Source organism: Oryctolagus cuniculus, chromosome X, assembly GCF_964237555.1.
Source record: "Oryctolagus cuniculus chromosome X, mOryCun1.1, whole genome shotgun sequence".
Lineage (NCBI taxonomy): Eukaryota > Metazoa > Chordata > Mammalia > Lagomorpha > Leporidae > Oryctolagus > Oryctolagus cuniculus.
The window spans coordinates 34,918,122-34,990,210 of record NC_091453.1 but is presented as its reverse complement, the minus strand read 5'-3'; the positions used below and the strand labels follow the sequence as shown (position 1 = coordinate 34,990,210).

Below are 72,089 nucleotides of genomic sequence, written 5' to 3'. Positions count from 1 at the left end.
TATAGTAGAGAAACCAGGTCACATTTTGACCAGGTGATCAAAATTAACATCAACAGTGAGGGACAGATAAACATGTGCTCCCAGAGATGATACATTGAGAAGGACTGAGCATCACCTACACCTATACTAGTATTCCAGTTCACAATCTATAATATTGATCCAATTACAAGGAAACATCACCTAGACACACAAAGAGGACCGTTAAAGGGCAGTTGAGGAGAAGGCATTTGGATGCCTGCAACCCATATGAGAGTTCTTGGGTTCAAGTCCCAGCTCCAATTTTGATTCTAGCTTCCTGCTAATGTGCACCTTGGGAAGCAGCAGGTGATGGCTCAAGTACTTGGGTTCCTGCCACCCTCATTGAAGAGCCAGATTTTGTTCTGGGCCTCTAGCTTCAGCATGGCCCAGCTTCAGCTGTTGTCAGCATTTGGGGAGTGAACCAGCTCTCTCCCCCACCTCCTTTCAAATAAACAAAAAGTTAATAATTTAAAATACTTGAAGGGATTTGGGTGGGACTCCATCACTCAAAAATAACAATGTTATGAAAATTTAAAAAAAAAACATACAAAGTTAGGGCCAGTATTGTGGCATAACAAGTAAAGCTGCCATCTGCAATGCCAGCATTCCATATGGGTGCACATCTGTGTCCTGGCTGCTCCACTTCCAATCCAGCTCCCTGCTAATGGCTTGGGTAAAGCAGCAGAAGATGGCCCAAGTCCTTGGGCCCCTGCTACCCATGTGAGAGGCCTGGAAGAAGCTCCTGACTCCTGACTTTAGCCTGGCCTAATCCTGTCTGGTGCAGCCACCTGGGGAGTGAACCAGCAGATGGAAGATATTTCTCTCTCTCCCTCTCCTTCACCCTCTCCCAATCCTGTGTGTGTGTGTGTAACTCTGTCTTTCAAGTAAATAGAATAAATATTTAGGGGGCTGGCAGTGTGGTGTAGCTGGTAAAGCCACCATCTGCAGTGCTGGCATCCCATATGGGCACTGGTTTGAGTCCCAGCTGTTCCACTTCTGATCTGGCTCTCTGCTATGGCCTGGGACAGCAGTAGAAAGTGGCCCAAGTCCTTGGGCCCCTGCACCCATGTGGGAGGCCTGGAGGAAGCTCCTGGCTCCTGGCTTCGGATCACCGCAGCTCCAGCCATTGCAGCCAGTGGGGGAGTGAACCAGCAGATTAAGGCTTCTCTCTCTCTGCCTCTCCTTCTCTCTGTGTAACTCTTTCAAATAAATAAATAAATCTCAATAAATAAATAAATAAATAAATATTTTAAAAAATGCTGTGAATTCCCTACTTGGTATAGGGTTAATCTTATGAGTATAAAAATTAACTGAAAATTGATTTCTGTAAAAAATAAGAATGAGAAAGAAAGAGGAAAGAGGAAGAAAGGCAGGAGTATGGGAGGGAGGGAGGTGGGGGGAAGAAGCACCATCTTCCCAATTGTGTATATATTAAATGCATGAAGTTGTATTCCTTAAACAAAATAAATTTTAAAAAAATACAAAAATACAAAGGCTATGGAAATGTTCCAGGCTAAGAGGCTAAAAAGATAAGGCAAGTAAATGGCCAGAGTGAGATTAGAGTCATTTACTGGAGGGGAAAAATCATTTAAAGAGTATTATGACGTCAAATGAGAACACTGGAAAATGGCTAATCACATAAAAGTGTTTCATCAGTATAAATCTATAGCTGGAAACTGTACTGTGGTTATATGAGACAATTTCCTTATTCTTTGGAAAGACACACTGAAGTACTCAGGGGAACTAAAAGCCATGGTATATGTAAGCAAATGATAAAGCAAATATAGTAAAAGTTATAAGGGCATTCTTTATTTTTGCAATGCTTTGCAAATTTGAAGTGATTTCCAAATGAAATGTGGAACAAAAAGTATGTCTCTGTATCATCAGATCATAACAAGCAAGTGTAACTTAATAGGTAATTATTTCTTGGGACCTCAAATCATCTACCTCTACTCTTCAAAGAGCTTGGCACCACTTTCATTTTAGTTTTACAAACTCACTGTATATGCAATCAAGATTCAGAATGGGAAAACCGGTGCATTTCTGGACAAAAGAGAGGTAGAGATCCTAACCTCCAAAGTTAACCTCTCTGCTTGCCATATATGCAGTTTCAACGCACTGATACTTTCAGATCTAAGCTCAAGGGACAATTATGCATTTTTCTCCAGAATTCTTTCACCACAAAATAGAATAGAGGTGAAAATCTGAACATGAAACTATGTAGGTAAACAGGGATGTAGGCCCTATCTCCTTATCTTAGCATCTGCTTTGTCATAACAAATGCCCTTCCCATTCCACAAATGATAAAAGGAAGGGTGAAAAATTCATAGAAGATCAGCTTATTAAAACATATCAACTCTTTTTAACAAGCCAGGATCTCACTGTCACAAATGTTGAAAAGCCAAAGATGGGGACACAGAGACCTAGTAATACTAACAGGAAGAAGCAAATCATCATATAAGGAATCCCCAAAATTCAGAGCGAAAGGAGCCCCTCAACCCTCAATCAGATGAGCTCAGACATCTGTATAACCTAGACCCTGGGAATGGTTTAGGTATATTGCAATTATGTAACCTTTCCTGGAACACACCAAAGAACATTCAAGGCAACCAAAGTCAATCTGCAGAATTTGAATGCAGAAGAGAAATGGGCTTTCTGAGCAGCTGGAAAGCTAGAGGCAGAAATACTACTCAGGGATGCCTTGCACCCTGCCCCATACTGTCAATAAGGATGTGGCCAATAGTTTGTTTGAAGAACCAAGAAGGTTATATATACCGGCACAGATTTCCTAGGATTGAAATAGTTTATTTGTGTCTGTTCTTTCTTAATGGTGAAAAAAAAAAACACTCATGAAAGAAAGGACTGAAACATAGTAAGAAAGTTTCTCATATGCTGTGGAGCCTTATTACTGTGGTCTGAATATTTGTGTCTGCCCAAAATTCATGTCAAAATCTAATCCTCAATGTGACTGTATTAAGAGATGGGTTCTGCTGGGAGGTGATTAAGTCATAAGGAGTAGAGATTGTAGAAATGGGATTAGTGCACTTATAAAAGAGGTCAAAGGGAGCTTGATTTCCCCTTTCACCATGTAAAAACACAGCTAGAAGATACCATTTATGAGGAATGGGCCCTCTGTAGATACCAGCACCTTGATCTTGGATTTCCAGCAATACATTTCTGCCATTTATAACCTTACCTAGTCTGTTTTGCTACAGCATCCCCAACAGACTAAAACACCTTTGAAAAGTGTCACTGTACTCCCCTCAGGGACTCTGAGGGCCAATGGAGTTACACTAAGACTAGCTGTAGAGCTCATGATTTGTGTGGTTACCTTATTTCAACCAAGCTCTTAGACCCATGGCTCAGTAAATCAGGAAGTAAATCTAATCTTAGTGGGGTGTGTATAGGAGGGAGTTCTTTTTACCAATTATTAGTAAGTCTAACATTATGCAGAAAGCCGTAAGTTAACCACATACATTTTAATTTGCATCAGAATGTGAATGCATTAGAAGGATGATCATACATCATTTTCACAACAGGAATCCAAAGGAGAGAATTTTGCCAATTCTTATCCAATTCTTCCCAAGACAGTACAACATTATCTAGCAGATACAGGCTTTCTGGTAGCCACAGAAACACACTAGTCTATTGGGCAGGAATTGTTCACCAGGTTTCTCTGCAGCCTGGATGAAATAAGACTTCAAAACCAACATTGTCCTCATCTGTAAAATACAGATGATTGCAGTATCTGCCTAATAAGGTTACATGAAAATAACCTGAGTTTATACCTTAAAAAGTGCTTAGAATAGTACCTAACACATGGTAAGTACTCAGTATTCTTTAGTTATTATTTTCTAAGACCAGCAGTTACCTTCAGCCTGATTTTATACTCTATTAGCAAATTCTCTTACTTTTTTTTACTTACTTTTTATGTTTGCTGGTCCTTTAATAATACCATAAGGGAGGTGACTTAGAGGCAAACTCAAAAAGTCTAGTCAAGATTGAGTATCCAGCTCTTCATAGTTGAATATTGGATCACAGAACTACAGTTCTCAATGGTTCTGCACATAAGTTTTTTTTTTATTGTCACTGTGACTGAACTGATGCTAGTTGAAATTAGTCCTACGCAACAGAAAAATTGTGCTGCCCAAAATGCCCATGGTGCTTAAACTGATAAACACTGCCCTAGTCTACTATGATTCTACAAAGTACTTGTTTCTAAGACATAGGCAGCCAGCTGAGCCACATCTGGACTTTATCTCAATGCCATATCCCTTATCTATAATTTCATATCTGTTATTCACTCTGTCTACTACTTCCAGAGAACTCTACCAATTGACCCAGATGGTGTGTGCCAGTAGAAGAGCCCCTGGAATTTCTGAAGTTGAGTCACTCATTCCAAATAAAATCTGCTCTCAGTATTTCTGAGAGGCTCAGGGGGTATGGTAAACTGGAAAGGTTCCCCAAAGAAGAAGCTATCTAACCCTTATGCAAAATGACAGAAGAAGATTGGACTGGCATACTCACATTGGTGAGATCTTCAAAAGCTGATCTCATTGTGAATAGTCCCTGCAGTGAAGAACAAGATGTCTCCGCTCTCTGAAAAAGTAAAAAGAGGTTAATGAATATATCCAATTGTGAACATTCTCTTCATGAACTATGGGTCTTATTCAGGGTTCTGGGGAAACTTCAGAATTGAATCTCCAGATAACTTAAGATACATATAATAAACCCCAATTTACTATAATAAGGAAATTTTGACACTCAGAGCCACTTAGAGAGTCTCTGAGGAAGGTACTCACTGATGACAGGGACAAGGCTTTTAAGAGAGAAGATGACCTTCAGTTTAACTCTCAGAATGAGAAAATTTTGGTGAAGCTAATTTTTCTTCTTTCTCCTTTCATGCTTAGGGTTATCCTATCTAAGATAGGATATCTAACATAGGGATCTCTTATGTTAAAGTAGCAGATTTAAGACATTTCTAAGAGGGACAGTAGCATGCATACCTCGATAGTGTCTTCCAGGATCAGCTCTTTACTACCTCTTTTTTTTTAAAGATTTATTTTATTTATTTGAAAGACACAGTTACAGAGAGAGGTAGAGACACAGAGAGAGAGAGGTCTTCCATCCTCTGGTTCACTAACCAGATGGCCACAATGGCCGGAGCTGCACTGATCCAAAGCCAGGAGCCAGGAGCTCCCACACAGGTACAGGAGCCCAATCACTTAGGCCATCTTCTACTGCTTTCCCAGGCCATAGCAGAGAGCTGGATCAGAAGAGGAGCAGCTGGGACTAGAACTGGCACCCATATGGGATGCCAGCACTTCAGGCCAGGGCTTTAACCTGCTGTGCCATGGCGCCAGCCCCTTTACTACCTCTTGACCTTGGACAAGTCACTTAATCTCTGAGCTTCAGCTGGAATGACACCTACCTCACAGAGCCTTTGAGGATTAAATGATAGAATGCATGCTTTTTTAAAGTGCATAAACTATAAATGGAGAGAAATAGTACTTAAAAGTATGTAGTTTGATATGATTATAAACCTCTCAAGGGAAATTTTGTATTTTAACAAAGGAGTTTGGTAATCCAGAGTAACCTTCAATTGCTAGCGTATATACAAGAAGGATGGGAGAAAGGAGGAAAGGGGAATACTTTGATGCAGAGGAGGTTTGCTTTCTAGGTACTGTGGATATATGCACGCCTTACTCAAGTCCCAAGTGAGTAGGGTTATCAGGAGTTAGAGGTTAGGGAAAATGATGCTGTAGTGCTCCTCTATCCCCAACAGCTTTTATTTGGTGAAAGTCTCCTAAGTCTCTGATTTTCCTTACAAAATTCTGAGAATAAATCTTGCTTTTTACCAACGTCAGAGAGCTGTAATAATGTGAAGCAGAACTCTGGGATCACACCATTTGCTTTATTTTCCAGTTCCTCAATTAACAGTTGGTACACGGCACAGTAAGTAATCAGAAGTTTAGAAAATGGATTCATGATAACAATAGTTCAATCCAATTCAACAGAGTACCTGGTAGGGCTGAGAAGAATTCCTTCCATTTTCTAATTGATTAAGCTAACAAGTAAGTAAACGATTAGTCTCTTGTCTAGTTCATGAAAAATAATCCTAGTATGAATAATTATCAAAAAGTAAAATATTATTTTCTCATCAAGTAGCCACGAAATGAACTGTAGTCTATTATCCAATTCCTATTTAATACTACAGGTAGAAATAATCAGCCTAATGTAAAACCAGCAACTGAAACGGAACTCAATAAAACCTAGGCTTGCAAAATATGCTCCAGGAAAGTTGGATTTGGAAACATAATTGACACAAAAGAAAACTGCAGGGGCAGAACTCTAGTCAGAAAATTAAATATGGGGCCGGCGCCGTGGCTCACTAGGCTAATCCTCCACCTAGCGGCGCCGGCACACCGGGTTCTAGTCCCGGTCGGGGCGCCGGATTCTGTCCCGGTTGCCCCTCTTCCAGGCCAGCCCTCTGCTGTGGCCAGGGAGTGCAGTGGAGGATGGCCCAGGTGCTTGGGCCCTGCACCCCATGGGAGACCAGGAAAAGCACCTGGCTCCTGGCTCCTGCCATCGGATCAGCGCGGTGCGCCGGCCGCAGCGCACCGGCCGCAGCGCGCCGGCCGCGGCGGCCATTGGAGGGTGAACCAATGACAAAGGAAGACCTTTCTCTCTGTCTCTCTCTCTCACTGTCCACTCTGCCTGTCACAAAAAAAAAAAAAATAAATATGAACAGAAACCAGATCAATATATCAAATATTTCCTAAAAAATTTACATGGGAAAAATTTGGCTCTTCCATGAAAATCATTTTAGTAAAACAAGAAGGAAAATTATTAGAAAATGTGTATAGGGGCCGGTGCCATGGTGTAGTGGGTAAAGTTGTTGCCTGCAGCGCCGGCATCCCATATGGGCGGCAGTTCGAGTCCTGGCTGCTCCACTTCCTATCCAGCTCTCTGCTTTGGCTGGGAAAACAGTGGAAGGTGGTCCAAGTGCTTGGGCCCCTGTAACCGCATGGGAGACCTGGAAGAAGCTTCAAGTTCCTGGCTTTGGATTGGCACAGCTCCCAGCCATTGCGGCGATTCAGCGAATGAACTAGCAGATGGAAGATTTTGCCTTTCAAATAAATAAATCTTTAAAAAATCAATGATAATACATTTGCTAGCATAATCTTCATACTCTTCCCAGAATGCACTAGACAGCCTCTGGCAAGCCTTCTTAGCTTCTCAAGCAAAATAAGAATATAGATGTGATCATTAACGAGGGTTCAGTATCGTTTGGCTTTGAAACTTATAGAGAGTGGCCTTCAATCAGCCCATGCATTTATGGGAAAGAAGACTTCACACTTTGAAACTTCTCATTTTCTGGTATTCTCCAACTTTAAGGACTGCCACCTCTCCTCATTTTATCAAATTAAATCGAATATACTCTGAACGATTCAGGAGCGAGGATAGATACAGAGCCAACAGAAAAGATTACTTGTGACACTTAGGAAAGACAGCTTGCACTAACCTTTTCATGATGGCCACGATCCCTGAATGGAATTTTACGGTACTGAGGTCTCTTAATGTTAGGTTTGAAGACTGGAGGTGATTTTGGCAATGACATCTCTTACAGATTTAGCTATGCGTTATCCAAGACAGGGCTGCAATCAGAAAGGGACATTTTTAAAACATCATTCACCAAAAGCATCACGGAATTATCTTCAGATTCTTGAGAAAACCCACTATCTCTATAGTAATCCCAGAGGAAAACCAGACATTGAAGTTAGGCAGATATAAGTTCAAATCTTGGTTCTATCACAATCAACCATGGGCAAGTGACTTCAATGTGAAATGGAGATAAGTATACACACAGTATCAGAGTGTTATTCAAATTAAATGAGACATTCCATGTAAAAAGCCCAGCACAATGCCTTGCCATCCTCTGGAGCCACTAGGACTATGGCCTAGCCCCCAGTTTAGACTTCAGAATACTGGAGATAAATTCCATGAAAGTTTTGCAATGTAAACAGTGAAGAACATGGCAGCTTATATAGTCCAGAGGATTGCTGGTAAAGTCAGTTTTCTTGAAAAGACATGAGGTCCCAGCCACAACAATTATAACAATCCTACAGAAAAGATATAATTATTGCATGCCCTGCACACGTGTGTGCATGCACGCATGCACATATGCACACATGACAGTCTGAGTAAGCATTTTTAAGCTTCATTCAGTCAGATGAGACTGTAATCCAGTTCCAGATGCCTGGTAGGAAAGAAAATTCAAAAGATAACATGGGGCCAGCATTGTGGCACAGTGGGTTAAGCTGCCACCTGCAATGCAGGCATCCCATAGCAGAGTGCAGGTTTGAGTCCTGTCTGCTCCACTTCTAATCCAGCTTTCTGCTAATATACCTGGGAAGGCAGCAGGAGATGGTCCAAATACTTGTGTCTCTGACACACATATGGGAGACCCAGATAGAGTTCCAGGTTCCTGGCTCTGGTCTGGCCCAGTCCCAGGCATTGCAGCCATTTGGGGAGTGAATCAGTAGATGGAAGATTGATATCTCTCTAACTCTGCATTATAATTGATTGATTGATCAATTGATTGATTTTTGCAAAAGAGATGAGCTGGGGCCGGTGTTTTGCCATATTGGGTAAAGCCACCGCCTACAATGCCAGCATCCCATATGGGCACCAGTGTATGTCCTGGCTGCCTCACTTCTGATCTGGCTCCCTATTAATGGCCTGGCAAAGCTGATTTGGGTTTTGCTTTGGACAAAGAAGTATTAAACATTTTTTTAAGTAAAGAAAGGCCAGTGCAACTACATGCCTTCACATTTATTATCTCAGTTGATTCTTACAATGAAACTCAGGCGGTAAGCAATGCAGGTACAATTCACTTCATTTTACAGTACCAGCTTAGTTAAGTTACTTACTACCTGGGATAAACTAACCATCAAGCAGCCGGATCACCTTTTCTAGGACTCCTAAAATACCATTAAGTTTCTCAGATCACATGGAAAAGCATTCCAAAAAAGTGAAAGGAGGTCAAATGAACACAGGTTTTGGACTATGAGCAACTGGGCTTCTAAACCAGTTCTCTTAACATCTCTGCGCCTCAGTTTCCTCATCTGCAAAACAGCTATAACCACAATGACTTACACAAGAGTCAGGTGGCTCAATGTTAACTTGGATATACAAAGCCTGGAGCATGGTAGGCAATAAATGGTAAGTCTTACTTGCCTTCTTATTCTTCAAATCCAAACCTATTTTCTCTCTCATCCTTCAAAACTCAGCCAAGCAGCAATAAAACTAAATTGAGTGCACCCACTCAACTTCACCACGTGAAAACCACTTACTCCCCTTTTATTATTTATGCTTCCTACAATCCCTTATAGATATCCAAAGACTCACGCTCTGAAACCTTTACGTTTCAAAGGGAAAGAACATTGAACAGGCTAGGAACTTTAGCTGACAGCATTACAGGTTAACTAAACCTCCGAGAATGTAAGATTAGGCAGATGATAGTTATATACAACATTCATTATCCTAAACACTCATCACTTGCTTTGGAGGACCCACACTTAGGAAAACTAATTCTGTTGCCTCTGGGAATAGAGATGGGAGGGGACTGACACCACCAAAAGCAGCCTTAAAAGGACACACTCCACAGAACATTCATGTTCTACCTCCTACAGAACCCTGAACTTTAATTGGACAAGAAAATTAGGAAGCCTTTGCCTTTTCAGATTCTCCACCTCCCCTACACACACACTAAATGTTGGAGACACCAGTGGACATCCCAGCGCTGGTGCTGAAACCCACACAGGGGCAGCAGAGTTGATTATCAAAACAGCCTCTAGGAAGGAGTAGCTATTTTATATATAAAAAAGCAGGTTGCAGACAAAAAGGAACAGGGAGAGAATGCCAAATGGTATCAATGAAAGCAGCACTGGGCAGGGAATGATGCCTTGGGGTCTAGTTCTGGCCCTGCCACAAGCTGGCTGGGTGACACAGGGCAGCCTGTGCCTTGGTTTCTTTACCTAATAAAATGAGGCAATGGGCACAGAGTCTTCTCAATATTCAATATGAGGCCAAAGGACAAGCAACATTAGCATCACCTGGGAGCTTGTGAGCAATTTAAAAACTCCGGCCCCAAGCTAGGCCTACCAAATTGGAATCTGCAAATTAACAACATCCTTAGATATGCACTTTAAGAGGCGCTTTGCCAGGGTCCCTTTTAAGCGGACCATAACACAGGGCGGTGGGAAAGCCAAAGGGGATAAAAAAAGGAATAAGGACACGTTTGCATCCTCCATAACCTTCAATCAGTGGTTCAGAAGACATCCTTCAAGTAGCATTCTCTAATTCATCTGGTCCTACAGCACTTGGGAATGAAATTTATGCCGCACACTTTTCGTTTGTGAAAGACATTCAGTACAAGTCCTCTGGTTCAGACACATTTACTGGCTGTTCTAAAAGCTGGGACCTAGTCTTGTTTGCTCTGACTTCTCACTCCCTAATTCACGCTCTCTGCCCCACTTCACACAGAGCTCACTCTGCGGACCGCCGACGGGAGAATGAGACAGAACTTCTGCCACAGGGATGCCATGCATCCCTGCAAGAGAAGACAGCAAGTATCAAGGGACTCGAGGGATACTGAACACAGCTGGACACTCAAGCAGGCAGCACAAGCCCAAAGGCGCCTACCTCACACCGAGACTGAGAACAGAACAGGAAAAACCATAGACGCAGCCCTACACCAGGAGAGACCAGGCAAATGAACGGAGCTCTGTGTCGTAGTGAGCGAGCTAAGTCTGGCTCAACCTGGCCAGTGCTCAGTCCAATTAGCCCCGTAGGAGCTTTTGAAACCTTCAGCCTCAGGAGGAAGCATAGTGGTGATTGGCCAGCGAGGGACCAATCAGCGTGCAGAAATGAGATGGGCGCCAGCCTAGCAAGGAGCTGGGGCTGGGTAGTTTTAAAGTGAACTCTGCGGCTAATGGACTTCTCATTGGGGCGTAATTTTGAGCAAAATTACCTGGACCAGGCTGGGCTGACAAAAGGGGAATACTAGGTCTTTCTAAAGACAGGTTTTCATTTAAATATGCCTGCTGAAGGATGGCAAGAGAGTGTGGAGGGCGAGGGTAGAAGCAGCTGTATAGTGTAGTTTAACACCAATGTTAACATTAGTATTAATAAGCCCTCATAGAATCAACCATTAACTCCTACAGTCTTCACAAATGGCCTCGTGAGGGAGCAGGGCAGAAGTTATTCTCCCTATTTTATGAATGAGCACTACGCATTAACTTAGCACTAGCTCTGGGTTACTTGCTGCAACATTTTTATTACTCAAAAAGATAGGTTCTTTTCTTTTTAAAAATCCATTTATTTTGAAAGAGTAGAGAGGGAGGGAGGGAAGGAGAATCTGTCTGCTGGTTCACTCCCTAAACAACAGCATTGGCTGGAGCTGGGACAGGCTTCCACTAGGCCAGGACAAAGCCAGGAGTTTCTTGCAGGTCTCCCACATAGGTGGCAGGGGCCCAAGCACTTGAGCTACAGTTAACGATAATGTATCATATATTTCAAAACAGCTACAAGAGAGGATTTTTAAAGATTTCATCACAAAGAAATAATAACTGAGGTGGCAGAAATGCTGTTTATTTTCTCTGTAGCATTACTCAATGTGTACTTGTATCCAAACATTATATTGTATCCTATAAATATGTATCATTATGTCAATCAGAAATAAAACAAAACTTTTTAACCTGATAGAAAAGATTAGTTATCATTTTCCTAGCTTCTACATAAAAATATATTCTATATTTAATATATTCTAAAACTTAAATGTGAGAATGAAATGATGGAAATACTAGGCAAAATATAAAATAATATTTTATAATCTTTTCTTAAATGATTTATGGATTTGAAAAGCAGAGTGGTGTGTGTGTGTGTGTGTGTGTGTGTGAGAGAGAGAGAGAGAGAGAGAGAATGAATATTCCATCTGTTGGTTCACTCCCCCAAATGGCCACAAAAGCTGGGAACTGGTCCAGGCAAGATCCAGGAGCCCGTAACTCTATCCAGGTCTCCTACATGGATGGCAGGGTCCTAAGAACTTGAGGCATCTTCCAATGCTTTCCTAGGCATATTAGCAGGGAGCTAGATCAGAAGTGGAGCAGTCAGGACTAGACCTAATGCTCTGATACTCTGATATAGTATGTCTGCATTGAAAGTGCTGACTTAATCTGCTGCACCACGATGCTGGTCATTTTTATAATCTTGCATAAAGAAGAAAAAAGCTTTCTAAACAGAACCAAAAAAAATCTTATTAGCTAAAAAAGTTCTAAATTTCTGTTTAGCAAAACAAAAAACAAGGTTAAAAATATCGAACAACAAACTGGCAAAGGCACTATCAATACAAATGACAAAAGAATTATTTCTTAAATGTACAATGAAAACTTTAAGATCAATAAGAAAAAGAGGAACTACTCTCACAAAAGTTGACAAGAAAATGAACATTAAACAAGAAACCCAAATAGTCAATAAACATGGAAACATGTTTCTTTTCACTAAAAACTAAATGCATATCAAAATAGCTATGGATTACTTTTGTTTAGGACATTGACAAATATTTAATAATAGAGTAATAATAACTTCTGATGGTGAAGAGGTGGGCAAACGGGAACTTTTATTCATTGTTGAAGTGAATAAAAATTGCCATAAACTTTGGGAGAGTTATTTGAAAATATCACTGAATTTGGGGCCACTGCTGTGACGTAGCAGGTAAAGCCACCACCTGCAGTACCAGCATCCCATATAGACACTGGTTCAAGAACCGGCTGCTCCACTTCCGATTCAGCTCTCTGTTATGGCCTGGGAAAGCAGTGGAGGATGGCCCAAGGCCTTGGGCCTCTGCATGGGAGACCCAGAAGAAGCTCCTGGCTCCTGGCACAGCTCTGGCCATTGTGGCCACCTGGGGAGTGAACCAGCGGATGGAACACTGACTCACTCACTCTCTCTCTCTCTCTCCTCTTTCTGTGTGTAACTGTGACTTTCAAGTAAAATAAATGAATCTTAAAAATAAAAGAAAATATCACTTGATTTTAACTGTCTGAACATTTTTACCCCCAGATTCAAATTTTAATCCTCTTTCCTATGAGAATACTTATTCCAGGAGCCAACATTGTGGTGCAGTACACCAGCATCCAGTATGAGCAACACTTCAAGTCCTGGCTGTTCCACTTCCCTGCAGTTCCCTGCTAATGTGCCTGGGAAAGTAGCAGAAAATGGCCAGAGTGCTTGGGCCCCAGTCACCCACATGGGAGACCCAGATGGAGTTCCAGGCTCCTGGAATAAGTACTCTTGGATGGAGTTCAGCCTGGCCCAGCCTCAGCCATTGTGGCTATTTGGGGAATGAACCAGCATATGGAAGGTATTTCTCTCTCTCTCTCTCTCTCTCTCTCTCTCTCTCTCTGCACCCCCTTTGTCTCTCCCTCTGTGGCACTCTGCCTTTCAAATAAATAAATACCTTTTTAAAAAAAGAAAAGCAAATACTCACTAGAAGAAATATACCTTGAAGTTTTCAAATTTGGGATAGTAATAAACCTTAGATTCAAGAAACCCCAAACAGGACAAGCCTAAAGAAATTTCCACAAAACCTCACCATAATCAAACCTTTGAAAATTAACAATAAAAGGAAAAAAAGAAACCTTGGAAACAGCAAGAGAGAAATGACACCTTTCTAATAGGGATACAAATTTTGAATGACAATGGATTACTCACCAGAAACCATGTATTTTCCAAGAATAAAAGAAAAGAGCTGTCAACGCAGAATTCTGCAGACAGAGGAACTGTCCTTCAGGAGTGAAGAGGAAATCAAGCCATTCCTGGGTAAAGGAAAATAAGAAAATTCGTCACCAGTAAACTTATCCTAAAGTAACAGAAATTTCACACAATAGAAAAAAAAGATAATAGGAAATTTTAGAACATGAGGAAGAAAGAACAGTGGAAACAAAAAATGTATGGATAAATACAAGACTTTCCTTCTGATTCTGAGTTTTCTCAATTATGTTTCACAGTTATAGCAAAATTTATAACACTATCTCTTCATCTCTCTCTCCCTCTCTCTGTGTCACTCTGCCTTTCAAATAAATAAAACAAGATTCCAAGATGGCTGAATAGGGAAAAGATATGCCACTTTAAAAAGCATAGGAAGTGCATTCCCAGTGCAGAGTTGGAGAAAAGTTTGCAGTGGAAACTCTACAGAAGGAAGACAAACACTGTGGAGCAGCATGGAAGGTGTGGATGTACAGCAGCAAGCAGGGACACCACCCACAACTTCCACAGCAGAGTACTCGAGGAGGCACCTGCATCTGAGAGCAAGATGAGAAACAACAGAGCTAAGTGACACTATGGACAAAATGGACCTAACTGATACCTACAGAACATGTCTTCCCACAGTTGAAGAACACATAATCTTTCCATTAATACATGGAACTTTCTCTAGGATATACCATATGCTAGTCCATAAAGCATGTCTCAGCAAATTCAGAGAAAATTGAAATCATTCCATGCATCTTTTCTGACCACAAATGGAGATGAACAATTTAAGAATCTCTAGAATTATGCAAACACGTGGAGATGAACAACACCCTCCTGAAAGAACAGTGAGTCATAGAAGAAATCAAAAGAGAAATCAAACAATTCCTGGAAACTGTTGAAAGTGAAAATACAACATATCAAAACTTATGGGATACAGCCAAAGCAGTGTTAAGAGGGAAGTTTAGGGCAATTGGTGCCTACATCAAGAAATTGAAATTGCACCAAATAAATGACCTATCAATGCATCTCAAGGACCTAGAAAAACAACAACAAACCAAACTTAAAATTAGTAGAGGAAAAGAAATAACTAAAATTAGAGGAGAAATAAACAAACTTTAAACAAAAATATGAAAGATTAGTGAAATGAAGATCTGATTTTTTGAAAAAATAAACAAAATTGATAAAGCATTGGCCCAACTAACAAAGAAAGAGGGGGAAAACCTAAATCAATAAAATCAGAACTGAAAAAAGAAGATTTAATCATGGATACCACAGAAATAAAAAGAATCATCAGAAATTGCTACAAACAGATATATGCCAACAAATTAGAAAATCCAGAAAAAATGGATAGATTCCTAGACACATACAATCTACCAAAACCAAGTTGTGAATACATACAAAAGCTAAATAGAACAATAACCAGGACAGACACTGAATCAGTAATAAAGATCCTCCCAAGAAACAAAAGCCTAGGACTGGATAGCTTCACTGCCGAATTCTACCAGACTTTGAAAGAACTAATTCCACTGAAAGACTGTTGGAACTCATAAGAGAGTTTGGTAAAGTTTCAGGTTATAAAATTAACACACAAAAATCAGTAGCCTTTGTATACACAATGTAATGGCTGAGAAAGAACTTGTAAGATCAGTCACAATAGCTACAAAAAACTTGAATACCTTAGACTAAATTTAAGCATGAGGGCAAAAAAAAAAAAAAAAAAAAAAAAAACTCTACAATGAAAATTACAAACCACTAAAGAAAGAAATAGAAGAAGACACGCAAAAATGGAAAAAATGCCCATACTACTGAAAGCAATATACAGATTCAATGCAATCCCAATCAAAATACCAATGACATTCTTCTCAGACCTAGAAAAAAATGATGCCAAAATTCGATGGGAGGGGTGCGGGTGGGAGGGAACTTATGGGGGGGGAAAGCCATTGTAATCCATAAACTATACTTTGGAAAATTATATTTACTAAATAAAAGTTTTTTTAAAAAATAAAGAAATAAATAGCAAAAAAAAATTCATATGGAAACACAAAAGACCTCCAAATAGCTAAACCAATCTTAAACAGCAAAAACAAAGCCAGAGGCATCACAATACTATATTTCAAGACATACTACATGGCAGTTATAATCAAAACAGCATGATACTGGCACAAAAATAGACATGTAGACCTAAGGAACAGAATAGAAACTCCAGAAATCAACCCACACATCTACAACCAATTAACCTTTGACAAAGGAGCCAAAATCAGTCCTTGGACAAAGGACAGTTTCTTCAACAATGGTACTGGGAAAATTGGATTTCCATGTGCAGACGTATTAAATAAGACCCTTACTTTACACCTTATACAAAAATCAACTCAAATGAATCAAGGATCTAAATCTACAACCTGATATCATCAAATTCCTGGAGCACATTGGGGAAACTCTGCAATACATGGGCATAAGCAAAGATTTCTTGGAAAAGACCCCTGAAGTGCAGGCAATAAAAGTAAAAATAGACAAATGGGATTACATCAAGCTAAGAAATTTCTACACTGCAAAGGAAACATTTAACAAAGTGAAGAAGCAACCAACATAATGAGAGAAAATATTTGCAAACTATGAAACTGATAAAGGATTGATATTCAGAATCTATAAAGAGCTCAAGAGACTCAAAAATAAAAAACAACCCAGCTAAGTAATGGGCAAAGGACTTGAACAGACATTTTTCAAAAGAGGAAATTGAAATGTCTGACAGACACATGAAAAAATGCTCAGGATCACTAGCCATTAGGATAATTTAAATATAAACCACAATGAGGTTTCACATCACCCCAGTTAGAATGGCTCTCAAACAGAAATTATAAAACAACAAATTCTGGCAAGGATGTAGGGAAAAGGTTCCCTAAACCACTGCTGGTGGGAATGTAAACTAGTACAGCCATTGTGGAAGACAGTTTGGAGATACCTCAGAAAGCTGAAAATAGATCTAGCATATGACCCAGCCATTCTACTTCTGGAAATCTACTGAAACCAAATGAAATCAGCATATGAAAAAGTTATTTGTAACCCCATGTTAATTGCAGGTCAATTCACAATATCTAAGGTATGAAATCAACCCAGATGCCCATCAACTGATGACTGGATAAAGAAAATGTGTTATATATGCACTATGGAATATTGGTCAGCCATAAAGAAAAGAATGAAATTGTGTCTTTTGCAACAAAATGGATACAACTGGAAACCAGTACACTAGTGAAATAAACCAGTCCCAAAAAGACAAATACCATATGTTCTCCCTGATCTGTGGTAACTAATAGGGTACAAAAAATATAATGTATAATTATTTACATTGCAATCTGCACAAAATTATTCTTGTGCATAAACTGTTGAGATGAAATGACTTAAAGTATAAATTAACTTAATTACTATCTTGTAACCACACAGGAACTATTTAATTGTTACACTATCATTGGTTCTATTTCACTTAAAGAAATTACGAGTGAGCAAAAAACTGTACACAGGTGAAATGGTGATTTTCCCATTCAATTATTATTTATAGCCATAGTGTATATTCTCATAAAACTAGTGTCTTTTTGCTTTTTGCTTGTTAAACTTCTTATTTGGTGAAGTATTAAACTTTTTCACTATAATGTAAATTTAAAATATATTATCTCACAAATGAAAAAAGAGAGAAAGATGTAAGGAAGGAGAGAGGGAAGGAGGGAGGAAAAGAATATCATGTTCTCAAATTTGTATATGTAAATCATATTGAGTCTATTAAAATTAATTAAAATTAAAATCTAAAAAGAATGAAATAAAATACAAATATTTTTTTAAAAAGAGGACAGGGCCAGTATTGTGGTGCAGTGGATTAAGCCGCCTACCACTTGCATTGTCTGCATTCCATATTGGAACACCAGTTCAAGTCCCAGCTGCTCAGCTTCCAATCCAGCTCCCTAGTAATGTGCCTGCTAATGTGCCTGGGAAAGTAGTGGAAAATGGCCCAAGTACTCGTACTCCTTTCACCTATATGGGAGACCCAGATGGATTCAGGCCCAACACCAGCCATTGTGGCAATTTGGGGAGTAAACTAGCAAGTAGAAGACCTCTCCCTGTCTGTCTTTCCCTCTCTCTCTGTCATTCTGCCCACCAAATAAACAAAAATATTTTTTTTTTAAAAAATTAGAGCATCAGCTCAATTCATAATAGCTAGGATATGAAATCTACACAGTTGTGCATCAACTGAAGACTGGATAAAGAAATTATGGTATATATACACTATGGAACACTACACACAATAAAAAAAAGAAGAAATCCTGTCATTTGCAACAAAATGGATACAACTAGAAACCATTATATTTAGTGAAATAAACCAGTCCCAAAAAGACAAATACCATATGTTCTCCCTGATCAGTGGTAACTAATAGAATAACTAAAAGATAATCTATAGAAGTGAAACTGACACTTTGAAATGCGATGATTTTGAACAGCCCTTGTCTTGAGTGTGAGGAACAGTGTGTTTTTCTTCATACTATTTGTTGAACTCTTTACTTAGTGTAGGACTAATCTTATGAGTATAAAGTTGACTTAAAATAGATTTTGGTGAAAAATAAGAATGGGAATAAGAGAGGGAGGTGGAAGCAAGGTGGAAGTGCAGGTGGGAGGGAGGGTAGGATGAGAAGAATCACTGTGTTCCTAAATTAGTTTATATGAAATGCATGAAGTTTGTATACCTTAAGTAAAAGGCTTCTAGGTAAAAAAAAAAAAAATAGAGCATTATCTGATGTAGTTCTCAATGTATGAAGAGGAAATTTTTAAAACAATATCAGAAATGAAGGAAGAGGATAACAAGATATAAGTGGAAGAAATGTTTCTACACCTCTCTCAAACTCTCAAACTGGGAAAATGTCAACTCTAGAAGAATGTAATAAACCATATAAAAGATAACAAGCACTAAATTACTATACAAACAGAAACATTCAAAAATACTATAGATACATTGAAATAGAATTCTAAAGAATATTTAAGTAACTGACTAAGAGGCAGAGAAAAAAACAGGTATGAAAAACAGAATAATCAGAAACAAAAAATAAATGGCAAAATATAAATAATCTCATTTAAGTAGAGAATTAAAAGACAGATTGGTAAAGTAGATTTTAAAATCATGTCCTAACAATATGTTGTCAACAAGAAACCCACTTCAAATACAATGACATAAGTAGGATGAAAATTTAAAAATGGAAAAAGATATACCATGCATAAATTAATTTATAAAAAGCTATATTAATATCACATACAGTAATATCAGAGAAAATTAAATTACTAGGAGCAGAGAGGAATGTCAGATAATGTAAAAGTGTTAATCCACCAAAAACATGCAGCAACCTTAAGTATCTATGTACCAACCAACAGAACGGTAAAGTATATAAAGCAAAATAGTGATAGAATGTAAAGGAGAAATAGGCAAATCCTAATTTGTGGTTGAAGATTTCAACATCCGTATCTCCATAATTGATGTTTAAAAACTAAATTTAAAAATCAGCAAGGTTATAGAAAAACTCAACACCACTCACAACAAAAAGAATCTAATCAACATTTATAAGTATAGAACCCCCAATAACAGCAGAATACACATTCCTTTCATTTGTTCATGGAATATTTACCAAAATAGCTCTGCCTTTCAAATAAATAAAATAAGTATTTTTAAAAATTATACAAATTTAGTGTTTTTTTATTAATCATATCCCAATAAACCATTTTTTTAAAAAGGAAACCAAATAGGGTATCACTGCAGATCCTACTAATATCAAAATGATAATATAGGAATATTTTTGTACACATAAATTTGATAAATGAAATGGACCAATTCATTGGAAAGCACAACCACAATACATCCAATATGAAATACATCATTTAAACCATCCCATATTTTTAAAGAAATTCAAATTTTAATTTTAAAATTTCCCCCAAAAGAAGGAATCTCCAGAATTAAACCAAATATTTAAAGAACAAGAATAGAGGTTGGTGCTGTGGTGTAGCAGGTAAAGCTGCCGCCTGCAGTGCTGGCATCCCGCTGCTCCATTTCCTATCCAGCTCTCTGCTATGGCCTAGGAGAGCATGGAGGATGGCCCAAATCCTTGGGCCCCTGAACCCACGTGAGAGACCCTGAGGAAGCCCCTGACTCCTGGCTTCAGATTGCCCAGGGTCCCGCTGTTGCGGCCATTTGTTTTGGGGAGTGAACCAACGGATTCTTTCTCTCCTTCCTCTCCTCCCCCCTCTCCCTCTCCCCCTCTCCCTCTCCCTCTCCCTCTCCCCCTCTCCTTCTTCCTCTCCCCCTCTCCCTCTCCACCGCCCTTTCCCCTTCCCTCTTCTCCCTCCCTCTCCCCCTCCCTCCCCGTTTCCCTCTTCTCCCCCTCCCCGTCTCCCTGCCTCTCTGTAATTCGGCCTTCCAAATAAATAAATCTTTAAAAAAAAAACAAAGAAAGAACAAGTAACACCGAAAATGCATACTGTGAAAAAAAAAAAAAAACACGCAAAACGCGTAACTTCAAAACCGCACAGGTTTTGAAGCCCAACATCCCCACAGCGCCGCTACTACAAACATTGTCACCCTATTTTAAAGTGCCCCCAAAACGCGTATCTTAGCGGCGCGTGCCATCACAGGGGAAGGTGATTAATCCACCCACTAGGAACGGAAAAGATTTTACACTTCCAGATCAAGGTCCTCCCCTCTTGGTTTTCATACTGACTCATTGATAAAAATACTGTCCAGATGGAAACATAAAGACTTTGTCAACAATTAACACTACATTTACTTTTTAGAGTCCCAAGATTGTTGGTTTGACAGCAAAAAAAAAAAAAAAAAAAACAACTTTTAATCAATAGGCTAGTTCCCTCTGCCAGTTCACCCAGCCTACCTCCCACCCCCCCATCCCTAGCCCTGACACAGGCTACATTCATAAATTTCTAAGGTAGAAAAGCTCTTCAATTAATAAAAGTTTAAAAAAAAAGAATGGAGGAAAAAAAAAAGCTCTTCAAAAGGCTAGCGAAACAAATGCTACTCTTAAGAATTCATAGGTTGGAACACAAGCTTTGCCTTGGAAAGGCGTTCTCTGCCGATTGGAAAAAGAAATAAAGAAGACAACACGCGAATAAAGTTCACGCGCGGGCACGGGACTAACCCATGCAGTTTAACAGCCAACGCCCAAGGGCATACCAAAATAACCGCCGCAGCGCGACGGTTAGAAGTAACTGTCAAACCGACCCTTCCATTTTCACCAGCAGGTGGAGACAACGAAGCAACGCTTCTTTCAGTCAGGCTTAAAACCACCAGGTGGGGCCAGAAGATCAGAGTAGTTCCCTTTAAACTTCTCAGAGAACTTCTCCATCTTCAGACCCTAAAGAAAGAATGGAATCCGAATCTCACATATACGCACCCCGCCGCACACCCATCTTGAAGATAATGGAAGTGGCCAGTGCCTGAGCCAGCCGGACCGTCAGCCCTAGCGGCCTATTTACAAAACGGAGACTAAAATAGCACCCATTTGAACAAACGTACACGTGACTAAAATAACAATAGTAATATGTATCTAAAAATGGCTTGAAGAGAGGAGTCTGAGTGTTCCCATCACGAATCAAAAAAGAGAAAGATCTGGAAATTACTCTGATCTGATCGTTATCCAATGTAAACTCATATAGAAACATCAGGTTAGATTTCCCAAAACGTACACAATTAGATGTCAATTTAAAACAAAAATTTTAAGATCGTACCCACTTCATAAAAAGCACAGCACCAGACAAATTCTCGGACCTCCCTCCAAACTAGAGAAATAGAAACTGAGAGTGGGGTCCAACTGTTTTCTTTCACAAGTCCTCTAGGTGATCTAGATTTTTGTGAAAGTGTGACAATCACTGCTCTGGGAAGAAGCCTGCCCCCTTTAGATAGCTAACCAAGTTTTTTGCCATTGTTACAGATTCCATGATCCCTGGGCTTCTGAAACATTTTTCCTGCCTGCTATTCCAAAGCCATCTTTTGTTTCTTGAGTTTATCTTTGCCTTCAGTAGTGTGGCTGACACAATGAACAGGAGGCAGCCTGCCCTCCAGACTTTCAATGTAGGTGATCCAGGAATAGAAAAGTTAATTAACTATACAGGGCCATATCTAGTAAATGTCAAATGAATTATACTGACAATAAGCAAATGTTCTAGGAAATCCAAGCAGGGAAATTTCACAGTTGTAAGAGAGAGGAACCTGATCAGAAACGGCCATGGCCAAGGCAAGCCTGGCTCTCAAATATAGCTGTAAGTCATTTTCTACAACAAGGCAATAAACAAACCTTAACTGCCTAATTAAGTCCCTGCCTACAAAGAAACCCCCAACACACCTATGAGTCCATTTACCTCTAACAGCTGCCCCTGAAACTTCAAAAAATGAGAATGTTTACAGCTTTTGAAAGTCCTTTATTTTCTCCCTCCATTCCTTCAATCATGCAGAGGAAAGGACAGATAAGCTCAACACAGATATAACATAAATACTTGACAGAAGTAATTATGTAGCACCATTGCCGATATGTTCAGCACAGCCATTTCATTACTCACTTTAGTATGCTCGCACGAAGCTGCTCTAAATGACATTGTGCATTCTCATGGCTGGAAACCAATTCAGGAGAAAAAGAAGTGGCATTCCCAATTGCATTGACTCACAATAAATGATGTCTGATACTCACAGGCTTCACTAACCATTTTCCAAAGGGTCACAATGCCATCCCATCAACTAAATTAGGTAGGCTAAATCTGAAGCTAGAAGATACTCTGCAAGATGAACAGGCAGGCAGTGATTCCAGAAGACTGATAGCTCATTTCATTTCCTTTTGCCATTATTCATCATCATTGTATTGTAGACACACGTTCCATTTTTGTTATCTTAATAGTTTTTTTCCAAGCTAAATGCAAACTGGAAGATACGTAAAGTGTTGATTTGTACTATTGTTCATGAGTTTGTGTGGAAGAGAAGATGTTGGGGTAGAATAAAGAAGGTTAGAAAACTGGATGATGAGATGATGATGATCAAGGCTCCTGTGTTTAACATTTCTGGCTCTTAAAGATAAAACCAAGCACAGACTGATCCCAGAATTCACACACTAACAGAGCACACTCCTTATTTTGACTATTGAAGAAGGTTCTTTCTCCCTGATCTGTCCCCCGCACCCCCATCCGCTACACCCAGTACAGGCCAGTTCGAGAGCCACAGCAGCTTATGAGAAGGAAGACGCAGTGGATATGCTACAGCCTATGACTGAGCAACATCTACGGATTCTTCCCTCACATTTCCATCATTGGTTTCACATCCAAAAGCTGTTCTTTTCTGCTCCTGGTTAGCCTCTAAGATGACAGGATTGGGGTACCATGGGATAGCACTCCAATCATCCATAATAGTTCTCCCTTTGTCATTAGGGGATTTAGTAAAACATTTTCCAGGCACAGATCATGGTTGTTCCTTTCTGAGATGGGAGACATAGAGCTTGCTTTTTTTTTTAATCTCTTAGGGATATGTGTTCTTGTGCTTGGAGAATAAACAAACACTTTCTTCCTTTGCTTCTTAATCCACGGAGATGAGCCAGACACAGGAGCTGCAACTTTGTCTTTAATCATTAATTTTCACCCTTAACAAAAGGGTGATACAGGAAAGACAGGGCCTGTATGGTGGATTTTAGCTGATCATAACTGACAAAGACTCTCTCCTCGACCTTTAGTTAGGCTTCTTTGAGCCCTATTCCCCACTAGGCCTCAACCTTGACCTTAGAAGGACTGCAATTTTCAGCACAAATGATTTCACCTACCAGCCCCCCAAACTAAGAAATTTGAACAAATATTAGCAGTTTCCATCAGCCAAGGTCATGTCCCTAAAACAATGAGCCCATCCCTCTTAAAACACCTGCATGAAAACGATGGTGTCAAAAGAACTTACTGTTTGCTCCAGCCAAAACCTAAATATAGGGGCCAGCATTGTGGTGCAACTGGTTAAGCAGCTGCCCACAATGCCGGCATCCCACTTGAGTCCCAGCTACCCCTGATCCAGCTCCCTGATAAAGGTGTCTGGGAAAGCAGTAGAAGATGCCCCAAGTACTTGTACTCTTGTCCCCCACATGGGAAACCCAGACGGAGTTGCAGGCTCCTAGATTTGGCCTGGCCCAGCCCCAATCATTTTGGCCCTCGGGGGAGTGAACCAGTAGATGGAAGATCTCTCTGTCTCTCTCTCTCCTTCTGTAACTCCACCTTTCAAATAAATAAATAAATCTCCAGCTACCATTGTGGCACTGCAGATGAAGCCACCGCCTGCAATACCAGTATCCTATATGAGCACTGGTTTGAGTCCTGGCTGCTCTGCTTTCAATCCAGCTCCTTGCTAATGCACCTTGGAAAGCAGCAGATAATGTCCCAAGTATTTGGGTCCCTGGGTCCCTGCCACCCACATGGGAGAGCTGGATGGAGATCCTGGCTCCTGGCTTCTGCCTGACCCAGCTCCAGCCATCATGGCCATTTGGGGTATAACCAGCAGATGGAAGGTCCAGTTCTCTCTCTCTCTCTCTCTCTCTCTCTGTGTGTGTGTGTGTGTGTGTGTGTGTAACTTTGCCTTTCTCTAGCCCTTTGAGATGTTTCTTCTACAACCCAAGAGTATATTTGTCAAGGGTCCGGGCACCATTCTTTAGAAATGTAATCACTGGGAAAGATAGGACCCATGTCTTCCAGTCTCTGTGGACAGGAAAGAGCCGAATTTTGATCACTGCCAGTCAGCAGACACAGATGCCCTAATCGCATCGATCTGCCTCACCAGTGTCCAGTGCCCGGTGTCCCTCAAGACCCTTCCTTTAACACACTCTGCCTTTTGTTTCAGCGGCATTGACCTCTCTTCATCGCCTCTCCCATACTGCAGTGGCCTAAATAAATTCTATTTTCTGTCCCTTCACAAATGTCTGGCTCTGTTTCTCTTTGATACCATGAACTAACAGGATGAAATCTACACACAGGATTAAGATATGAAGTCTCAGGTTAACAGGGAAAAGAAGAAAATAGAGATAGAACCAAGAATATGAAACTGAGGCCACAGTTGCAGTGTAGCAGGTTAAGCTGCTGTTCAAGTCCCAGCTACTCTGATTCCAATCCAGCTCCCTGCTAATGCACCTGGGAAAGCACCAGAAGATGGCCCAAGTGCTTGGGTCCCTGCCACCCATGTGAGAGACTCAGATGGAGTTTCTGGCTCCTGGCTTCAGCCTGGCCCAGCACCAGCTGTTGCGGCCATTTAGGGAGTGAACCAAAAGATGGAGGATCTCTCCCCTTATCCCTCTGTCCCTCTGTCTCTCTCTTCCTATCTCATTCTCTCTGTGTAACTCTGCCTCTCAGGAAGAGGGAGAGAGGGAGAGATCCAGGCCAAAGCCAGGAGCCAGGAACTTCATCCTGGTCTCCCATGTGGATGTCAGGGACCCAAGTACTCAGGCCATCTTCCAGTGCTTTCCTAGGCACATTACCAGGGAACTGGATCAGACACGGAGCAGCCAGGACTTGAACCAGCACTCATATGGGATGCCAGCATTGCAAGCAGCAGCTTAACTCACTTCCCCACCATGCTGGGCCCAATAAACAAATCTTTTTTTAAAAAAAATATGAAACTATTACTTAGGTGGTCAGCTTGCTTGACTTTTATTTCAGATGTATTTATTCACATGTGTGAGGTGGAAACATGTAGAGAAAGGACAAGGGGAGACAAATGAAACTTGGGCACAGTGAGAGCCATTTGCTTGTGAATGAATGTTTCCAAACAGGCTAAACAGAACACATCTCAAAGTGTAATGGCTAATCATCTAAAAAACACTCTAGCCAACAATCTAACACTGGCCAGAATCAAAAAGAATAAATGGGGCCTAAGTTCTTTCATGGGTTAGGAGTCTGTGATCAATCATCCTCCAAACTACTTATGCATCATGAGGATGGTCAGACCTGGCTGGACCAATTAGAGCACCTAGAATCCTAAGAAAAAAGATTCTGATTTTGTGCTGTCACCATTCTCTATGGAAACAGCGCTGTCGTGAACTATAAATTCTAGCACCAGTGGGCAGTCAAGACTTTAGGAGAGTATGGAGGGTTGAGTAGAGAACCACCATCTTGAAGCAGGCTGCCGGAGTCATCACAGCATCCAAATTGACAAGAAAACATCACCTAAATGCCCCTCACACTAGCCTACTCTGGTACCACAAAGGTAAGGGCACCTTCTAACTTCTTTTTGATTTCCTGAGGGGTATCTTAATGGTGAGGTGAAACCACAGAAGCTGTTAAGGCAGCCTCCAACTTTCTGTTTTGTAATTTTATTTGGGAGTACCCTGAGAAGGCTTTAGCCACATTTCTCTGTTTCTCCACTGTGGGGAGCAATTCGGACTATACTGTTACTGGAATTAAGATTTATTCTATGCATCTGCTCTCCCACAATATGGCGCTGGGAGAGAAGTAAACAGCTTCTACCCAGCTGCCTCTCACCAACTTGACAAGCTGCAGGAGCTGCTCCTGATTGGAGGAGAGCGGCGTGCTCGGCGTGTGGGCAGCCGAGTTGGGATTGGTGGAGAGGACTATATAGGAGGAGAGAGACGGCATGGTGGTGTGGGTTGGTTGGAGAGTGCGTTGGAGAGTTCGCGGGGAAGTTCGTTACTTCGTTCTTTCTCATTTCTCTCTACTCATTCTTGCTTTGGGAGTTTGCTGTTTACTTATTCTTACTTTACTATAGAAAGGACTTGTAAAAAAAAGGAACAACAAGCGCCCGGTCCGGTGCGGCTCCTCCGCGTGCGGAGGAGCAGCAAGTGGTGCCGTGACTCGGATAGGAAACCTAGGAGGGAAAGACCGGGAAGAAGTGGGAAATTACTGGAGAGAGAGACTAGCAAAGAGCCTAGGGGAAGGCCGGACGGAAAGAGTGCCGGTGAAAAGCTAGTCAGAACCTAGGAAAAAAGCCGCGGGGGAAGAAAATTAGAAGCTAGGAAGGAGGTATTAACTGGGAACGTCTGGGAGACTCAGTCTTCCATTACGCTCACTGCTCCAACATGTCACAGACGGTACAGACAATGGAGTTCTTTGGCTACTCTTTGCCCACTGGCTACCTCTTCCTCCTCCTGGGCACCATCCTCTGTTTCTCCCTAAAGATCATCTATGGGCTAAATATGGTTTCTCTCTCTCTCTCTTCCTACTCCCCACCTCATCGCAGCTTTTCCTCTAAGCAAGGGAAACGAGGGGGGAGGAAAATTCATGCATTCGTAAGAGCAATCGTAGAGACGTCCCCCTGGTTTCCACAGCAGTGGAGGCAGGTGGGACGGAAAATGCGCGAGGCTGGGGAACCGATAGAAGTGCTGAAGCTGTGGCAACTCGTTGATCAGGTGCTTCAGAACCCCACGGAAGGGATCGAGTTGTTGCTTAATGAGGGGAGTGAAATGCAGGAAGAATTATGGCAGGGCAGCCAGGCGAGCAACTATTGTAACGAACAAGTGAGAAGAAAATCAAAGAAGGATTTAGAGAGCCAGGAAGCTTATGGGGGGAAGAAGGAAGCTGAGGAGGGAACCTCGCCCCCGAGAGAGATGCCTGGCCATACAAGGCTGGCAAATTCAACCATAAAGGATGAATCACCACCCCGGTATCGCCCATTGGTACTACCAAAGTTTCCTCCTGTAAAGAAAAGCCCCTTTTTTCCCCATGAGATTGAAGAAGAGTGGGAGGAAGAAGGAGTGATGGAGGGAGTAGGTATGCAGGAGGAGCTAGAAAGGCCAAGAACCGAAAACAAGCAAAGGGGAGCTGTTTATAGAAAACCTGCTTGGGAGCAGTACCAGGAACCAGGCCAGGTGTTTCCTGTAATTCAGGATCCACAGGGAAACAGGGGATGGACGCCTCTTGACCATAAATTACTTAAAGAGTTGCAGCAATCAGTACAATTGTATGGGCCCCATGCAAGTTACACTCAGGCAATCCTTGATAACATCGGGCAGCAAGGCCTAATACCTGAGGATTGGAGAAACTTAGTAAAGGCGGTATTAGGCGGGGGTGACTTCCTCTTGTGGCTAGCTGCCTATAAAGAATTTGCGCGAGAATATTCAAAGCAGAACTATCAAACAGGGAATCAAGCATGGGATGAGGAAATGTTAAATGGAGAAGGGCGATTTGCCTGTCCCGATGAGCAGGCCCGATTACCAACAGCTGTCCTCTTACAGGTGAGAGAGATAGCAAGAAGAGCCTGGAAGGTGATACCCAGAAAAGGAGAAGTAAGACACAGCCTAACTAAGATAGTACAGGGCCCTACCGAACCTTACGCTGATTTCGTGAACCGATTAATGGAAGCAGCAGGAAACATTTTCGAAACCGTGGAAGAAGCAATGCCCTTAGTCAAAAGATTGGCGTATGAGCAGGCCAATAAAACATGTCGGGAAGCTCTTAGACCATGGCAGCATAAGGACATCCCTACCTTTTTGAAAATCTGTAGGGATGTCATGGATGATGTAGTTTCTGGATCACATGCTGCAGTAGCAGTAACCCGACAATTTAGACAGAACATGAGGGGACGTATATGCTTTAGATGTGGTCGAGAAGGGCATCTAATGAGGGAATGTAGGGCCAGATTTCCAGCCCGAGATCGGCAGAGCATAGAGAACTCGAGAAGACCAGGCCTTTGCCCACGCTGTAGAAGAGGAAATCATTGGGTCAGTGAATGTTACTTTAAAATAAACAGCGCAGGCAATCCCCAGAGGATGCCAAATGAGCCGGGCCCCATAAGAAGATCAGGTGTATATGGTCAACAGCAAAAAAACGGAATGTGGGCCCCTGCACCCCGGGGCCAAAACAATCGGTGGGTGCCACGGTCCCAAAACCAAATATTTACCGCGCAGAGTTACGAGCCACCGAATATTCGGTACTGACACCTCAAATGGGGCCACAAGCCATAGAGGTGAGGGCAGAAGCAATTTCAGCGGAGCATAACGGACTTGGAATAATCGTAGGAAAAGAAACAAATGCTTTGAGAGGCCTAATGGTCATCACCGGAGTCATTCAGTTACCTTTTGATAAGCTAAAAGTGCTAATACAATCTACAAAGGGTATTATTCAAACCAAACCAGAAGAACCTGTGGCTCAAATACTGATCATGATTGGAGCGCAGGATGTTCATGGACCCCAAGGGGAGAAATTTGCAGCCTTGTCCCTATCTCTAGCAGATCGACCTCTGTGGACCTTAACCATTAGAGGAAAGTCGATTCAGGGCCTGCTAGACACAGGTGCGGATGTAAGTATAATTTCGGAAAATGATTGGCCGAAGTCATGGCCCCTTCAGCCAGGAGATAATACTTTAGTAGGCCTAGGTGCGGCCATGACACCATCAAGGAGTGCTCAGGTGCTTCATTGGCAGGATCAAGAAGGGAACAAGGGAAATGTGCAACCTTATGTTAGTGCACTCCCCATCACATTATGGGGAAGAGACATTTTAGAACAATTGGGACTGACGTTAACAAATGAGGATCAATTGGAGAGTTCTACAGGACGGCGTATTATGTATAAAAAGGGATATCAGGAGAGAGGATTAGGCTCCAGAGAAGGCAGAAGGGACCTAGCCCAGCCCATAGGCGATTTTAAAAGACAGGACACGGGTTTTTCGTGGGGGCCACTGAGATGCAGCCGCTGCCATTGTCATGGCTGGACAACAAGCCAAAGTGGATACCACAGTGGCCCCTTACCCAGGAAAAGTTGGCTGCGGTAAATGATATAGTATCACAACAATTAGAGGCAGGCCATTTGCAACCATCAACCTCCCCATGGAATACGCCAATATTCGTGATAAAGAAAAAATCAGGGAAATACCGGTTGTTGCATGATTTACGGGCTGTTAATCAGCAGATGCAACCCATGGGGGCATTGCAACCCGGACTCCCGGTTCCTACTATGATCCCAAAGCATTGGCCACTAATAGTACTCGATCTGAAGGACTGCTTTTTTAGCATACCTCTACATGAACAAGACACTCAGAGGTTTGCTTTCACCGTACCTTCCATTAATCATCAAGGTCCCGACAAAAGATATGAATGGAAGGTGCTTCCCCAAGGAATGACTAACAGTCCTGCCATATGCCAGCTATATGTTGACCAGGCAGTAGAGCCGGTTCGACAACAGTGCCCAAAAGTACAAATTTTACACTACATGGATGACCTGTTAATAACGGCTGAAAGTGAAAGTCACCTAATGGAAGCATATAAGCTGCTGCTATTATATTTGGAAAAAGTTGGGTTACAAGTAGCGCCAGAGAAAATACAAAAAGGGGAAGTAGTACAGTACTTAGGACTTAAAGTAACTTCTGAAAAGGTAACCCCATTAGAATTTGAAATTGCAATAGATGGGTTACAGACCCTTAATGACTTCCAAAAATTATGTGGCAATTTAAATTGGTTGAGGCCCTATTGTAAATTAACTACCGAAGATATGATGCCATTATTCAATATTTTAGAAGGAGATGCCCAGCTTGATTCCCCTCGTAGATTGACAATAGAAGCCCGCTTGGCGTTACAGAAAATTGAAAAACAAATTAAAGCAATGCAGATGGAAAGATGTGATCCACAACAAGCCCTAGAAATATTAATTTTTATGGAACAGCTGTATCCCTTCGCAGTCATTTGGCAAGGAGGACCCTTGTTGTTTGTATACCCACATTCACATGCACCGCGTGTACTATACACCCAAGGCATTGCGGTGGCCGATTTAATATTAACAGCAATAAAAAAGGCGACAGAAATGGCGGGGAAGACTCCAAAGCGATGTGTAGTTCCCTTTGCTCAAGAGGCAGTAGAAGCCTTTACAAGGGAATGCTGGCAATGGGCATACATAGTTCTCATTCTACAAATAGAGATTGACAATCACTACCCTCGCCATCCATTTGTTAACTTCTGCACACAGGTTTCAATAAAACGGGTGCAGAAGGTGCGAAGGGATCCAATTCAAGGGGCAGTTACCGTATTTACGGATGGAGCTAAAGGCGGAACAGGAGCAGCTATATTTAACAATCAACGATATTTTGTTTTAACAGCATCCCCTTCTCCACAACATGCAGAATTAGCTATTATCGCAACAGTATTACGCAGAGAGAGCGCACCCATGAATATTTTGTCTGATAGTGCATATGTGGTGAATGCAGTTCAGATGCTCGCTACACAGTGCCTTATTCTTAAATCCTCCTCAGTCTATTCTTATCTAAGTGAAATTCAGGGGTTATTAAATCAAAGAGAGCATGCTATTTACATAGGCCACATAAGAGCTCATTCTAATTTACCTGGCCCACTTACTCGAGGAAACATGATGGCAGATCACTATTCAAGATTCTTGCTTGCATGCACCGCTTTGGAACAAGCTAAAGAATATCACTCTAAATGGCATGTTAACACCCACACTTTAAGTTTTAAATTTAATATTCCCCGCAAGCAAGCAGAAGATATCATTAGATCCTGTGAAAAGTGCGTTGTTACCATAGTTCCAAAGATTCCTGCGGGAGCCAATCCCCGTGGCCTTAAACCAGGACATATCTGGCAGATGGACGTTACACATATCCCCTCTTTTGGGCGACAAAGCTGTGTTCACGTCACTGTAGATACATACTCAGGTGTAATTATGGCCACAGCCATGAATAAAGAAGGAGTACAACAAGTAATCCAACACTGCTTGCAGGCTTTTGCAGCCTGGGGAGTTCCTCATGTGATCAAAACGGATAACGGCCCAGCGTATACATCAAAGCGTTTTGCTGCATTTTTGAAAGAATTCGGAATCTCCCATATTACCGGTATTCCATACAATCCACAGGGGCAAGCTGTGGTAGAACGCGCTCACTTATATTTAAAAAATTTAATAATTAAACAAAAAGGGGGAATAGGGGAAATGGCCACATCCAACAAGGACGTCTTGGCCCTAGCTCTTTATACAATTAATTTTTTGAACAAGAAAAAGAACGGTAAAACACCTGCAGAAATGCATACTCAATCAGCTGATAAGGAATCAATACAGTGGGTAATGTGGAAGGATTTACAGGACAACCAATGGAAAGGCCCGTTCCCCTTACTCAGAAGAGTACGAGGCGCCGTTTGTTTTTTTCCACAGGGTGCGGCACAACCAATATGGACCCCTGAGAGAAGAATTCGGTTGATAAACCTGCCAGCAGAAGATCTAGAAGAAGAAAACTCCATTTGAGGAAGAAAACAATGAATAACCAATCCCTGGGATCTTTGGAATACGGGACATTTTTCAACAAACTCTGAAGTAGCACGACAAACAAGAGTCAATAGCGTGAAGATCACACTGAACTTTACACAGGCGCGTATCAACGCCAAAAAATAAAAAGAAAGGGGGATCTGTGGGGAGCAATTCGGACTATACTGTTACTGGAATTAAGATTTATTCTATGCATCTGCTCTCCCACAATATGGCGCTGGGAGAGAAGTAAACAGCTTCTACCCAGCTGCCTCTCACCAACTTGACAAGCTGCAGGAGCTGCTCCTGATTGGAGGAGAGCGGCGTGCTCGGCGTGTGGGCAGCCGAGTTGGGATTGGTGGAGAGGACTATATAGGAGGAGAGAGACGGCATGGTGGTGTGGGTTGGTTGGAGAGTGCGTTGGAGAGTTCGCGGGGAAGTTCGTTACTTCGTTCTTTCTCATTTCTCTCTACTCATTCTTGCTTTGGGAGTTTGCTGTTTACTTATTCTTACTTTACTATAGAAAGGACTTGTAAAAAAAAGGAACAACAAGCGCCCGGTCCGGTGCGGCTCCTCCGCGTGCGGAGGAGCAGCACTCCACAAACCCAAAGACCCCTAGCCACACAACTCTGATTCCCTAGTGGGAAATTCAAAGATAAATAGACTGAGATATGAAAATGAACAGTTTTGCTCACAGAGACTGGTGGTATTTCTGTATGTTGAAAACTACAGCCTCCATCAAACTAATAACTAATATCATTAGGTTGTTCTGGAGGTCTAGCAAGAAAATGTAAGAGAAGGGAGATCTTGAGGGGTTCTGAACTGAAGAAAATGTGCAACAAGTGTACCCTCCTAGAGGTAACAGAAAAAAATCTTGTCCTATAGCAGACAACATGATATGCTTTGAAGTGAAAAGGTAACTGAGCTTGCCAGCATGCCACATCCTTGCTCAGGCTGGTGCAGCTTTGGACATTGTGACTCAACAAATTATGCTGTCATACCCCAGGGTCAGAGTCAGCAGCAAAAGGCCTGGCCCATCAGCCTGCTCCAACAGCTGACGGGGGTGGCAGCCAGCTGCAGGTGCCCAAGAACTTGGCACTGCCCAGTTCCATCTAACGGGGCATATCTACCTTCTGGGTGGCACATTTTCAGCCAAAAGTCAAAAACAACTTCACTACAAGGTAATGAGTTCATAAATTTCATTTTATTTTTCTTTTTTCTTACAGTTTTTAGGACTTGAACTGAGACTATATCCAGATCACACGAGAGACCTCTATGTCTCCCCATCTCTTTTCTAGGTGCATGTTCTGTAGCTCTTGAAACAAAGGAAACACCCTCTTTTCGGAGCATGGAAAGACTTTCTTTATAACTTTTTGAAGTTTTTGTAGATATTCTTGACTGGAAAGCCCATCTTTCTCCAGGATGGGAAAGGAGAGCAATTAGAGGATAACTCTTACCAAAATGTTAGGGGGTGGAGGAAAGGAGAGGGAGGGAGGGAGGCTGGAGGAAGGAGGAAGGCAGGAGGAGGGAGGGGGCCAAGGGAAGGGAGAAAAAGAAAGAAGGAGGAAGAAGTGAAGGATGAAAGAGAATGAGATTGTTTTGAAGAGCCAGAGCAAAAAGGAGGTCCAAAGTTTGAAGGAAGAGGGGGAAAAGGTATGTATAGAGGAAAAGGGATTCAACTGCCTTCTGATAAGTGAAATAAAGGGAATTCTTTGGTCAAATTACCAAAACAAATCAAATTCAAGCCCCAGACACCAAAACAGGTCTACTGAGTTCTTAACTGTGCTTTCTGAGCACAAAACCGCGATCTTATGTAGCAAGATTCAGTCACTGACTCCTGCCATTTTCTTTTTACTTTTTGCTCCAGGCTGGGTTGGAAGATGGGAGGGGAGAGGGGGGAGGGGGGAGGGGGGAGGGGCGAGGGGGGGAGGGGTGAAGGAAGTCAGCAGAGATCATTTTTTCTTTTAAAGTAAAATTAAACGTGGTCGTATTGACCTAAGATCGGGTCTTCCCTCAGATATTTGCTTCTTGGTGTTTTGTTTCAGGCTAGTACTGTTTTCTCAACATTCAGAATCATGTTCTGCATGTTGGAAAAGAGATACTCATTTACTCTATTGGGATTGACCTTAGTCTTTCCCAGGGACTTTTATTACCCTAATTTCACTGTCTTTAATGTAATAAAGATCCTGGAGTCAACTAGAATTACATTGGGGATGAGGTAACACGAACTTGATTCCTTTAAGCTTTATCCAAGAGTGGATAAAGAAATGTAGGCACAGTGGGATTTAGTTAGTGGAGGTGAGTAGAGGTAAATCCTTACATATAATCTCCACAATCTGTATCTCTCCTTTTAAATTTGCTCTCCAATCTATCACTTTCCCTGACTGATGTTCTTCCAAGTCACTGTGGTACTTATGGTTCCAAATACTCAGTATAGGGAGTCTAAATTAAAGGAAACTATGGATTTGGGTAGACAGTAATGATCCTGAGCATCAAGTTCAAACCTTTCAGAGTGTCATTCCACACTGCTGATTCCCTCCAGTCCCTAGCCTAAACCTAAATGAAACAGAGGGATGGGTTTCAGGACCTCTCAAGAGATTCATATCCAAGCTGGTCTCATTTCTTAAAAACCATATATACACATTTTAAACTTATTTTCTTAATATTTTCAGATGTCTGATGATATTGACTGGTTACACAGCCGCAGGGGCGTGTGCAAGGTAGATCTTTACAGCCCAAGAGGACAACAAGATCAGGACCGGAAAGTGGTAAGATGTAAAACTACAACTACCAGAACTACCAGGAAGTGGAAACATATCGACGTATGGGTATAGATATTCTGGAGCCCAGGATAAACTAATGGCAGGTGATACTGTGAGTTTTTCAAGCACCTAAGTTCAATAAGGCCTTGCAGGTGGGCAGTATGTACCTACATCACACAGGGACCATTCAACAAGGGTGGAGCAAGGTGGGAAGTGATGTAAGGGAGGTGGGAGAGGTGTCAGGCAGGAGGGTGTCAGGAAGTGATGTAAGGGAGGTGAGAGGAGTGGTGGCTGCCTAGTAGCTACTGCCTGTTGCCTGAGACCTCTTAAGTCATAATAGCACAGCCTAGCTACCAGCAAGCTACACCAGGCCCCTTAGGAGGATGAAATACTGCAACTACTTCATACTGTTACCCACTTCATATTGTGACTTCAAGGGATTTCCAAAGTACTTCCTACTTTTGATCAACTCAAAGTACTTAATACATGTTTTTTACAATGTATCTGAAATGAAGTTACATCTTAACAATTATTACCCTAAGAAACACTATCCATAATATTTCAGGTTTGATGTTCTATTGAAGTGCACCATTAAAAAGGAGAAATGTTTACCCATGTACCATCTAAAACCTTTTATATCATCAACAGTGAAAATACCAAGTTTTGAGAAACACTGATGTAGTAGAATGTGCTCAAGGGAAATTGAGTTTTCCTACAAGCTCTAGCTTTAAGTTTGTGGTGGTTGGGCCTGTTACTTAGCTTTCTCAGTTGATACAAGTGGATATTGTACTTTGAGCCTCTTTGTGATGGGTTGGTATTCTTGTTTAGGAAATATAGTCATGCTAAGAGTCTGTCTGCCTAACAATAATCACAAAATTAACATTCCTTGAGGACTTTCTATGTTCCATACCCTGCATAAAGCTTCACATTGCACTGTCAAAGCTAATCCTCACAAGGATCTCATGAGGTAAGTGCTATTATCACCTCTGAGAAAGAGAGCCTTCACTTTACAGCCTTTCTAAACTCACGCTCCTAATTTGATGCAGATATGCTTTGTGGATGTGTCCACCCTGAATATGGAAGACAAAGACTGCAAGGTGTGTATTCTCTGCTCCAAGGCGGAGTAGGTGGGAAACTGCTGAGATGCGATATCAGTGAAGTATGAGGAAAGGGGATGGTTGTCACAGAAGGCAGAAATCAGATGACTCCAGGGTTGGGGGGAAGGGTGCAAAGCCATCATTCTCATGAACCTGGGATCCCTGGTTCTAAATTAACTGTCACACTTGATACCAGATCTCATTTTAGAACACATTTAAGTTTCTGTTAGGGCTTAAAAAATTAAAACACGGAAGATAGGGTGTCAGAAAAGTCAAAAAAGACAGCCAATCTGTCCAAAAGGGCGATGATTAATGGAATTAATTGAAACTGATGGTTTTGTGAACATCTTCTGAGGGAGAATTAGCAACTTGTGGAGGCAACTTTGTCTCAGTCTTCAGAGACTAAGTAGCATTGCAAGCCTACCTCTCCTGCAGAAAGCAAAAAGGGTAGTAAGAGACTTGGCATTCATGATGGAAGTGATGGCTTACATGGGTGGAAAGAGCATCTTGGCGAAGTCTGAAAAAGCAACTATTCATAAGAATCTTGCCTTTTGATTCCACAGGATGCTACCAGCTCCAGCCCAGAAAACGAGTTAAACCTCGACCACCTGGAAGAAAAAGAGATTATCGTCATCAAGGACACTGAGAACCAAGACCAGTCTAAGGTATCATTAGCATCTGAGATTCCACCACTTCTGATTCCTAGAGTCCAATGCAGAGTCTAAGGACTCTGTTCCAGACATGGGAAGAAAACAACTGTCAAACAAATCCATCAGTTTCAACACTATGACATTCTAGAGAACACAAACCTAAGTTCAGGCCACAGGAAGTTCAACACCCAGATATTTAATGATGATATTCATTATGCCAATAGAACCTTGCTATTTCTTATCCAAAGATGTGGGCTTATAAGTAACATCATTTGCAATGTCCTTTGCTGACTTATAGTGGATTTCTGTGTCCCTCATTCCCCAGCATCCAACAAGGAAATAAAAAAGAGGGATATGGAACACAGAAGTCACAGCAAACACCAAGTTGGGTGCCTAGTCCCAACTCTGGGTAATCTAAAAGATTATACTCAGACATTTGGATAGCTTAAAGTTAGAAACAATTAGACTTGCATGCCACTGTCACATACAGACACCCTTTGTTTTTGTGTAAGTATCTGGGAATATATCTGTTAGGCTTTCTGTTTGGATAGGGAATTGGAGCACACAACTATTGACTCCCACATTCCTATAAGCCTGGGGTTCCTGTTATGGGGACAAGACATTAGGCTTTAGTGCAAAGGAGTCAAATGTTTCTTGTTCTACATCTCTGGGCTCATATTTTAATACAAAAATACCATTTCTGGCCTCAGATAGCTTCAGAGTGGGGAGAATGGCCACGCAGGGAAGGCAAAACAAAAGCAAAGCATTCTCCAAAGAGTTTTCAATTTAGTTGGGGATAGCCAACTCCGTGTTAGAGTCTTGAAGGGATCAGTTACACCTGATGATTATTTTTAAAAGAGCAATCCATATTGACTACAGACAACACAGATCAATTTGATTATAATTAAGACTATTTGCAAAAAGGCTGACCTTATCATGACCTCACATTTGCATGAATTCAGTGAAAAGAGAGAGGTTGAAGCAATGCAAGGGACAAAAAGGAAACAGTAAGTAGAATATGTATACATAGAATATACACAAATATTCTGACATGGACAGTCACAAGCATGGGTACACACTACAAATTTAGACAAAATGATACAATCAATATACACTTATATACATTTAAAAATAATACATACATTCAATGACAAATACATGCCTGGCTACAGGTGAAACTGACAAACACACAGCACTAATGTAACAAACTTAAATGTACTAATCTATTCTTAAACAAGGATTTACATCTATGTAAAACTATACAAAAACAATCAGATGTGGTGACATGTCCATATATATCACATGTAAGCCCCGATATCCACATACACGTGTATAATGAATAAACTTACAATCATACACCAATACACACAGCCTAGATAAAACACAGTGATCATACACACTCATATTTTGGCTTACACACTCATAAACATACATACTTATGCAAAGATATACATGCTCATACACACTCATGCTAACATACACACAAACGTACAGCAAGTAACACATATTCATTGACATTCTTGTTTGTATTCTTGAATCACACATTGATACAAATGCGATGACACGCCCACTCAGATACCCACACACATACTCAAATGCCAGGGCACATGCAACACTGACAAACACATTATCAAGCCATAAATTAATACCCAGATAAACATGCACAGTCATTACAAATCATTAATATGTGAACTTATACTTTAACATTAATTCATACATCATGATTTATATTGCAAACATATGTTGATTACATGTTGACATTTGCTCATTTATGGTCAGAGACAATCTGACAGATATACTCATATTGTGACACACAAAATTGATGTAACAAATTTAAATACACTGACATATTCAAAAACAAGGAATCAGAAAAGTGCAAAGCTATACAAAGTCACAGAGAGTCAGAAGTGGCTACAAGTTCACATGTATCAAATGTAAACAGCCATATTCACATTCATGGACATAGTGCATAAACATACACTCATACACTAATACACAAAGCCATGATCAAACCACATTGACCATACAGACTCAGATTTTGGCATGCATACTTATAAAAATACCTATCCATGGAAAGGCATACATGATCATTCACACTAATGCTAACATACACACATACAAACTTACACCAAGTGGCATGTATTCACTGACACACTGGTTTGAATGCCTTGAGTCACAAAAATTCAAAGACATACCCACTGAGATACACATATATGCAAATGATAGAGTATGGGTAACACTGACACATTGTCAAGCATTGAAATACATTAATTGATATCCATTTAAAATGCAAAGATATTACACTACACTAATATGTGAATTTACTCTTTAACTTACATTCATAAATTATGGTTTATATCATAAACATGTTGAATATCTGTTGACACTTACTCATTTACACATAGACACATATACAGTCATATTTTGACACCCAAAACTGATGTAACTTTATGCACTGCCCTATTTTTATTCAAGGACTCACATATGTGCAAAGCTATACAAAGACACACACAGTCAGATGCAGTTACATACCCACATGCATCACATGTAAACACCAATACCCACATTCATGCAAGTAATGTATAAACATACATACACTCACACTGACACACACAGCCTTGATCAAACCAAAGAGACCACACAGACTCAGGTTTTGGCATACACACTCATAAATATAAATATTTATTGCATGGTCACACACAATCAAACTTACACCAAGTGACACGTATTCATTGCCACTCTGGTTTGTATACCTTGAATCACACTCTGATACCATGAATATGACATATTCACTCAGATACACACACACAAAAATGTCAGAGTATGTGCAACACTGGCACACACACATTGTCAAGCATTGACAGCATAAATTGATACCAAATTTAACATGCACAGTCATTATACAATCACAAATATGTGAACTTATTCTTTAATACTAATTCATAAATTATGATTTACATCATTAACATGTTTATTACCTATTGACAATTGCTCATTTACATTCAGAGACACACTGACAGAAGCACTTATATTGTGATACCCAAAACTGATAAGACAAACTTAAATTCACTGACCTATTCTACAACAAGGACTAACACAAGTCCAAAGTTATACAAAGGCACACAGGGTCAGATGTGGTGACATGTCCACATGTGTCACATGTAAACACCCATATCCACATCCATGCACATAATTTATAAGTATACACTCACACACTAACACACAGCCTTGATAAAATCACAGTGACCACACAGACTCAGGTTTTGGCACACAGACTTATAACATACATACCTATGCAAAGACATACATGGTCATTCACACTCATCTTAACATACACATATACAAACTTACAGCAAGTGGCATGTATTCATTGACATTCTTGATTGTATCCTTCAGTCATGCAATGATACAAGTGAACTGACACACCTATTCAGATACTCACACACATACTCAAATGCCAGAGCACATGCAATACTGACACACACATTGTCAAGTATTGATATACAATGAATTGATACTGAATTTGACACAGTCATTACACAATCACTAATATGGGAATTATTTAACATAAATCCATAACTTTTTATGATTTACATCATAAACATTTGTTGAATAGTTTGATACAAATGCAATGACATATCCACTCAGAAACTCACATTCTCATGAAAATGCCTGAGTATGTGTAACACTTCCTCACTTGACACTTGCTCATTTACATTCAGAGACACACAGACAGATACACTCATACTTTGACACAAAAATTGATGTAACAACCGACATTTCACTAGTGTATTATGAATCAAGGACTCACACATGTGCAAAGTTACACAAAAAACGTCAGGTGAGTTTGGACAGGTCCACATACATAATATTTAAACACCCATATCCACATTCATGATAATAATGCATAAACGTACACTCAGACACCAATAGAGAACCCTGATCAAACCGTTGTGATCATATAAACTGAGGTTATGGCACACATACTGATAAATATTCACGCTATAAAAGGACATGCATGGTCATATAAAATCATGCTAACATACAGGAATGCACATTTACACCAGACTAAAACAAACTCAGTATTCACTGACATTCCAATTAGTATCCTTAAATCACAAATTGATACAAGTACATATTAATGCAAATACTCACACATGTCAAATATGGATACAAATCATTGACACACACATTGGTACAAGTGCAATGACATACCCACACATCTACTGACACATATACTGAATGCCAGAGAAGGTGCAACACTGACACACACATTGACACAAATCACTGACACACACATTGATACAAATGCAATGACATACCCACACAGATACTCATACATATACTGAATGCCAGAGAATGTGGAACAATGACACAGACATTGAAACAAATAACTGACAAACGCATTAATGCGAATCACTGACACATACATGGATACAAGTGCAATGACATACCCACACAGATACTCACACATATACTGAAAGCCAAAGATTGCATAAACTGACACACACATTGACACAAATCTCAGAAACACATGTTTCACAAGAGCAATGACACACCCATGCAGGTACTCTCACACATATACTGAATGCCAGAGAATGAGCAACACTGACACACACATGATACAAATCACTGATACACACATGGATAAAAATCACTGACACAGACATTGATTCAAGTGCAATGATACACCCATGCAGGTACTCACACATATACTGAAAGCCAGAGAATGTGCAACACTGACACACATGTTGACACAAATCACTGACACACACATTGGTACAAGTGCAAATACACACACGTGCAGATATTCACAATATACTGAATTGCAACATAGACACACACATTGACACAAATATTGACACACACATGGATACAAGTGCAGTGACACACCCATGCAGATACTCACACATAACCAGAAAGCTAGAGAATGTGCAAAACTGACACAGATATTGGAACAAAAAACTGACAAACATATTAACACAAATTATTGACACACACATTGATATGAGTGCCTTGAAACACCCATGCAGATACTCACAATATGCTGAAAGCCAGAGAATTGCAACACAGACACAATCATTGACACTAATCACTAATACACACATTGACACAAATCACAGACGCACACTGATACAAGTGCAATGACACACCCATGCAGATACTCACACATGTACTGAAAGCCAGAGAATATACAACACTGACACAGACATGGACACAAATCACTGACACACACATTGATACAAGTGCAATGACATACCCACAAAGAAAACAATATTCTGAAATGCTAGAGAATGTGTGACACTGACACACATTGACAGCACTGACACACATCACATCTGTACTGAAATGCCAGAATGTGCAACACTGACACACATTGACACAATTCACTGATACACACATTCATACAAGTGCAATGACATACCCATGCAGATACTCACAGTATACTGAAATTGAGAATATCAACACAGACACACACATTGACACATATCACTGACACAAACATGGATACAAGTGCAATGACACACCCATGCAGGTATTCACACATATACCAAAATCCAGAGAATGTGCAACACTGACACATATTGTCACAAATCACTGACACACACATGGATATATGTGCAATGACACACATGTTATACAAGTACAATGACACACCCATGCAGATACTCAGAAATATGCTGAAAACCAGAGAATGTGCAACACTGCCACACATTGACACAAATCACTGGCAAACACAAGGACACAAGTGAAATGACACACACATGTTATACAAGTGCAATGACACATCCATGCAGATACTCACAAATATACTGAAAGCCAGAGAATATGCAACACTTACACACACATTGATACAAATCACTGACACACACATGGATACAAGTGCAATGAACACCACTGATACAAGTTCAATGACACACCAGTGAAGATACTCACTGCAATGACACACCCATGCAGATACTCACACATTTACTGAAAGTCAGAGAATGTACCAAACTAACACACACATAGATACAAATCACTGACATGCACATGGATACAAATCACTGATGCACACACTGATAATAGTACAATAACACACCCATGCAGGTAGTCACACACATACTGAATGGCCGAGAATGTACAACACTGACACACACATTGACACAAATCACTGACATACACATTGACACAAATCACTGACACACACATTGATACAAATCATTAACACACACATTGATACATGTGCAATTACACACCCATGCAGAAAATCACACATATACTGAATGCCAGAAAATATGCAAAACTGACACACACATTGGCACAAATCACTGACATACACATTGACACAAATCACTGACACACACATTGATATGAGTGCAATGGAACACACATGCAGATTCTCACAATATACTGAATGCCAGAAAATGTGCAACACTGACACACACATGACACAAATTGCAGACACACACATTGATACAAGTGCAAATACACACCCATGCAGATACAATATACTGAAAGCCAGAGAATTGTAATACAGACACACACATTGACACAAATAACTGACACAAACATGGATACAAGTGCAATGACACACCCATGCAGGTATTCACACATATACCGAAATCCAGAGAATGTGCAACACTGACACACATAGTCACAAACCACTGACATACACATGGACACATGTGCAACGACACACATGTTATACAAGTACAATGACAGACCCATGCAGATACTCAGAAATATACTGAAAGTCAGAGAATGATCAACATTGACACAAATCACTGCAAAACACATGGACACAAGTGCAATGACACAGCCATGCAGATACTCACAAATATACTGAAAGCCAGAGAATGTGCAACACAGAAACACACACTGATACAAATCACTGACAGACACATGGATACAAGTGCAGTAACACACCAATGCAGATACACACTTCAGACACACCCATGCAGATACTCACACATATACAGAATGCCAGAGATTGTGCAACACTGAAACACACATTGACATAAATCATTGACACACAAATGGATACAAATCACTGACACACACATGGATACAAATACTGACACACACATTGATATGAGTGCAATGACATACCCACACATATACTCATACATATAAAGAAATGTCAGAGTGTGCCACACTGAACACAAACATTGACACAAATCACCGGCACACATGTTCAAACAAGTGCAATGACACATCCATGCAGATACTCATAATATACTGAAAGCCAGAGAATTCCAACACAGACACAATCATTGACACAAATCACAGACACACACATTGATACAAGTGCAATGACGCACCCATGCAGATACTCACACATGTACTGAAAGCCAGAGAATAAACAACACTGACACAAACATTGACAAAAATCACTGACACACACATTGATACAAGTGCGATGGTGCACCCATGCAGATACTCACACATGTACTGAAAGCCAGAGAATACACAACACTCACAGACATTGACACAAATCACTGACACACACATTGATACAAGTGCAATGACATACCCACACAGATAACCATATTCTGAAATGCTAGAGAATGTGTGACACTGACACACATTGACAGAGAGCACTGTCACACATCACATCTGTACTGAAATTCTAGAGTGTGCAGCACTGCCACACATTGACAAAAATCACTGACGTACACACATCTATACTGAAATTCCAGAGTGTTTAGCACTGACACACATTGACACAAATCACTGACACACATCACATCTATACTGAAATTTCAGCATGTGCAGCACTGACACACATTGACACAAATCACTGACACACATCACATCTATACTGAAATGCCAGAGTATGCAACACTGGCACACACATTGACAGAAAGCACTGACACACATCACGTCTATACTGAAATTCCAGCATGTGCAGCACTGACACACACATTGACACAAATCACTGACACACACACATTGATACAAATGCAATGATCTAACAGATATTCAGGTCTATACTGAAATGCCAGAGTGTGCAGCATTGATGCACACACCGACGCAAATTACTGATACACACTTTGATTTAAATACAATGACATAACAACGCAGATACTCACACATACACTGACACACACATTGATACAAATCACTGACACTTTGATACGAGTGCAATGACATACCCACACATAAACTCACACATATACTGAAATGCCAGAGTGTGCAACAATGACACACACATGATACAAATCACTGACACACACACATTGATACAAATGCAGTGACATACACATGTTGCAGTGGATTCATTTCTGAGAGGAGGAGCATGGTGGGGGCAATAGGCGCAGAGTCACCACACAGATCCTGGGAGTCGGGTGAAAGCAGGCCTGAGGCAAGCAGCCTGCAGACTCGTTTATTCCAGTTGCTACAGCAGCTTATATAGCCAAGGCAGCCGATCTGGTCAAGGGGCATTCTATGCCCTAACCTATCACACCCTGTTGCCAGGCAGTTTCTGAAGCCATCAAATCACAGCTTGTTACCAGGCAGACTCCGCTGTCATGTGGTTTCCTAAGCCATCCAATCACAGCCTGTTGCCAAGCAGACTCTGTTGCCAGCAGCCATCTTGGCATGGCCTTCTCATTCCACCACATTTCCTCCTTTTCGTTTATTTTTTGAGCAACGGGAGGCATGATTCTTGGCCATACCATTGTTGACCCCATTTCCACGTGGTCTCCGTATGCGGCTGTGCCTGTCTTAGGTTGTCCCCCAGGGAATCTTACCCGTCGTTGACTAACCAGCGCTCAAAACGGGAGACCACAGGAGTGCCTGCTCAGATGGGGGTAGGAATGAGGAACAATGTTAATCAGGAATGGCATGACTGCACACAGGCTGTGGGCTGTTCGAGTGGCTGACCAGAGCTAGTGGGGTATAAAACAGTAATGGATGTGGCTATGGGAAGTTTCTCAGGGTAGGATGATAGGGCAGGTGCATCTGCTAACAAGGCGGACTCTCAGTCTTGTTCAGCTGGTTCTGGTTGGCTGTCAGTTGCAGGCTTGATGTTTCTGGCTGGTACCCAAATGGGCTGCCCCGCATTCTCTGGAAAGACACAAGCATATCCTTGACCCTTGGTTAGCAGAAGCCTTTTTACAGGCATTGGAATCCAGGGCCTGAATTCTGCATCCACTCCTACATTAACGGCAAACATGTGGGTGGGATGGGGTCTAGCAGCTGCCGTGAGAGCCTGGGATGCCTGGGAACTGCCACAAATGTGGGGATCCTCACTGGGTGTGGATGGGATGACCTCTCATGGGTTATTGCCTCGAGGTCATCTAAGTTTATCCCATGAGTATTTGGGGATGTGGCTGACCAGGCATTGCTACCTTTTCTGCTGTCATGTCATTTTCACTGTCAGAGCTCTCTCTCCCTAAGTCATCAACTGTTGTCTGTGAAACAGGGACCTGGAGTGTCAGGCTCTTATCATTCACAGATTCACTATGTGTGGTAATCTGCACAGGAATCTGAGAGGGGGGTATCCTTCCCATGTTTGAGTGCTTAAGAGCAGCACGCCACACCAACTCTAGGCAAAGGAAGACACGTACAGCACTGCTGCCATAATAAAACAGATTCCTAGCACCTCAGCAGCTGATGGCATTCTGCAGGGGTTCCCTACCTTAGACAAACAGACAGTGGTGTGTCAGATTGTACGTATGTCCTGTGCTTAGTGGGGGACTTCCTTGATTCGTTAGGTCAAGGCCATATGCCCACACGGTGTCTCCGGAGCGTCACCTCTCTCAAGGGAGGGAAAATGACTTGGTTCCAAATTCTGGGATGATCAGTCCCTTATATGAATTCGCCGGGCGAACCAAAAGTAAAAGGAGGAGCCAAGAAGCGGTGTACACTTTTGGGTGCTGTGTGCCTAACCTAGGGTCACTTAGACCAAGGACAAGGACAAGGAAAGGGGCTTAGGAGGGGGTTCTGTGCCCACCCTCATGGAACCGAACAGCACACAAAACACTGAGGGGCCTACTTGCCGAAATCCAGGGGGGAACCTTGTCAACTCCGACACGCTGTCTCTCTCTCATTCACGGTGGCCCGCCAGATGTTGCAGTGGATTTGTTTCTGGAAGAGGAGCCTGGTGGGGGCAAAAGGCACAGAGTCACCACACAGACCCCGGGAGTTGGGTGAAAGCAGGCCCAAGTTAAGCAGCCTGCAGACTTGTTTATTTCAGTTGCTACAACAGCTTATATACCCAAGGCAGCCAATCCGGTCAAGGGGTGGTCTATGCCCTAACCAATCACACCCTGTTGCCAGGCAGAGTCTGAAGCCATCAAATCACAGCCTGTTGCCAGGCAGATGTCGCTGTCATGTGGTTTCTGAAACCACCCAATGACAGCCTGTTGCCAGGCAGACTCCGTTGCCAGCAGCCATCTTGGCATGGCCTTTATTTCCACCACATACACATACAGATAGATACTCACACATATACTGAAATGCAGGAGAGTGTGCAGCACTGACACACACATTGATACAAATCACTGACACACACATGATACAAATCCAATGACACATCCACACAGATACACATATTCTGAATGCTAAAGAATATGCAACACTGACACACACACATTGACACAAATCAATGGCACACACATTGATACAAATGCAATGACATACCCACACAGATACACAAATGCCGAATGCTAGAGAATGTGTGACACTGACACACACTGACACAAATCACTGACACACATCACATCTGCACTGAAATGCCAGAGTGTGCAACACTGACACACATTGACACAAATCACTGACATACACACATTGATACAAATGCAATGATGTAACCACACAGATATTCAGGTCTATAATGAAACGCCAGAGTGTGCAGCACTGACACACACATTGACACAAATACTTGACACACACATTGATATAAATTGCAATGATGTAACCACATAGATAATCAAGTGTATACTGAAATGCCAGAGTGTACAGCACTGACACACACATTGATACAAATGCAATGATCTAACCACACAGATATTCAGGTCTATACTGAAATGAAAGAGTGTGCAACACTGACACAAAATGAGAAAAATCACTGACACACATCACATCTGTTCTGAATCATCAGAGTGTGCAGCACTGAAACACACATTGAGACAAATCGATGACACATACACATTGATACAAATTGCAACCTTTTAAGCACACAAATATTCACGTCCATACTGAAATGCCAGAATGTGCAACAGTGACACACACAATGACAAAATCACACACACACTTATAAAATTGCAATGACACACCCATGCAGATACTCACACATGTACTGAAAGCCAGAGCATACACAACACTGACACAGACATTGACACAAATCACTGAAACACACGTTAATAAAAGTGCAATGACATACCCACACAGACAAACATTCTGAAATGCTGGAGAATGTGTGAAACTGACACACATTGACAGAAAGCACTGACAATCATCACATCTGTACTGAAATGCCAGAGAATATACAACACTGACACAGACATTGACACAAACCACTGACACACACTTTGATTTAAATACAATGACATAACAACAAAGATGCTCACACATACACTGACATATACATTGATACAAATCAATGTCATACACTTTGATAGGAGTGCAATAACATACACAAACATAAACTCACACATATACTGTAATGCAGAGTGTGCAACACTGAAACACACATGATGAAAATCACTGACACATACACACTGATAAAAATGCAATGACATACACACACAGATACTCACACATATACTGAAATGCTGGAGAGCGTGCAGCACTGATGCACAAATTGATACAAATCACTGACACACACATGATACAAATCCAATGACACATCCACACAAATACACATATTCTGAATGCCAAAGAATATGCAACACTGACACACACATTGACACAAATCAATGACACACACATTGATACAAATGCAGTGACATACCCACACAGATACACAAATGCTGAATGCTAGAGAATGTGTGACACTGACACAAATCACTGACACACATCACATCTATACTGAAATGCCAGAGTGTGCAACACTGACAAACACATTAACACAAACAACTCACAAACATCACATTTATACTGAAATGCCAGAGTTGTGGCATTGACACACATTACGACAAATCACTGACACACACATTGATACAAATACAATGATGTCACCACACAGATATTCAGCTCTATACTGAAATGAAAGTGCCTGCAACACCGACACAAACTGAGAAAAATCACTGACACACATCACATCTGTACTGAATCACCAGAGTGTGCAACACTGACACACATTGAGGCAAATCTCTGACAAACACACATTGATACAACTTGCAACATTTCAACCACATAGATATTCATGTCTATACTGAAAGGCCAGAGTGTGCAACTCTGACATACACATAGACACAAATCACTGACACACATATTGACACAAACCAATGACACACACATTGATATGAGTGCAATGACATACCCACTCATATACTCACACATATAAAGAAATGTCAGAGTGTGCCACACTGAACACAAACATTGACACAAATCGCTGACACACATGTTCATGCAAGTGCAATGACACACCCATGCAGATACTCACAATATACTGAAAGCCAGAGAATTGCAACATAGACACAATCATTGTCACTAATCACTAATACACACATTGACACAAATAACAAACACACACTGATACAAGTGCAATGACACACCCATAAGATACTCACACATGTACTGAAAGCCAGAGAATACACAACACTGACACAGACATTGGCACAAATCACTGACACACACATTGATACAAGTGCGACATACCACACAGATAAACATATTCTGAAATGATGGAGAATGTGTGACTCTGACACACATTAATACAAATCACTGACACACATCACAACTATACTGAAATTCCAGAGTGTGCAGCACTGACACACACATTGACACAAATCACCGAAACACACTTTGATTTAAATGCAATGTCATAACAACAGATATTCACACATACACTGACACACACATTGATACAAATCACTGACATACACTATGATATGAGTGCAATGACATACCCACACATAAACTCACACATATACTGAAATGCCAGAGTATGCAACACTTACACAAACGGAGACAAATCACTGACACACATCACCTCTGTACTGAAATGCCAGAGTGTGCAACACTGACACAGATTGACACAAGTCTCTGACACACATCACTTCTATACTGAAATGCCAGAGTGTGTAGCACTGACACAAATCATGACACACACTTTGCTTTAAATGAAATGACATAGCAACTCAGATACACAAATTCCAAATGCTAGAAGTGTGTGATACCGACACACATTGACATAAAGCACTGACACACATAACATCTATACTGAAATTCCAGAGTGTACTGCATTGACAACATTGACACGAATCACTGAAACACACATTGATACAAATGCAATTATGACACCACACAGATATTCATTTCTATACAGAAATGAAAGAGTGTGAAACGCTGACACACATTGACACAAATCACTGACACACATAACATCTGTACTGAAATGCCAGAGTGTGCAACAGTGACACAAATATTGACACAAATCACTGACATACACATTGATACAAATACTGACACAAACATTGACATGAGTACAATGACATACCCAAACATATGCTCACACATATACTGAAAGGTCAGTGTGTGTAGCACTGACACACACATTGACACAAAACAATGACACACACATTGATACGAGTGCAATGACATACCCACACATATAAAGAAATGTCAGAGTGTGCCACACTGAACACAAACATTGACACAAATCACTGACACACATGTTCATACAAGAGCAACGACACAAACATGCAGATACAATATAATGAAAGCCAGAAAATTGCAACACACACACAATGACACAAAAACAGACACACATTGACACAAATCACAGACACACACTGATACAAGTGCAATGACACACACATATACTGAAAGCCAGAGAATACAAACACTGACACAGACATTGACACAAATCACTGACACACACATTGATACAAGTGTGATGACATACCCACAGAGATAAAGATATTTTGAAATGCTAGAGGATGTGTGACACTGACACACATTAACAGAAAGCACTGACAATCATCAATCTGTAGTGAAATGCCAGAGAATACACAACACTGACACAGATATTGACACAAATCACTGACACACATCACATCTATACTGAAATGCCAGAGTGTGCAGCACTGACACACACATACTGACACAAATCACTGACACTTTGATTTAAATGCAATGACATAACGACACAGATACTCACACATACACTGACACACACATTGACACAAATCACTGACATACACATTGATATGAGTGCAATGACATACCCAACATATGCTCACACATATACTGAAATGCCAGTGTGCAAAACTGATATAAACTGAGACAAATCGCTGACACACACTTTGATTTAAATGCAATGACATGACAACACAGATACACGTACACTGACACACATGGGTACAAGTCACTGACACACATCACATCAGAACTGAAATGCCAGAGTGTGCAGCACTGACACACACATTGACACAAATCACTGACATACACATTGATATGAGTGCAATGACATACCCACACATATGCTGAAATGCCAGAATGTGCAAAACTGATATAAACAGAGACAAATCGCTGACACAGATCACATCAGTACTGAAATGCCAGAGTGTGCAGAACTGACACACACATATTGACACAAATCACTGACACACACTTTGATTTAAATGCAATGACATAACAACACAGAAACTCACACGTACACTGACACACATGGGTACAAATCACTGACACACATCACATCTATACTGAAGTGCCACAGTGTGCAGCACTGACACACACATACTGACACAAATCACTGACACACACTTTGATTTAAATGCAATGACATAACAACACAGATACACATACACTGACACACACATTGTCACAAATCACTGACATACACATTGATATGAGTGCAATGACATACCCAACATATGCTCACACATATACTGAAATGCCATAGTGTGCAAAACTGATATAAACTGAGACAAATCGTTGACACACACCTTGATTTAAATGCAATGACATGACAACACAGATACACGTACACTGACACACATGGGTACAAATCACTGACACACATCACATCAGTACTGAAATGCCAGAGTGTGCAGCACTGACACACACCTTGACACAAATCACTGACACACACTTTGATTTAAATGCAATGACATAACAACACAGATACTCACACGTACACTGACACACATGGGTACAAATCACTGACACATATCACATCAGTACTGAAATGCCAGAGTGTGCAGCACTGACACACACATTGACACAAATCACTGACATACAGTTTGATTTAAATGCAATGACATAACAATACAGATACTCACATGTACACTGACACACATGGGTACAAATCACTGACACTCATCACATCAGTACTGAAATGCCAGAGTGCGCAGCACTGACACACACATATTGACACAAATCACTGACACACACTTTGATTTAAATGCAATGACATAACGACACAGATACTCACACATACACTGACACACTTGGGTACAAATCACTGACACACATCACATCAGTACTGAAATGCCAGAGTGTGCAGCACTGACACACACATACTGACACAAATCACTGACACACACTTTGATTTAAATGCAATGAAATATACAGATAATCACACGTACACTGACACACACATTGTCACAAATCACTGACATACACATTGATATGAGTGCAATGACATACCCACACATATGCTCACACATATACTGAAATGCCAGAATGTGCAAAACTGATATAAAATGAGACAAATCGCTGATACACATCACATTAGTACTGAAATGCCAGAGTGTGCAGAATTGACACACACATATTGACACAAATCACTGACACACACTTTGATTTAAATGCAATGATATAACAACACAGAAACTCACACGTACACTGACACACATGGGAACAAATCACTGTCACACATCTCATCTATACTGAAGTGCCAGAGTATGGAGCACTGATACACACATTGACACAAATCACCGAAACACACTTTGATTTAAATGCAATGACATAACAACACAGATACTCACACATACACTGACACACACATTGTCACAAATCACTGACATACATATTGATATGAGTGCAATGACATACCCAACATATGCTCACACATATACTGAAATGCCAGTGTGCAAAACTGAAATAAACTGAGAGAAATCGCTGACACACACTTTGATTAAAATGCAATGACACAACAACACAGATACACATACACTGACACACATGGGTACAAATCACTGACACACATAACATCTAAACTGAAATGCCAGAGTGTGCAGCACTGACACACACATTGACACAAATCACTGACACACACTTTGATTTAATGCAATGACATAACAACACAGAAACTCACACGTACACTGACACACATGGGCACAAATCATTGACACACATCACATCAGTACTGAAATGCCAGAGTGTGCAGCACTGACACATACTTTGATGCAAATCACCGACACAGACGTTGATTTAAATGCAATGACATAACAACACAGATACACATACACTGACACACATGGGTACTAATCACTGACACATATCACATCAGTACTGAAATGCCAGAGTGTGCAGAACTGACACACACATATTGACACAAATCACTGACACACACTTTGATTTAAATGCAATGATATAACAACACAGAAACTCACACGTACACTGACACACATGGGTACAAATCACTGACACACATCACATCTATACTGAAGTGCCACAGTGTGCAGCACTGACACACACATTGACACAAATCACTGACACACACTTTGATTTAAATGCAATGACATAACAACACAGATACACATACACTGACACACACATTGTCACAAATCACTGACATACACATTGATATGAGTGCAATGACATACCCAACATATGCTCACACATATACTGAAATGCCAGAGTGTGCAAAACTGATATAAAGTGAGACAAATCGCTGACACACACCTTGATTTAAATGCAATGACATGACAACACAGATACACGTACACTGACACACATGGGTATAAATCACTGACACACATCACATCAGTACTGAAATGCCAGAGTGTGCAGCACTGACACACACCTTGACACAAATCACTGACACACACTTTGATTTAAATGCAATGACATAACAACACAGATACTCACACGTACACTGACACACATGGGTACAAATCACTGACACACATAATATCTAAACTGAAATGCCAGAGTGTGCAGCACTGACACACATATTGACACAAATCACTGACACACACTTTGATTTAAATGCAATGACATAACAACACAGAAACTCACACGTACACTGACACACATGGGTACTAATCACTGACACATATCACATCTATACTGAAGTGCCAGAGTGTGCAGCACTGACACACACATTGACACAAATCACTGACACACACTTTGATTTAAATGCAATGACATAACAACACAGATACTCACACGTACACTGACACACACATTGTCACAAATCACTGACATACACATCAATATAAATACTGACACACACATTGATACAAATTGCAACGATGTAACCATACAGTTATTCACGACTAGACTGCAATGCCACAGTGTGCAACACTGAATCCACACATTGACAGAAATCACTGACACACACTTTTCTTTAAATGTAATGACATAACAACACAGATACACACATTCTGATTGCTAGAGAATGTGTGACACTGACACACATTGACAGAAAGCACTGACACACCTCACATCTATAATGAAATTCCAGAGTGTACTGCATTGACACACATTGACACAAATAACTGACACACAGATACAAATGCAATTATGATACCACACAGATATTCAGGTCTATACTGAAAATCCACAGTGTGCAGCACTGACACTCATTGACACAAATCACTGACACACATCATTCTGAATTGAAATGCCAGAGTGTGCAACACTGACAAACACATTAACACAAACAACTCACAAACATCACATTTATACTGAAATGCCAGAGTTGTGGCATTGACACTCATTACGACAAATCACTGACACACACATTGATACAAATGCAATGATGTCACCACACAGATATTCAGCTCTATGCTGAAATGAAAGTGCCTGCAACACCGACACAAACTGAGAAAAATCACTGACACACATCACATCTGTACTGAATCACCAGAGTGTGCAACACTGACACACATTGAGGCAAATCTCTGACAAACACACATTGATACAACTTGCAACATTTCAACCACATAGATATTCATGTCTATACTGAAAGGCCAGAGTGTGCAACTCTGACATACACATAGACACAAATCACTGACACACATATTGACACAAACCAATGACACACACATTGATATGAGTGCAATGACATACCTACACATATACTCACACATATAAAGAAATGTCAGAGTGTGCCACACTGAACACAAACATTGACACAAATCGCTGACACACATGTTCATGCAAGTGCAATGACACACCCATGCAGATACTCACAATATACTGAAAGCCAGAGAATTGCAACATAGACACAATCATTGACACTAATCACTAATACACACATTGACACAAATCACAGACACACACTGATACAAGTACAATGACGCACCTATGCAGATACTCACACATGTACTGAAAGCCAGAGAATACACAACACTGACACAGACATTGGCACAAATCACTGACACGCACATTGATACAAGTGTGATGACATACCCACACAGATAAACATATTCTGAAATGCTGGAGAATGTGTGACACTGACACACATTAACAAAGAGCACTGTCACACATCACATCTGTACTGAAATGCCAGAGTGTGCAACACTGACACACACTGACACAAATCACAGACACAGATCACATCTAAACTGAAATGCCAGAGTGTGCAGCACTGACACACATTGACTCAAATCACCGACACACACTTTAAGTGCAATGACATAACAACACAGGTACTCACACATACACTGACACACACATTGATACAAATCACTGACATACACTTTGATATGAGTGCATACCCACATATATGCTCACACATATACTGAAATGAAAGAGTATGCAACACTGACAGAAACTGAGAAAAATCACTGACACACATCACATCTGTACTGAAATGTCAGAGTGTGCAGCACTGACACACACATTGACACAAATCATTGACACACACATCGATACAAATACTGACACACAGATTGATATGAGTGCAATGACATACCCACACTTATAGTCACACATATACTGAAATGTCAGTGTGTGTAACATTGACACACACCCATGCAGATACTCACAATATACCAAAAGCCAGAGAATTGCAACACAGACACACACATTGACACTAATCACTAATACACACATTGACACAAATCACAGACACACACACAATGATACAAGTGCAATGATGCACCCATGCAGATACTCACACATGTACTGAAATCCAGAGAATACACAACACTGACACAGACATAGACACAAATCACAGACACACATCACATGTGTACTGAAATGCCAGAGTGTGCAACACTGATTACACACATTGATACAAATCACTGACACACATTTTGATTTAAATTCAATGACATAACAACACAGATATTCAGGTCTTTACCGAAATGAAAGAGTTTGCAACACTGACAGAAACTGAGACAAATCAGTGAATCACATCACATCTATACTGAAATGCCAGAGTGTGCAGTACTGACACACACATAAACACAAATCACTGACACACACATTGATGCAAATGCAATGATGTAACCACACAGATATTCACGTCTATACTAAAATGAAAGAGTGTGTATCACTGACACACATTGACACAAATCAATGACAAACACATTTATACAAATCAATAACATACTACACATACAGTGAAATGCTTGAGAATGTGTGACACTGACACACACAATGATACAAATTGCTGACACTCATCACATCTGTACTGAAATGCCAGAGTGTGCAACACTGACACACATTGACACAAATCACCTATACACACGTTGATACCAATGCAGTGATGTAACCACACAGATACCCATACATATACTGAAATGCCAGAGATTGTGCTACACTGACACACTTTGATACAAATGCAATGACATACCACACATATACTCACACATATACTGAAATGCCAGCGAATGTGCAACAGTGACACACACAAATTGATATGAATCATTGACATACACACTGATACGAATGGAATGATGTTCCCATACAGATGCTCGCCCATATACTTAAATGCCAGAGAATGTGCAACACTGACATACACATTGTCAAGCATTGATATACCATATATTGATACCCAGTTCAACATGCAGTTATTTATTACACAATCCTTAACACATGAACTTATTCTTTCAGATCAATTCATAAATTTTGATTTATATCTTTAACATATATTGATTACCAGTTGACATTTGCTCATTTATACTCAGAGACAATGTCATAGATACACTTATATTTTGACACACAAAAAGGATATTACAAATGAAATACACTGATTTATTCTGATTCAAGGAATCACCCAAGTGCAAAGAAATTAAAAAGCCCAAAGAATCTGATGTGGTGACAGGTCCACATGCCTCACACGTAAACACCCTTATCTGCATTCATGCACATAATGCATAAACATACACTAGCACACAGAACCCTGATGAAAATACAGTGACCCTACAGATTCATGTTTTGGCATATACACACTTACAAAATATATACCTATGCAAAGATATACACCCTCATGCTAATATGCACAAATACAAGCTAACAGCATGTAACATGTATTTCCTGATACACTTGTTTGTATCCTTCAATCACACACTGATGCAAGTACAATGACCCACCCACACAGATACACACATATGCAAATGCAAGAGCATGTGCCACACTGACACACACATTGTCAAGAATTGATATAACATTGGGGCCAGCGCCGTGGCTCACTTGGTTAATCCTCTGCTGGCATCCCATATGGGCACCAGGTTCTAGTCCCAGTTGCTCCTCTTCCAGTCCAGCTCTCTGCTGTGGCCAGGGAGGGCAGCGGAGGATGGACCAGGTCCTTGGGCGCCCGCACCTGCGCAGGAGACCAGGAAGAAGTACCTGGCTCCTGGCTTCAGATTGATGCAGCACCGGCCATAGCGGCCATTTGGGGAGTGAACCAATGGAAGGAAGACCTTTCTCTCTGTCTCTCTCTTGCTCACTGTCTATAACTCTGTCAAAAAAATTTAAAAAAAAAAGAATTGATATAACATGAATTGATATAGCATAAATTGATACCAAGTTAAACCTGCACACAACTCACAATGACTAATATGTGAACCTATTTTTAACATAAATTCATAAATTAATTTTATTACAAACATGCTGATACCAGAGAAACTATGACAGATACACTCATACTTTGACACACAAAATTGATGTAACAAACATAAATACACTGGCCTATTCTTAATCAACAACTCACACATGTACAAAGCTATACAAAGCATACAGGGTCAGCTGTGGTGACATATCCACCTGGTCGCATGTAAACACCCATAGCTACATTAATGCCCATAATGCATAGACATACACTCAGACACTAACACACATGGCCTTGATCAAACCACAGTGACCACAACAGACTCAGGCTTTGGCATACACACTTATAATTACATATCTATGTAAAGACATACATGGTCATATGCAATCATACTAACATACACACATACAAACTAATACAAGTGACATATATTCACTGACACACTCGTTTGTATGCATTGAATCATACTTTGATACAAATGCAATGACACACCCACTGAGATACTCACACACATACTTAAATGCAACACTGACACACACATTGTTTAGCTTTGATTTTAACATGTAGTCATTACAAATCACTAATATGTGAATCTATTCTGTAACATAAATTCATAAATTATGATTTATGTTATAAACATTTGTTGATTACTTATTGACACTTGCTCATTTACATACAGAGGCACTCTAACAGATACACTCATATTTTGACACACAAAATTGATATAACAAACTTAATTACACTGACTTATTCTCTTTTTTAAAATTTATTTTTTTTATTTGAGAGGCAGAGTTACGACAGTGAGAGGGAGAGACAGAGAGATAGGTCTTCCATCCACTTATTCACTCTCCTAATGGCCACAATGGCCAGAACTGGGCCGATCTGAAGCCAGGAGCCAGGAGCTTCTTCTTGGTCACCCACATGGGTGCAGGGGCCCAAGTGCTTGAGACATCTTCCACCACTTTCCTAGGGCATTAGCAGAGAGCTGGATAAGAGGAGGAGCAGCCAGCACACAAACCAGCGCCCATATGGGATGCCGGTGCTGCAGGCAGAGGCTTAACCTACTATGCCTATGCCACAGCACCAGCCCCTGACCCATTTTTAAAAAAGAACTCAAACATATGAAAAACTATATAAAGGCATTCAGAGTCACATGTGTCACATGTAAACACACATATCCATATTCATGCACATAATTTTAAGTATACACTCACACACTAACACACAGCCTTGATCAAACCACAGTGACCACACAGACTCAGGTTTTGGCACACAGACTTACAAATATATATACCTATGCAAAGACATACATGGTCATACACAATCATATACATATATATGTATATATGTGTGTGTGTATATATATATACACACACATATAATCTTACAGCAAGTGACACACTGGTCTATATCCTTCAATCACATATTCATACAAGTCCAGGGATATACCCATGCAGATTCTCACACATATACACAAATGCCAGAGTATGTGAAACACTGACACACACACACATGCCAAGCATTGATATATCATGAATTGAGACCCAGTTAAAAATGCATAATCAATACATAATCACTAATATGTGAACTTGCTCTTTAACCAGAATCACTAATATGTGAATATATCCTTTAACATAAATTCATTAATTACAATTTATATCATAAACATGTTGATTACTTTTTTTAACTTTTATTTAATGAATATAAATTTCCAAAGTACAGCTTATGGATTACAATGGCTTCCCCCCCCCATAACTTCCCTCCCACCCGCAACCCTCCCATCTCCCACTCCCTCTCCCCTTCCATTCACATCAAGATTTATTTTCAATTCTCTTTATATACAGAAGATCAATTTCACATATATTAAATAAAGCTTTCAACAGTTTGCACCCACACAGAAACACAAAGTGTAAAGTACTGTTCGAGTACTAGTTATAGCATTAAATCACAATGTACAGCACATTAAGGACAGAGATCCTACATGAGGAGTAAGTGCACAGTGACTCCTCTTGTTGACTTAAGAAACTGACACTCTTGTTTATGGTGGCAGTAATCTCCCTAGGCTCTTGTCATGAGTTGCCAAGACTATGGAGGCCTTTTGAGTTCACCAACTCTGATCATATTTGGGCAAGGTCATAGTCAAAGTGGAAGTTCTCTCCTCCCTTCAGAGAAAGGTACCTCCTTCTTTGATGACCTGTTCTTTCCACTGGGATCTCACTTGCGGAGATCTTTCATTTAGGTTTTTTTTCCCAGAGTTTCTTGGCTTTCCATGCCTGAAATACTCTCATGGGCTTTTCAGCCGGATCCACATGCCTTAAGGGATGATTCTGAGGCCAGAGTGCTGTTTAGGACATCTGCCATTCTATGAGTCTGCTGTGTATCTCGCTTCCCATGTTGGATCGTTCACTCCATTTTTTATTTTATTAGTTAGTATTTGCAGACACTAGTGTTGTTTATGTGATCCCTTTGACTCTTAGTCCTATCATTATGATCAATTGTGAACAGAAATTGATCATTTGGACTAGTGAGATGGCATTGATACATGCCACCTTGATGGGATTTTAACACTTGCTCATTTACATACAGAGATATTCTGACAGATACACTTTTATTTTGAAACAAAAACTGATGTTTCAAACTTAAATTCACTGACCTATTCTACAACAAGGACTAACACAAGTCCAAAGTTATACAAAGGCACACAGGGTCAGATGTGGTGACATGTCCACATGTGTCACATGTAAACACCCATATCCACATCCATGCACATAATTTATAAGTATACACTCACACACTAACACACAGCCTTGATAAAATCACAGTGACCACACAGACTCAGGTTTTGGCACACAGACTTATAACATACATACCTATGCAAAGACATACATGGTCATTCACACTCATCTTAACATACACATATACAAACTTACAGCAAGTGGCATGTATTCATTGACATTCTTGATTGTATCCTTCAGTCATGCAATGATACAAGTGAACTGACACACCTATTCAGATACTCACACACATACTCAAATGCCAGAGCACATGCAATACTGACACACACATTGTCAAGTATTGATATACAATGAATTGATACTGAATTTGACACAGTCATTACACAATCACTAATATGGGAATTATTTAACATAAATCCATAACTTTTTATGATTTACATCATAAACATTTGTTGAATAGTTTGATACAAATGCAATGACATATCCACTCAGAAACTCACATTCTCATGAAAATGCCTGAGTATGTGTAACACTTCCTCACTTGACACTTGCTCATTTACATTCAGAGACACACAGACAGATACACTCATACTTTGACACAAAAATTGATGTAACAACCGACATTTCACTAGTGTATTATGAATCAAGGACTCACACATGTGCAAAGTTACACAAAAAACGTCAGGTGAGTTTGGACAGGTCCACATACATAATATTTAAACACCCATATCCACATTCATGATAATAATGCATAAACGTACACTCAGACACCAATAGAGAACCCTGATCAAACCGTTGTGATCATATAAACTGAGGTTATGGCACACATACTGATAAATATTCACGCTATAAAAGGACATGCATGGTCATATAAAATCATGCTAACATACAGGAATGCACATTTACACCAGACTAAAACAAACTCAGTATTCACTGACATTCCAATTAGTATCCTTAAATCACAAATTGATACAAGTACATATTAATGCAAATACTCACACATGTCAAATATGGATACAAATCATTGACACACACATTGGTACAAGTGCAATGACATACCCACACATCTACTGACACATATACTGAATGCCAGAGAAGGTGCAACACTGACACACACATTGACACAAATCACTGACACACACATTGATACAAATGCAATGACATACCCATGCAGATACACATATTCTGAAATGCTAGAGAATGTGTGACATTGAGACACACATTGATACAAATCAAAAATGCACATGTTGATTCAAGTGAAATGACATACTCACACAGATACTCACACATATACTGAATGGCCAGAGAATGTGCAACACTGACACACACATTGACACAAATCACTGACACACACACATTGATACAAGTGCAATGACATACCCACACAGATAAACATATTTTGAAATGCTAGAGAATGTGTGACACTGACACTCATCACATCTATACTGAAATGCCAGAGTATGCAACACTGACACACACATTGACACAAATCACTGACACACACACATTGATACAAATGCAATGATGTAACCACACACAATTTCAGGTCTATACTGAAATGCCAGAGTGTGCAGCATTGACGCACACATTGACACAAATCACTGACACACATATTTATTTAAATGCAATGACATAACAACACAGATACTCACACATACACTGACACACACATTGATACAAGTCACTGACATACACTTTGATACAAGTGCAATGACATACCCACACATAAACTCACACATACACTGAAATGCCAGAGAGTGTGCAACACTGACACACACATGATACAAATCACTGACACACACATTGAGACAAATGCAATGAAACACCCACACGGATACTAACACAAATACTGAATTGCCAGAGAATGTACAACACCGACACACACATTGAAACAAATGACTGACATACACATTGACATAAATCACTGACACACACATTGATACAAGTGCAATGACATACCCATGCAGATATTTACACATATACTGAATGCCAGAGAATGTGCAATGCTGACACACACATGATACAAATACACACACATTGACACAAAACAATGAAATACCCATGCAGAAACTCACACAAATACTGAAATGCCAGAGAATGTACAACACTGACACACATATTGACACAAATCATTGACACACACATATACAAGTGCAATGACATACCCACACAGATATTCACACATATACTGAAATGCCAGAGAATGTGCAACACTAAGACACACATTGACACAAATCACCGACACACACATTGATACAAGTGCAATGACACACATTGATACATATCACCAACACACAGATGGATATAAATCATTGACACACAAGTTATACAAGTGATACAAGTATACAAGTATACCCATGCAGCTATTCACACATATACTGAATTCCAGAGAGTGTTCAACACTGACACATATGTTGATAAAAGTGCAAAGACATACCCAAACAGATACATAAATACTGAAATACCAGATAATGTGCAACATTGGCACACACATTCATACAAATCACTGACACACACATGGATACAAATCACTGACACACATGTTGATACAAGTGCAATGACATACCCACACAGGTATATACTGAAATGTCAGAATGTGCAGCACTGACACATTGACACAAATCACTGGCACAGATGTTCATACAAATGCAATGATGCATCCACACAGATACTCACACATACACTGAATGCCAGAATGTGCAATACTGACACACACATTGACACAAATCACTGACACACACGTTCATACAAGTGCAATGACATACCCACACAGATACTCACACATATACTGAATGCCAGAGAATGTGCAACACTGACACACATTTTCATACAAGTGCAATGACACACACATTGATAGAGTTCAATGACACACCCACACAGATACACATTATTTAAATGCCAGAGTGTGCAACACTGACAAACACATTGATACAAATCACTGACACACACATTCATCAAGTGCAATGAAATACCCACACAGATACTCATACATATTCTGAAATGCCAGAGTGTGCAACACTGACACACACATTGACACAAATCACTGACACACACATTATACAAGTGTAATGACATACCCACACAGATACTCACACATATACTGAAATGCCAGAGTGTACAACACTATACACACATTGACACAAATCACTGACACACACATTGAATTCAATGCAATGAAATACCCACACAGATACTCAATAATGTTCAATACTGACACACTACATTGACCTAAATCACTGACAACACATTGATACAAATGCAATGACATAACATAGATATTCACACATATACTGAAATGGAGAGAATGTACAACACTGACACACATTGACACAAATCACTGACACACACATTGACACAAATTACTGACACACACATTGATATGAGTGCAATGACATACCCACACAGATAATCACAGATACTCTGAAATACCAGAGAATGTGCAACACTGACACATACATGATATAAATCAGTGACACACACATTGACACAAATCACTGACACACATGTTCATACAAATGCAATAAATGCAATGACATACCCTTGCAGATGCTCACACAAACACTGAAATGCCAGAGAATGCACAACATTACGCACACATGGATACAAATCACTGACACACACATTGATTCAAGTGCAATGACACAGCCATGCAGATACACATATACTGAAATGCCAGAGAATGTGCAACACTGACACACACATTGACACAAATCGTTGACAGACACATTGATACAAGTCCAGTGACATACCCACGCAGATTCTCACATATATACTGTAATGGCAGAGAATGTGCAACACTGACACACACATTGTCAAGCATTGATATACCACGTTTGATACCCAGTTCAACACAGTTATTTATTACAAATTCCATACTACATGAACTTATTCTAAACACTAATTCATAAATTTTGATTTATATCATTAACATTCATTACTGGTTGACATTTGCTCATTTATACTCAGAAACGATCTGACAGATACACACATATTTTTACACAAATTACAGATGTAATATATTTAAATAAACTGAGATATTGAAAAACAAGGAATCACAAAGTGCAAAGCAATACAAAGGCACACACAAAAAAGTTATATTTGTTGACAAGTCCATATGCATCACATATAAACTCCCATATCCACGTTCATGCACATAATTTATAAACATACACTCAGACACTAACACACAGCCTTGATCAATCCACAGTGGGCACACACACTCAGGTTTTGGAATGCACACGTATACACATCTATGGAAAGACATACATGGTCATATGCAATCATACTAACATTCATACAAGCTTACACAAAGTGACACGTATTCACTAACACACTGGTTTAGATGCCTTGAATCACACTCTGATACCAATGCAATGACACAACCACTGAGATACACACATACACAAATGATAGAGTATGGACAATACTGACACACACACATTTTCAAGCATTGACACACATATATTGATACACATTTTAAAATGCACAGATATTACCCAACACTAAAATGTGAATTTACTCTTTAATTTACAATCATAAATTATGGTTTGCATCAAAAACATGTTGAATACCTCTTGACACTTACTCATTTACATATAGACACACTCTGACTGATACACTCATACTTTGACACTCAAAACTGATGTTACAAACTTTAATACACTGACCTATTCTTAATCAAAGACTCAAACATGTGCAAGGCTATACAAAGGCATATAGAGTCAGATGCAGTAACATATCCACATGTGTCACATGTAAACACAAATATCCACATTAATGTACATTCATGCTAACATACACATGTACAAACATATACCAAGTGACACATATTCACTGACACACTGGTTTGTGTGCTTTGAATCACATGATACAAATGCAATAACACCCACTCAAATACTCACACATATACTCAAATGCCCAGAGTATGTTCAAAACTGACACCCACATTGCCTAGCTTTGATATAGCATAAATTGGTACCCAATTGCACATGTACATTCACTACAAAATAGCTAATATGTGAGCTTATTCTATAATGTATATTCATATATCATAATTTATATCATAAACATACATTAATTATTTGTTGACTCTTGCTCACTTAACATTCAGAAACACTCTGACAGATATACTCATAATGTGACACCTAAAACTGATATAACAAACTTAAATTTACTAACCTATTCTACAACAAGGACTCACAGAAATGTAAAGTGCTACAAAGGCACACTGAGCTAGATGTCATGACATGTCCTCATGTGTCACATGTAAACCTCCATAACCACATTTATGCACATAATAAATAAATCTGCATGCATACAGTAACACACACAGAAAACATACACACTAACATGCACATGTGAGTCAATACAGTAGACATATACGATGGGTGATGATGTCATCACAGTGTAACAAAATGCTTACAATCAGGTTTGTTTACATAGACACAGAAGTAGACACACTGGCAGGTCTTTCACAGAGTAACATTACACACTGACACATTGTTGCATATATTGAGATATATACACGTACATTGTTATATACACGTATATTATACACACATATAACAGATACAGTGACATATTTTGCAAAAACAAATATTTGAGAGGCAGAAAGACATCCAGACAGCCATTAGGAGTTCCCATCTGCTGGTTCACACCCCAGATGCTCACAATGGCCAGAGCTGAGCCAGGCCAAAGCTTGGAGCCAGGAATTCAATCCAGGTCTCTTATGTGGATGGTAAGGGCCCAATTATTTGAGCAATCACTTGCTGCCTCCCAGGGTGCACATTAGCAGGAAGCTCGAGTCAGGAGCCTGAATTCAAACCCAGGTACTCTGATCTGGGATATGGGTGTCCCAACTGGGGTCTTAACCACTGGACAAAATGCCTACTCCACATTGGCACAAAAAAATACACATGCACATGAAATTGACAAACATATTAATAATGCTTTTATGTTGTTAAGTGTACAAATGTATATAGGGTGAGCTCTTGTTGCTGCCACTTCTGCTTGAATGTATATATATACATGGAAGTAATACGCAAATTATAAAAGATCAAATCCCCAATCTATGCAATTTGAAATATATATCTTCTAAATAAAATAAGGGAAAGAAATAGCCTACCCAGACCCTTATGGATGGGTGTTCTTCTTTTTTTAGACGGAGGGATCTGTGTGCCTTTTCAAACAAGCTCCCTCTGATCCCATAAGTGTCCTTAATTGGCTTCTTAATGACCTCCAAAAATATGCCTTGGGTTTCCAACATGCACTGAGCCCTTCAGCCTCAAGTTGCAAACATAAAGTAGGAGACACAGAAAATGAACCTCAGAAATTATCCCCTGAGAACTGCTACAGTGTCTACGCTGATCACCTAAACATGGATTATACGGGAAATGGACCTCAAAGAGTACATCTAGAAATGGCAGCATCCAAAAACACCAACAATAACCAAAGTCCTTCAAGTCCTCAAGCCAAATCTTCAAGTACCCAGAGGTCAGTTGTCTCCCCTGAAGGAGAATGTTCTATGGATGACCTTTCCTACTATGTCAACCGACTGTCTTCTCTGGTAATCCAGATGGCCCGTAAGGAAATCAAGGAGAAGTTGGAAGGTGGAAGCAAATGCTTCCATCATTCAAACTATCCACCTTCTGGGGACAAAGGGAAGAACAGTCCCCGTAGTGCTGTGAGCAAGATTGCTTCTGAATTGGCCCACGATGCTGTGGAACTGACCTCAACAGAAATGCGTGGCAATGGGGAGGAGGAGTACAGGGATGGTGGCAGGAAAACCTTTCTGTATAGTGAGTTGTCCAACAAGAACAAGAGTGCAGAAAAACAGATGTGCCCAAGAGATAGTAAAGAGTTTGCAGATTCCATTAGCAAGGGGCTCATGGTTTATGCCAATCAGGTGGCATCTGACATGATGGTCTCTGTTATGAAAACCTTGAAAGTGCATAGTTCCGGAAAGCCAATTCCAGCCTGTGTGGTCCTAAAGAGGGTGCTGTTAAAGCACACCAAGGAAATTGTGTCTGATTTGATTGATTCCTGTATGAAGAATCTGCATAATATAACTGGGGTCCTCATGACTGACTCAGACTTTGTCTCAGCTGTCAAGAGGAATCTGTTCAACCATGGAAGACAAAATGCTGCGGATATCATGGAGGCCATGCTGAAGCGCTTAGTTAGTGCCCTTCTTGGAGAGAAGAAGGAGACTAAGTCTCAGAGTTTGTCATACGCAGCTTTGAAAGCTGGATCCCACGATCTCAAATCTAAGAATCAGAGTCTTGAATTCTCAGCCATGAAAGCTGAGATGAAGGGGAAGGATAAAGGCAAAATGAAAGATCAGTGCAATTCATTGACCAGTGCTGAGAAAGTTGGTGAACATATTCTCAAGGAGAGTCTGACTATGTGGAACCAAAAGCAGGGAAATCAGGGCAAGATGAGTAACAAGCTATGCTCAAGCAAAGAAGATAAAAGAGAAAGGATCAGCCCTTCCACAGATTCATTGGCCAAGGACCTGATTGTATCTGCCCTTATGCTGATCCAGTACCATCTGACCCAGCAAGCCAAAGGCAGAGACTCATATGAAGAAGATGGTCCCAGTTCCACCATGGGCTATATGAGTCAGAGTGCCCAGTATGAAAAGTGTGGAAATGGCCAAAGTACCAAATCGCTTTCGATGAAACATCTGGAATCTCGTGGAGGTCCTGGACCATCTACCTCTCCAAAAGATAGTCAACAGATGGACTCCCAGAAACTGGACATGTCAAACATCGTTCTATCACTGATTCAGAAGCTGCTTAGTGAAAGCTCCTTCAACAGTGACGAATTTGAAGGTTACAACAAGAATTCTGACACCAGGACAAGCAAACTAAGCGCCATGTCCAAGAGAACTGAGAGAGGGGAAGATCAATGCCTGGACAATCAAGAACTGGACTTTATGAGTGGGATGAAGCAAGTGAACCGCCAATTCATAGATCAACTGGTAGAATCGGTGATGAAGCTCTGCCTCATCATGGCCAAGTACAGCAATAATGGGACAGCCCTGGCTGAGTTAGAAGAGCAAGCAGCCTTGGCGAACAATTCCAATTTCAGCTCTCGATGCAGTCACGTAGGTGCCATGTCCCAGAACTTCCAGGACTCCCCGGGGCCAGAAGTGATCGTGAATAATCAGAGCTGTACCAGCAGCTTGCAGAAGCAGCTCCAAGCTGTCCTGCAGTGGATCGCAGCCTCCCAATTTAACGTGCCCATGCTCTACTTCATGGGAGATGATGATGGACAACTGGAGAAGGTAAGCAAGGCCTCAAGGCACAAGGAAAGGGAGGGTTGGAAAGGGCAGACGCAGGGAAGCCCTATTGTACTTAAGAGTCCAAGATCAGTGCAATTTCTCTGCAAATCTATTCCTTGCCATGTGCTCCATTGAATTACTTGCACCTCATAAAGAGACAGAAAGGTGGTGAACCAGTAGGTAAGTGGGGACAGCGAACACCTCAAGACCTGTGCACCTCTACCAAGAGCAGGAGAGTGAGACCAGCTCATGTTGTCAGTGCCCCTTTCAACACACTATCTGGTGTAACCTTGGGGAATGATTTTTTTCAGTGTGATGTTTTGTTACAAGATCCCCAAAGGACTCTGGAAGAGAGAGTTTAAAAGGGGGGAGCTGTTCCTCCCTCCTCCTCGAGGTGATGGAAGGGTCATGGGCTCATTTTGTCTTTGGCCTGCCAGAAAGAGTTTAAAACAAGCCTCTTACTGCTTCCCCCACATGTCTATGCTTCGCCCCTCAGCTCTTTACATTTTATGCCCTAGGTACCTCACTTCTCATATTCCACAGAGGCCAGCATTCATGCACATGCTCTCTCGCTCTCTCTCTCTCTCTCTCTCTCTCTCTCACACACACACACACACACACCACCCCACAGCTGCATTTCCTGCATTGATGGATTCCAAAGAAATCAAACACTTAGCCAAATGATTGTCAATCTAGGAGCTGAACCCAGGCAATTCTATCTACCCCCAATCTCACACTACTTTAAGGGAGGTGGAGGGGATTGGCAACCCCAAACTTTGACTTAGCACCTTCTGAGAAGTATTCGATGAACACAATTGATTTCAAAGTTCGATTTTGAAACTCAGAGAAAAGTACCTTTGGCATTTCTGATCTACATCATTAGAGAAGGTTCAAGGGAAAAAGGAAAGCTGTGTCAGCTGCCTCCAGAGCTGACTGCATACTTGAATCCTAGAATTGTGGGAAGGGAAGTGGTTGGCGGGGAAGGAGAAGGGGGAGCCGGGGGAGGAGGAGTGTTAGTTCAGTTTGTCTAGCAGGTCCTTCCTCTGGAATGTCATCTGGTGACTCAAGCTGGTTCTGCTCTCTCCACAGCTTCCCGAGGTTTCAGCCAAGGCAGCAGAGAAGGGGTACAGTGTGGGAGATCTGCTTCAGGAGGTCATGAAGTTTGCCAAGGAACGTCAACTGGATGAAGCTGTGGGTAACATGGCTAGGAAGCAGCTGTTAGACTGGCTGCTCGCTAACCTGTGAGCTAACAACTTGTCTGACTCCTCTCCATCTTACTCCTCCTCCCCCCAAGCAGCATTCCAACCCAGCTGGAACACCCTTACCATCAGGCTGGTGAATGTTTCCCAGTCTCACTGTGCAAATTCAGGGTATGCAACAAGCTGGGCAAGAACGTGAATTAAAAAAATTTTAAAAAAAATGTGTCATTGATTTCTTTATCAGATTGATCTGATTCAAGGGAAGGAAAGGGGTCCAATTCCTAGGAGTAGTGATAGAGTGGTGAACAAATGTCAAGAACTCACCGGAGTTATGGTCTAACCAACCAAGACACAGTCATATGACCCATGTCCAAGTTTCTAAATCATCTGGTTTGTCCAAAATAACCTCAAATCAGAGTCTATAGTGTCGCTCCCCGTCTTCGTGGAGGAACGACACAGGACCCTGCGCTGTTCTTTCGTCTGCTCGGCCCTCCCGGGGTTTGCTGCTGGTTCTTCCCGGGTTGGCTACCGTCCCTTCCACCTCCGTGGAAGGGCGGTTCCCCCTGCAGCTTTCCCCACTTCCGCAGGGGAGCGGCACACCGCCGGCCGGCTCTCTCGGGGGCTGCACAGGTGTTCCTTCAGATGTTCCTGGTGCATGTTGTCTCTCTCCTCCTTTATAGTCCTCTTCCACCAATCCCAACTCTGCTACCCACACGCCGAGTACGCTGCTCTCCTCCAATCAGGAGCAGCTCCTGCTGTTTATTGGTTGAACTGGAGGCAGCTGTGTAGAAGCTGTTTCCTCCTCTCCCAGCACCATATTGTGGGAGAGCAGATGCATAGAATAAGTCTTAATTCCAGTAACTTAGTCTAGTCCGAGTTACTCCCAGTTGCTCCCCACACTGTAGATTTGTTATCTGTAACCCTATTTCTCCCAGAATTGCACACCTACCTAACTTGCTAATTCCCTAATTTTAAGGATACAACTTCCTTGGTCTTTGTTAAGAGTGTGCCTATGAACCAGCTCAGGCAAACACCAAGTTGAAGGAAGGGACACTGCCAAACCTGGCCACACACACACACACACACACACACACACCATACCAGTGTTCACTGCACATGAATAAACACTATCTAAAACTACTTCAATTAATGAGATTTCTTTATCTTCTGCCAGTCTGAAGAAAAACTTGGCAAGCAAGAACAGAGCATAAAGCTATAGGATGGTAAGCTCCTTGTGAGTACCAATAATCCCTGTGGGACTAGCACTAAAGTTCCTAGATTTGCTCTATGCTTCCCAGAAGTCAATCTTGATGCCAGAATGCATTGCAAATCAGATCAAGACAGTAGTCTCAGCCCTGTGGACCTCTGTTTAATGAGTCTGCTGTTTGCTCTTGTGGCATGCCTTGGCTCCTTTAAGTTGCCTATAGCTTGGTAGAACAAGCACAGGTTCTAGACTCAACACTTCTTAGGGCAGGCTTAGTGGTACAGTGGCTTAAGTTGCTGCTTACAAAGTAGGCATCCCATATCAGAGTGCCAATTTGAGTCCCGAGTGCTCTGCTTCAGATTCAGTTCCCTGCTAATAATGCACCCGGAAAAGCAGCATATGATGTCACCTCCACGGGAGACCCAAATGGAATCTCAGGTCCCTGGCTTTGTCCTGGCCCAGACTCTATTGTTGTGGGGAGTGATCCAGCAGATAAAAGATCTCTCTCCCTCTCTCTAATAAGTAAGTCTTTAGTATAAATAACGTTTTTTTCTTTTTCTTTTTTCTTTTTTAAAATAAATAGAATTTTTAAGTGTCATTTTTTACAAGTCACATGGTCTTAGTCCTCCAGACTCTTGAGTTTTGTTTTTAAGATTTATTTATTTATTTATTTATTTGAAAGGCAGAATGACAGACAAAAAGGGAT

General features: G+C 40.8%; 2 protein-coding genes across 4 annotated transcripts in view; one reads left to right on the top strand and one right to left on the bottom strand.

Moving 5' to 3' along the window:
- Positions 1–21,036, bottom strand: part of CCNB3 (cyclin B3) — a 43,271-nt gene extending 22,235 nt beyond the window's left edge. The window contains 4 exon segments of the mRNA XM_070066839.1: positions 4,546–4,617; positions 7,544–7,676; positions 13,795–13,898; positions 21,009–21,036. Coding sequence (XP_069922940.1) covers positions 4,546–4,617; positions 7,544–7,639 — 168 coding nt within the window. The 5' untranslated portion in view covers positions 7,640–7,676; positions 13,795–13,898; positions 21,009–21,036.
- A 4,886-nt stretch (positions 21,037–25,922) lies between these two features.
- AKAP4 (A-kinase anchoring protein 4) lies at positions 25,923–70,255 on the top strand. Of its 3 annotated transcripts, none has more exons than XM_070067061.1 (6): positions 25,923–26,080; positions 34,740–34,835; positions 35,876–35,926; positions 36,490–36,591; positions 66,857–68,983; positions 70,070–70,255. In XM_070067061.1, the coding sequence occupies exons 1-6, from the start codon at positions 26,045–26,047 to the stop codon at positions 70,223–70,225; spliced, it is 2,568 nt and encodes an 855-aa protein (XP_069923162.1). In that variant the 5' UTR covers positions 25,923–26,044; the 3' UTR covers positions 70,226–70,255. The 3 variants fall into 3 exon arrangements, with proteins under 3 accessions (XP_069923162.1, XP_069923163.1, XP_069923164.1); XM_070067062.1 differs by lacking the exon at positions 25,923–26,080 and adding an exon at positions 33,091–33,248; XM_070067063.1 differs by lacking the exon at positions 25,923–26,080 and adding an exon at positions 35,658–35,796.
- The last annotated feature ends 1,834 nt before the right edge of the window (positions 70,256–72,089 follow it).

What these genes read in the sequence shown, in the direction of transcription:
- AKAP4 (XM_070067061.1), top strand. Translation starts at nt 26,045, where the DNA reads ATGCCCCTCACACTAGCCTACTCTGGTACCACAAAG. An exon ending in AAGATCAGGACCGGAAAGTG is followed by an intron (nt 34,836 to 35,875) that starts GTAAGATGTAAA and finishes AATTTGATGCAG; the next exon opens with ATATGCTTTGTGGATGTGTC. An exon ending in ATGATGGACAACTGGAGAAG is followed by an intron (nt 68,984 to 70,069) that starts GTAAGCAAGGCC and finishes CTCTCTCCACAG; the next exon opens with CTTCCCGAGGTTTCAGCCAA.